The sequence below is a fragment of the Azolla caroliniana genome, unplaced genomic scaffold (assembly GCF_043228905.1).
Source record: "Azolla caroliniana isolate FFs.n. ecotype wild unplaced genomic scaffold, voAzoCaro1.0.p SCAF_17, whole genome shotgun sequence".
Classification (NCBI taxonomy): Eukaryota; Viridiplantae; Streptophyta; class Polypodiopsida; order Salviniales; family Salviniaceae; genus Azolla; species Azolla caroliniana.
Genome location: NW_028230452.1, coordinates 410,820 through 481,780, shown reverse-complemented (window position 1 = coordinate 481,780; position 70,961 = coordinate 410,820). Strand labels below are relative to the sequence as shown.

Genomic DNA, 70,961 nt, shown 5'->3' with positions numbered 1-70,961 from the left:
CGGCGGCATTCATTTTTGGTGATTCTTTGCTTGATCCTGGGAATGATGTGTACCTTTCGAGGAATGCGAATGGGGCGGACCACGCGCCTTACGGAAGGGATCTTCCGGATGGCCGCCCTGGCAAGTTCTCCAATGGCCTCATCGCATCCGATATCATAGGTATTATTAAGGACTGCTAAGTTTAGTGATCTGAAATCTGCTTCATGCATAATATATGATGATGATGCTGTGTCATTAAGGACTACTAAGTTTAGTGATCAATCTGCTTCATACATTATTAATATATGATGATGATGTGTCATTAAGGACTAGTAAGTTTAGTGATCAATGTGCTTCATACATAATATATGATGATGATGATGATGATGTGTCATTAAGGACTAGTAAGTTTAGTGATCAATGTGCTTCATACATAGTATATGATGATGATGATGATGTGTCATTAAGGACTAGTAAGTTTAGTGATCAATGTGCTTCATACATAATATACGATGATGATGATGATGATCATGTGGTGTAGTAGAGTAGACTCTAGAGTAGAGGGATTAATCCTACATTATACATATTCATAATTGAACTAGCATAATCTGAGCTTGAAAAATCCAGTCAAATCATTAGCAAGTTTTTAAGGTGATCTGCTAATTAACACCTACCTACCTCATGATCATGAGCAGCATCTCTGGCCAAGCTGCCCTTCCCCCCAGCATATCTGGCCAACCCACGTGACATCCTCAAAGGCACAAGCTTCGCCATCGCTGGGGCCGTCATTAACAACAAGACAGGGAATTACCCGGTAATTAGTCACCCATTATCTACATTGTATATACTTAACCCTTGATTGACCCCCAATCCCCTTCCAGAGAGAGAGAGAGACTGAGAGAGGTGGGGTATTTTTGTTGGGGAATTCTGATTATTTGGATGAGATGTATTTCCGCGAATCCCCTGCCGGATTTTTGCTAACTATTCCTTTGTGTGTACATTCATTCTGTCAATTTGTTTCAGTTCCCGCGGCTCAATTTCGATGACCAAGTCCGATTGTTTCGCGGCGTCCACACTCAGCTGGTTACACGACTGGGACAAGAGCAAGCTTCCAGCCTTGTCTCGACAGCCCTCTTTGCCTTTTGCTTCGGCTCCAACGATTACATTACGAATTACTTTGGTAACCCCTTGGGCCAAAGCAAAGCTCAAAGGCTCTTCACACCCAAAGCCTTCATTGATCACCTCATCTCTTCATACAAGCAACAGTTGGTGGTAAACAACCTTCTCAAATCACAAGTCAAGTTTTTTTAGTGTCTTTTGTATTTTTCGAGTAATTCTATGCTGTGGATTGAACACAGAGTGTAGTAGTGCTGACAACTTAGGAGCAAAAAATGCTCTTAAACATTTTACTACCATGACATGTGTCTATCTATCTCTAGTAACCTCTCAGTCTTTATGTCTCATTTGGACTCCAGAGTTTATATGCTTTGGGTGCTCGAAAGTTTGCTCTCATCGCGATCCCTCCGATCGGATGTATGCCATTTGAGTTGCTCCTTTCGAAAAGGCGGAACCGCAATACGTGTGTTTCTTATATCAACCAAGAGGCTCGAAACTTCAATGTGGAACTGTTGGCATTGACTGTTCAGTTGCAAACAACATTCCGTGATGCACATTTTGTGTACCTAAATGCATACGATGTCACGATGGATGCCATCACCCACCCTTCAAAATATGGTATTGCTCTCTTACACCCAATGTTTTCTCTTGATCATTATACAATGATAGAATTGAGTGGGAAAGAATGAGAGGGTGTGTGTTTGTGTGTGCATCTGTGTATTATTAAAATTAAGTTAAAAATTTGAGTATAAGCATATAAGGCCATGCCATTATTAACCCTTTGTTTCTAATTGGTTAGGGTTCGTGTATGGTTTGAAACCTTGTTGCTCAACTGGGCCATACGGGGGTGTGCCCCTGTGCAATGAGGTTCTCAGCACTATTTGTGAAGATGCAACCCAACATGTGTTTTGGGATTTTGCTCATCCAACACAATCCATGAATGTTTTGGTCGCTAATCGGCTTTGGACAGGATCTGAACCCGATGTGTACCCAATCAACTTACAAGAGCTTTCCATGGTCTAAAATTCCATTATAGAGTCATGTTAAATTCTTAACTAATTGAGTACATTCCTTTCAATTCGATTATAAATGATGTTTTACCCGCATTGGAGTGAGACATATATTAGGTTACAGGTATAGTGGCTGTTGTGAGTGATGTTTACGCACTCTATGTAGTATGTCCTATGATGTTTTAGTTACTACTGCTTATATACCCAATATTTGTAATTGGTGTGATTTCACTCGTATTCTGTGTTTATTGTGTAGTTCGCTATAATTGGCAAAAGAAAGTGTGCTTAATGCAAGCTTACAATGTCAACAAGAAAATTATATATATATATCTAATTTGTGGGACTTGAAGCACCATTATCAAGGAACAAAATAACATTGAAAACCTAAAAAAAATAGTCATCAGGTGGAGTCCTTGGGGAACAGAGAATATTGCAGCGGGCAATATGTGCGTGAGTAATGCTACATCTATAGATCTACATTGAGAAAATAAGGATATTCCAAAGAACTTGTCACATATACATTCAATAAAGGTAGCATTTTTACCTGGAGTAAATATTTCTTTTCCAAGTTGATGCATTTGTAGGAAATGCTGAGTGCAATAATCATGGACCTTTAGCGAAGGTCAAATTAACAAAGAGGAGAGTGCCAAATGTTGTTGGAATGCTAAATTGGCTGTGACACATCAAGTGCTCATTAATTGGCATATGCAAGAAAATCTTATTCTAGGACTTCCTCTTCTTCATGTCATCTTGGCTTTTTGACCCTTCTTGGGCTCACGAAAAGACAGTTTTGTCAACTGATAAAACTGCTAGACCAAATCCATGCAATGTCTAACTTCTCTTAAAAGAAACATTCACTCTGTTACCTAATAGACACTAGCTTGCTTTAAGGAAAAGCTTTTTTATATAAGAATCCACAATAGTGAACCCATTGTTATTCACTGTAACTCAATCCAAAGCAGTGACTGCAGTTCATCAACATACTAGTAAAATGGGACTCTTAAGACTGCGTGTACAATTCTACATTTATATTGAAAAGATACTTGTTGGTGGGAAATCAATGTTTGTATGCTAAACTTTTATTTACCGGAGTAGATATTGCTACCTGTCATTTATGAATACCAACACAAGCCGAGTAAAATCACATGAGATTTGACTTTATTTTGTAAAACCTCGAAAATAAACCGAGTATAGGTACACTCTGACATGCCAACTACCCCCTAGTATACCAACATAAACCTCCAATATTTAAAACGAACTTTTAATTCGTAACAAAAAGTTTTCAATTATCGTGGAAGCAACAGCAGAGCAGCAAGCACGACACTTGTAAAAAAACATCAAATTTTGGGGCTCTCTTTACCTTCAGCTTTTTTTTAAGAACATTTCAATACACCGTACATGTAGCTCTATCACAAGTGTATACATATATATTTAGCATTGCAATCATCATCTTGTCACATTTATGAATCAAGATAGCTTACAAGTTGTAATCATCATCTTGATTACAACATAGAAAACATATACAGAAGTATCACTTTTTATTTGAATAATCCCTTGGGCCAAAGATGGTAGACCCAATCCGAACACTTGTGCTCCCCATTTCAATCTGCCATCAAAATGTATTAATTAAGACACGTGAATCATAAAATACAAGCAGTTCTTATTGACAACATTTTGCATTTACAAAAGGCTATCAATTATCATCCCATCAGAATTTGCACCTCTAGATTAACAAATTTATGGTAAAGAATATTTCAATCACAACGATCATATAATAAACCTAGAGCTCATCATGCAAAATACTACAATCTGTTTCATTCAATGGCTTTTTAGGAAATCTCATATATTATGCATATATATATATATATATGTATATATATATTGTAATATCAGATTATGATTGCTTAACTGCTTTCTCGAAGTCCCCAGACATGCCCATTGAGAGTTCAAGCTCGTCCTCTGGAATATTCAGTTCTGTAGACACCTTTTTCCTGCACTCAAATAACGTCTACAAACACAAACAAAGATGCTTTTAATATGCTACAATTGATAGCACATAACATGCTCAACCACACATCTTGTGTATGAAGACAAAATCCTTGAGGCATGTGTTGGTGAGTGTGTTACAGCCCACTATTGTCTTGTGAATGGAAGTTGCCTTAACATTGAATAAAATGGATACCTTAGATATCCCATTCACTCCATCATCACTGGATTATTCTTACTTCAAGCTGTACTTCCATAGAAGTTCTATATAAGCCTAGCTCTCTCTTTTGTATAAGTTGTTGATTAGCATTTGAAGCAGAGGTTATTGTAATCATCCGCTATTTTTTACTACAAGTTCTCAAGGTTTATTCTCTCCCACACACGCACACACTGGTCATCTATTTTATCTATCTGCAATATAAAAACTATCTATTTAGTTCTCTAACTATTTGCATGTATAAATCGAATATCCCAAAGGTTTCAAAATTATATCGGAATTCCTCTCTATAGTTGTAAACTTGGTACTACCACAGCGTATTATAGTGGATTTTCGAAAACCTTACAGGTTATTTTGAAAACGAGGACACATGTCTTAAAAGAAATTAACAAATAAAATATATCACCTTAAAGTTTTCTGGACGGGAACTGTAATCGAGCATTCCAATGGTCATCAAGCCCGAGAATTTCAAGTGAGGACATTGAAACTTCACATGTTTTGCAAGATCAACACAATCCAAAGGTTGTATGCCATATTTTGCTGTATCCAGTAATGACATATTTTCTCAATATTTTGATGCATCTCAAAAATTGCATATTATACATGAACTATGTATAGAAACAAAGTCATACATTCCTCTCCACTTGTGTTCACTTGAACAAGCACATTCAGCGGAGCCCTTCCAAGCGCTGCTATTGCTTTATCAAGGTTATTTGCAACCTACAACAAAAATTAAATCATTGATTACAACATAATATTATGGGAGAGCTGCAAATCGATGATTGCTATTGGCTTAGTATGGTTAACTTTTTAAGGTCTTCTATTTGATTAATAGCAGTACTTTCATTATTTTTGGTATTAGGGCTATACAATTGTGGTAAGACAAATGTGTACTAACACATTACATGCATTCAAATGTCACTATATGCACTACTTTGTTAGATGCTATTGCAGAATGTTGGGATTGAAAGCATGAGCTTCTTGTCTAATGGGCCAATTTTGGCCTTAGAAGACGTTAATATATCTTTCTTTCTTCTTTCTAAAGGGCATTCATTTACTATTTTAAACATGGAACCTTCATTTTGCAAAAATTTCACTCTTGATTAATGTCGAACTTTCTCCATTCCCAATGACACATGATATGTGGCCAATAAACTTCAACGCATACAAACCTTTCTTATCCCAATATTTCCTGATTCATCTTTCTCAACAAGTAATCTTTGGTAATGAAAATTTCTTTTGCTTGAAAATACTTGAAAAAGGTTTCAACCATCAATGCTTTAAAATGTTTCATTTTAGAAAAATAAAAGCATTAGATTTTGGCATTCATGTGTTGGCATCACATCTAAGGTCTATCCAAAATCAGTTGAAAAGGTCCTTTATCATTCTGGCTAAATACATTTGTAAATGACAATAAAATTAATTTAAACAGCAAATTTAAAAGCTTATGCAGAACTTCTGCTAATGATTTAATTTTAATCTCACCTTGATGTTGTCAACACCTTCAACCATGAATATGTTTGGAACGCCAGCTGAATTTTGAAAAATAAAAGAAAACCACACTGTTATGACACCTATTTTTTATTCAAGATTTTGTATCATGCATTAAAACTAAATAATCCTAACTTTTCCATTTTAAGGGTCAAAATTTTGACACAAAAGCAATGAACTTACTTATAAGTGTTTTTGCTTTATTGCTTTGTAGATGACCGATAAAATGCCATTTGATATCATCTGGAAGCTGCAATTATCCGGATTCCAAATTTAGATACGACTTAGAACAAAACTGTACACATTTACAGATGTATTAACAAAGTCCAACAAGTTTCTGTATAACAAAGGAATCTTCAATAAGCGCCATACATTCCGTTTGGGGATAGCTTTTTATCAAATCAGAGTTCCCTATAGGCCTATGCAAGCACTTTCTCTACTCAAAACTGGGCATCCGTTTTGAGCATTAAATTGGTCACCATCATAAGGGGCAGCGCCTTCCATTGTTCATTCTCCTAGAGAAAGATCAATTGATAGTCATTGCCACTTCAAAGGAGTTCTTGGGTAGAGTTTTTCCAAAGTGATGTACATTGCAATTCATTGCCATTTACAACAATTATTTAAGGGCATTCTGTCATTCTAAATTGGTATCATGATACATAGACTCTGTACATCACATGTGTTCAAGGCCTTTTTCATAAATAAAACCCTTTGGGCTAATAAATAATATGTCATTATGTATGTAAATGATATGAGAAAAAAAGGTCTTTATCAACCCTCCTCTTGTTGGACTCATGGGCTATGGCTACATATTAAGTAAGGAAAAGTTGTCTGTTGAAGGATCAAAGAATCAAGCGTACCTGAGGAGCTTTTTCAAGCAATTCTTGGACATAATTCTCACCAAAGTGTCTATGGCCAGCATCGTAGACTTCTCGGATCGCGGAGATTGGTTTTGTCTTACTAACGGCAACAACCCTAGCCTGCAATACAATCTCACATAGTGAAGTAATCAACACCAAATTAAGTTTCCTTAAAATTAATGGATTAACCAAGATAGATTTAAAGTTCAATTTTGTAGGTAAAAAAAGTCAGGCTTCCTTCCATCCACAATCTGGCTAAATCTATGTGAATGAAGAAGAGAGACAAAGAAAAACATGCAGGGGGATTGGGTTCTCTTATGTATGAAGGAGATTACCTTAATGGAGGATGAGGAGGAGGAAGAGGAAGAAGCGACTCTGTTAAGGACGTTTCTTAAGGCTTGAACTGCTGCTCCTTCTGCAGCTGCTGCCATGTTTATCCCCTGTTCCATTTCATATCTCTGTCTCTGTTTTCATCTCTGTCTCTACTACCCCTGCCTCTCCTAGAAAATAAAGATTTCGATTATATTTTATTTCCATGGTTTGAAATTAAAGAATCCTGTAAAACAAAATCCTGTTTATTTATTTTTCTTTCATATTTGTGGCACTCATTGCTCTGTTTACACCTCCCACACACACTCTCTCTTCTCTGCCCCCTACAAAATTAAACTCCTCTTAGGGATGTTCAAGTACTTCTTCTTTTAATGTTTTCTCGATCCTTTTGAAGAGCTTAGGGCATAACTCCTCGGACTTGTGATGGCTCACATGTCCACACCATTGGCTACGTATATACAAGTTCCATCCATGACACGGGCAATGATCCGTCCTCAAAACATTAGCCCCTTTTTTTAGATAAGATGGATGGACACCATGAATCCGAAACAACCAAGCGTTTACACCAAAATGAGATTGTTCCTTGGTGCATAACTATCCATACGAATTAGAACTCTAGCCCTTCCATTGGCTCCCCTTGCACAAACGAAGCATGTTAGAATCAAATGCCTTGAATACTTTGATTAGGCTCAATGACACAATGTTCATCATCAATGTGAAGCACTTTTTGGATCAGCTTGATCATCCCATATATGGTGTGTGATGGATGTTGACATGGTAAATGAACATTTGGTATTTTTTTATATTATAGTTTTCAAAGAAAGATACTACTATAGTATTAAGAAACACATTAAGGCTATACTATGTACATATAGGCAATGACCCCTGTGTGAAGTTCTAATTGTCAGCTTAAAAAAAACTTTGGTGTACACTGTAGAGTAGAACCACTCCACCTCGTTAGAAATCGGCCTCTTAAATTTTCCTTTGTCCCATATGGCATGAAACTCCAATCATGGTAATTGAGCTCATTGTGTATTACATTTTAAGTTATCCAAAGAAACTCTATGATTATGCACAATCTTTGTCCAAATCCAATTAATTATTTGGGCATGTCTTTCAGCCATACTTTGGAGTACCTTTATACATTTGGCCTTCCAAATATACTAAATAGTGATATTTCTTACCAATTGCCATATTTCAGGTTTACCAATCTTTGTTTGTGGATTCATAGGTATAATTGTTTTTTGCATCATACCATGTCTCTAGAAATAACATTTTTCAACATCCTCTGGTTCATATAACATTGGTTGACCTTGTACCACCCCCCATGTATACACCACTCAAGGATATAATGGTATCAACATCATCACGATTCTTTTCCACATTTTCATCGCAAAATCACAACTCTACAAACAATGTGTAGCAGTTTCTGTTAGATTCATATAAAAAAGACACATTGTCTACATTCACTACTTTTTGCCAACCACTAGCTAGTGCACCCTTGTGAATTGATATGCATCGAAAACAAACAATTTTCCTACTCATTTTTTTGCCTCACAACCATTTCCAAAATAGCTTGAGTTATTATGGAGAAAGTCCATTCCATCTCCAGAAAACATTTGTGGCCGGTTCCTCCCATGACCCGTTTACAATCCTTTTTATTTGATCTTGAACCAACACTTTCCAATAAAGTTCTCTAGGATCCCTAAGTTAACTAGATACTGGTCTCCTTTCCATAGTCCAAAATCTCCCAAAAAGACTCACATTTTGTGGATATGGATCTAATCCCCAATTTGATCCATAATTTCTACCACCCTCACTTCTTTATGCAAACAAAAAGTAAACAAATAAGTTTTTGTATGTGTGAAATTCAACCTACCATCAAAATGTACATCAAAAGTCATAAAAGCTTCTTCCCCAATATAGGTTCTTACTCCAATCAAAACATCCAATTGAGTAAATGAATATATCCACTTATGCACAGAAAGTCCTAATTGCATCTGAATATTAGAAATGAACATATGGTATTATGTTGATCTTTTTTTAGTGATTGCATGTGTCTCCATCTACATCGTCACACTACCATATTGACTACATGTCATTAAATTGAACATTGAATTAGAATTGAGAAGTTAGAACCACCATTGTGGCCTTACACCTGGAGTTCAAGAACATCACCACCAACAAATCAACCTTTGCTCTTGAGGGTATCAACTCTACCTTCTTCGAAAATTGGTCAATTGATTAAACTACTAGCCAAAAAATGTTAAATCTTTGTATTTAAAATATTGTTTTCAAGTGGAAGATAATATACAATGTCTTGACGATTTTCTTATTGGGGGCATATGTACATAATGATATTTTTGAGCAAATTTGAGATTACCATTCATACAAGGAATTTTTTTGCCGCTATCCCAAATAATGAAGATTTTCCGTAAACTTCATTATATGTCATTCCCTTCAAAGAAATGAGAACATCTTAGTGAGCATTACTTAAATGCACTTCATATATTCTAGAAATTGTAGGGCTTTCCATCTAGCACATGCAATGCTCCAAGCATTGGCATTGCATTTCTTACTGCATAATAAGCATTGCGAAGAAAGAATTCTTTAGTAAATAATTTGTGATAGTTAACATGTTATATATAATATGAGAGTCATATCAAAATTCAAGGATTGCTTGCCCTGTTGGCTGATGTGTTGACGTCTTTCTTTTTTGTTGAGAACCATGTTTTAACAAACAAATATCAATGGGTATACAATCGAGGAAATTCATGATAGTTCCGCTCAAATCATTCAACATTAGCCATGTTCATGCATGCTCCAAAATTTTTAACTATAGTTTGTCCACCCTCAATGTATGTTAACAAAGTGCATGATTTTATCCTAGTTTGAAATAAATGTAAAATAGTTGAGAATATTCAACGCATTCCAATATTTTACTTATTCTACTCCCTCAAAATAGGTTATAATAAAAACGAAAGTTATAAAGTGCATAAGGGCTTAGGCATGTTACGGCTTTCCAAAGCTGATAGTTTCAATCATCCCTTTTTTTTAGCACTTCGATTGCATTGATACAAAAAGAAAACTACTAATGTGAAAACATTGCTTTACGATTCCATTGTTTGATGCGAAACAAGCGGAAAAGAACTCTTGTGTGGTACCATATCTCGATACTCCTTGAGTTGGAGTTCCAACATGCATATTCATGGGGAAAACAAACACATGCTCTCTCTATCTCTCTCCCCCAAGGGTAGAGGTAAGAATGAATACATCCATGATGGATTGACGATTGGAGAAATTACTATGATAAGGAAGAACTGATTTGATTGTTGTCGTTTTTACTAAACCCCGACCTGAAAATTTTTACCCATTGTTACAAATTTTATACAACTACTCCATTATCCATCGGCGGCTTCTCAACAGTTTCCTCTAGTAATCATAGATTAAAAAGATGCCGGAGTAAACCTATCAATACTGATGCTGGAGATATTATCACGGATTTTCTCGAACGTTATATGCCAGTAAAATTCCCGTCAGGTAAAGTCCATTGCTCGTTTTGCATGTATCGAGAATATATATTGGGTATTTGGATATTTTCGGCTCGTAATGTGCCAAGGCTTGGATCCATGGGACCGTCCCGTCCCCTCTCTTGCAAATACACATACATCATACATATATACATATATACATATATACATATATACATACATATATACATATACATATACATATACATATACATATATATTATAGATACATATATGCCCAACCCCTTTCTCAGAAATTTGTTTGTTTGTTTGTGTGTGTATGCTCTGTTCCACAAACAAAAGTGTGAAAGTCCTCCTCCTATTAAAATTGAGCTCCTCTGTTCCACACTCTCTGTCTCTGTCTCTGTCTCTCAGTCCTTAGCAATAAATATGTATGTATGTAAATGGGGGTTCTCTGTTCCCCCTGTGAGTGAATGAAAGAGTAAAGAGTTAGATAGATGTAGCTGCTGCTTCAGTATGATGTATTAGCTATAGCGTATGACAAAGAAGATCAATCACCAAAATCCACGGCCATGGCCGACACACAGAACAGTGGCAGCCCTAATGCTACCCACACGTTAGTCATTCTGGCCATCGTCATCATGATCATCGGCGTACCCTGGCTTCTGGGAGGCAGCGGCGGAATCTCTGATCCAGATCCAGATTCCATCCTGGGCAGCCAAGATCCGGAGAATCCCGTGGTCTCTCTAGGGTTGTTGCTCTTCTCCCCACAACTCCTCGTCATGTTACTGCCCTTGGGACTGATCCTGGCCGTGCGTCTGCTAGCAACTGAGACCGCGGCGACGTGGATGGGATTCGAACCCGACGCCTCTACAATTCACCATGTCACTGGATCCTCCGTAGGTGTGGCTGCCATCGTTGTCCTTGTCCTCCTCATGGTCACCTTCCAATCCTTCTTTCTAAACGGAGATTTGTTCTAGCCCTACCATCATTCCTCTTTGTGTTTAGCCTGCTTTTTTGGGTGGATCTTCGGTCAGTGTGGCAGGACTACTTGTATCCTTTCTCGTTTCTCTTGGGCACCGAAGACTTTGTTCCAAACCTTATCTCGGCTATGGACTTCTAACCTTACTTGCACGGTTCCAATCATTCATCCAAAGGGGGGGAGGAGATTTGTTATAAGTTATAACCTTTTACATGCATATATAGCATTTGCTTCCCATCCTTCTAAGTTCTTCCATGGCAGAGGCTTGGTCGAGCCTTATACTCATCCTTTTATCCTAACCTTATATATGTAGTATCACATTGGATTCTTACCTTACACGCATCACTGCCATCCAGTTTTTTTGGCCATGTGGGATACTTGTACTAACTTTAAATGCACTGTAGTGGTTTCTCTTCTACCTAGGCACTAACAGCATTTATGCATTGTTTGATTGGATTCTATACTAGTGTTCAATCTAGCACAAGGTGACTCATCTTATGTGCATCATCAGGTTTTATAGCTCAACGCTAACCTTATATGCATCATTGGTATCCATCGTAGTTCTAGAGGTCATTGGGTCTTATAGCTCCCAATTGCTAGAGGTCACTAAATCTTATATGTACCATTAGATTGTATCATTGTGGTAGGCCTTTAGTAGAGCTTTTGGACCAATCTTCTCTAACATTAATCTTATGCATCATTGGATTCTATCCTATCCTAGTGTGGGTGCTCAAGGACGAATATTATGCACCATCAAGTTATCTCTCTAAGAGCTCAGGTACTAACCCATATACATGATTTGATACATCCTAGTGCAATGGCTGGCTTAATGTGTGTGAATGAATTTGAACCTGGATTCTCTTAAATTAATTAAAATTTCTTCATCCTAAAGACGAGTCGCAATGAGGGTTCTAAAAGTATATGTGCTGTAGTTCAACCGTGGATTCTTCCAAATTAATACTTGACTTTGGAGCCTATGGATGGGTCAATATGAGAGGTCTGAAAGTATGTGTGCTATGTAACTCAGGCTAGATTTTTGAACTTGGGTTCTCCCTGTGCAATACCTTTCCCCCAACCCTGTCTGATCTTCTTTATAGAGGTGCTGTGTGTTTGATGGATTCAAATTTGTAATCTCTTTGAATTTAAATAACTTTTTCATACTATGCACGTGTCTTTATGATCTTGCTCAGAAGGCTGGTTGAAATTTGTATCATCTCAGTTTACTGCCATTTTATTTAGAAGTTTATTAAGATAAGGGCAACATTAAAATTTAAGGACGTATCAATTGGATTGTAATTTGTATGAATGCACAACCATTAGAAATGTACATAAGCTTCGCGATCCCAAAACTTCTTTTTCACACTAGAGAGTTGATGCCCTATCAGGGAGCAAAGTGCAATAATCATAATGCTCTTACTTTCTTACCAGTAAGTAACTCATGAGACAGTAGGGCTAGCCAGAGAGTTTGTAGTATTATCCAAGATCGTTTTGTATATGGAAATTGCAACAAAAGGCTTGTATCAAGTGTTCAGATTATTACAATTCTCTCTACATCTCTCTCCAAAGAAGAGAAAAGAAACGATTATGCATGTTATGCAACATCAAATGAGAAACATTTAGTTTGCACACCTCCCACATATGTTAGAAATAGAACCAGCATCTAATTTCCTTTCTCTCATAACTCAAAAGCATAGCTAGCGTGATTACTTCACTGTTCAATCTTGCTTTACCCAGGCAGAATACCTAATGGCTTAGTCTGAACATACAACTTTCACAATTGTTGTGGCTTTCTCCATCCAACACGTACTAGGTTCTTGTGTTATTCTTATTTGATGCAAATCCAATAGATTTTCACGATTACATCCTACACATCCTACCATGTTCAGAATCTTGGTTCTGAATCACTACCTAAGTGACCAATTCAAGTTAGCACTATGAAATGACCAACCAGAAAGTAGAACAAGCATCAAACACATACAAGAGGAAAGAACTACAAAAATAGCGACCAAGAATCGCGTATTGCTCAGAATCCTAACAAGCTTAGGATAAAATCAGATTCTTCTCGTCTCATTGTCACTGTCCCGATTGCTTAGGATAAAATCAGATTCTTCTCATCTCATTGTCACTGTCCCGATTGCCATTACATCGTCATCGTCTTATTCCAATCCCCCATGCACCAAAAAAAGAATGAAAATGTGGTCAGTTTGCAAAAAAAACTCTGAAATTTTTATATTGCATTACAAGATATTGTATTAGTCTATTGAAATCAGAAGTCCTCTTATGAGCTCCAGGAGAGCCCCGAGAGTAGAAAAAAATATGGTGAGGTCCTCCACGTTTTCCATGGATGTATACAAACCAATGATGAGATACATAATTTCTCATATGAGAATAAAGCCAGTTTGCAATAAAAACTTTGAAATTTTTATATTGCATTACAAGATATTTTATTAGTCTATTGAAATCAGAAGTCCTCTGATGAGCTCCAGGAGAGCCCCGAGAGTAGAAAAAAATATGTTGAGGTCCTCCACGTTTTCCATGGATGTATACAAACCAATGATGAGATACATAATTTCTCATATGAGAATAAAGCTATCGGATTATTAATATATATAAAGCCTTTTACCAATCAAATATTTCATAATTTCTTTACAACTACCTCTCTGATTTACAATGAAGTGGCTTATCATTATATCACCCTATGAGACTCTGATATATGTAATATACTCGGTCCTTGTTGTGTTAATATAGATCTGCCAACAATTTGTACTTGTCTTGCTTCCATTTGGGCAGTTGATAAAAAGTACTTTTGTCCATGTGAAATGTATCTTGGAATTCTTCATCTGATAAATAAGCCTGAGAAAGAGAAAATAAATATGTTAAAATGATTAAAGAAATAATACATAATTTGATTCATATAATACATTATTTTGGTCCTATATTCCTATAAATTTTCTCTTCCTTTTACTTCTCTGTCATCATCCATGTAATCACTTCATTCTTGGATCAATTTCTTCTCTCCTCTGTCCTACTAATTCATCCCTAAGGCAGGCATGTGAAGCTTTATTCGCCTTGTTCTTGATGGATATGGATTGCAAATTTGTAATCTTGTAAACACCAGCTCAACAAATAAATTCTAGGGGGAATTTCAAGGGGAGGGCAGATATATAAGGCAATTAGATCAAGAGGACCAGTATTCTTACCTCGCGTTTCTTTTTATCTAGTCCAGCAATTGGATCTCGAGATGAAACTTTGAGACGCTCGTATGGATATAACAATGCTAAATCTTCATTGTTCAACTTTCTTGAGGCAGATGTTGATTGAACCTTTGCCTCCATAGTTATGGGTGTATGGACTTCAGAATCTCTGTCCAATTTGCCCTCGGTTCTTGATTTCAGTCCTGGTATAAATAAATAAATAAAGGAATAAATAAATGTTCACGATGATCCCCATTTCCCAAGTCAATACGATAAAAAAGACTCTTATCATAATTTAGCACCTGGCCACGCAAAATCTAGCTTCTTGTCACTATATGTTTCGAAGACAGAGGCAAGAGCAGCTATAGCTGGTGACCGAGGAGATGCCACAGACCTAGGTGGAGTGGATGAAGGCGTCGGTGCAGCCGAAAATGATTGTCTTCTAGTTCGCATAGAGATGACCTTGGGAGTAGGTGTAGACACCACCTCTCCCAAATGCTGTGATTCAAACATAGATGATAAAGAAGAAATAGATGGCGATCGGCTATGAACTGACCGAGCACTTCCATATTTTCCTTTTGGGACTCGAGGTTTTTCTGAAGAGAGTTCAGATTTGAAAACCAATGGTCTGCCATGTGCACTTTTATCTGGGGCTGAAAATACCTCATTCTTACTCTCCATGAACCCAGGTGATTTCTTTGGGGATCTTATTGGCTGTTTGGCATATACATCAATTAATAAAACGCTATCTTTCAGCTGAAGAGCTTAAGATTTTGGCACCTACCGTGGTTGATTGCCCTTTCAGTAGCAGAACCTTTCGTTGAAAAACATCGAGGTGCTGCTTGAGGCAGTATGCAATTAGTCAATTTTACCAGATAACAAAATATCATTCCCACTAGGAAATATATTGCCACTTTTGAAAGGAACTCTAACTTACACTTGCTTTTGATACATCCCATGAAAAGAAAGATTTGAAAAAAGATGGTTCAAATCCTTCCTTTATTTTGTATAAGGGAGTTTCCAACGAACTGCCTTCACATCGTGCAGCTTGTTCAATATATTTCTGAAGATATTCAAGACTAAGCACGCATCAGAAAATTGGTCTACTATTCAAAGATAATAAAGCATACTTATCTCTGAGCATCAAAATAACGACCTGTCCCAGTTCAGTCACTTTTCCTCTGAGGTTCGCACTAACATTTTGACCAACCCAAACAAAAATATCACTATAGCAATCTAGTATCATCACCTCATCACTAAATAGATCATCTTGGGAAAAGCCAAACACCTCTGTAACCTGTTCAAACAATTAAATTGAAGCCCACATTAATTTTTTCTCCATGATAAATTGAATAGACAATACGCGATGAATCCAAATGCAAGGAAGCATACCTTTAACTGACCTGGAATGTACCCAGATTACATGTACAAAAGAAAGAGATAAAGAAAAGGCTTAGGAAAGAAAAAACAGAAAATCCAAAGCTATATTTCGCTTCAAGAAAAATGAGAAATGGAGGAAGTTGAGAACCTTTAACAAAACTGCATGAAAACAAATGGGGATCTTTGGAGCTCTCTTTTGGCTCTCGATGACTTGGATGGATCTTCTTGCCACCAAGTGTATCCCAGAACAATTCCGTTTCAGATCCCTCCTTTAAAACAATTGGGATTACATTGGGCTGTATAGAAAAAGAAAAAACAGTTTTGGCTCATTTATCTGTATGTACGCAATTTGAAGTGCCATTATATAGATTAATATCATAACCTGTAGGCAGCCAAATAAAAAAGACAGAGACAAATAAAAGATTCTGACAGATTAAAGGAGCTGCTCTTAATAATTTCATATAATACTGACTGAAAATCTAAAACGCCTATACCAACAAGCAAAAGAAAGCATCAGCATTTTTCCTGAAGGCCCTCCATCAATCAAATGATATCTCGAGTTATGGAAACAAAACTATTACAACTGTTTTATTCTCTACTACAACAGGGTTCAAATTCAATATAAGCTTACCATCCTCCCATAAATACAATCGAATCAAAACTTCCAGATCATTAAGGTGTTTCACTGGATACTAGCTTCCAGAGAAACTGTTAAGCAGAGAGAAACAAACTTTCAACATCATTTCATAGTATGCAGCATTAGAAGGCTACCCATTTGCTATGTATCATCTGACTAAATCCTATATATGTCATGCTAATATGGGATACATCCAATACCATGTAGATACATACGGGATCCTTGATGCTGTCACTTCCAGCACATGTTAAAGTGTATGCAGACACAATAACTTACAAAAAATCAATAATGCTGATCCAAACTACACATTTATGTAACAGGCTACAGCACCCCACCTGGAAACAGCACACCATGTCTTCAGTTGCCTCTTGCTCCTCTATTGTACTGAACTTCCCATACCATGTGATATAGACATTCTCAATTTGCAAGAACATGCAACTAGATGAATTTAATGATGTTGCATCCTGTACGCATTGATATACGCAATTTTACAACGAGAATTAGCGACTTAATAAGAAATGCATATTATTTTCAGACTGCTTTAGTATATAGAAGGTTATTCATGATGTAATCTTAAACATAACTAGAAACAGAAGAGAGGTATAACATTCTTCAAGAAATGATCATAAAAGTTGTTATAATGACCATAATAAGCGTTAATTACCAATTCAACTTCAATTGCTTGCCAATTTTGAGCCCCAGACTGTTGCACTTGAAACAGCCTCACTCCCAATTCTTTGTCATCGCCCTGCATATACACACATTGTCCATAAAGAATTCACAACGTGAACATCAGAAATATAACCTAATTAAGTAAAAGATGTCAGCTAAGCACAAGGAAGAAAACATATACAATAACCGAAGTTGATTCAGCGGCTTACCTTTATAACAAAGAGCTTGTCAAATAATGTTGAAAAAATAGAAGGCTCCTTGCCTTCAAAAACACGAACCTGGAATGACATCTCTCTCTGTGTTATTTTCTCTCTCATTCTCTTTGGCAGAATTGACACAGATATTGACTCTTAGACAATCTGAATGCTCTATACTTAAGCATAAGTGTAATCTTAACAAACTGCATGGATCACATTTGGCTATGTCCTCCGCTCGTGCAAAAAAAACTTGTAACACTCGTTTTGAGGTCCATATTTCATGTTTCTGGCCTCCCAAGAACTTTAAAATATCATCATGATCTCTCAACAACAATCTCGAAACATTTTTTGCAATATCATATGAAGCAAGATGAGGTTTGTTTAGCAAATGCTGAGAATAGATGTATCAATTGTTTCTGAATAAGGACTCTAATGAGTGTTGGTGACTTCTAGAGAATATACCATCCCTTTAGTTATCACTTCCCTTGAGACTTGGCATGACTATGAAGTCTCTTTATAAACTGTCCTGAGCAGACCGATTACCAGAGCTACCAGAACCTTGTCCATAACCTCTACTTTCTCAACAGATGAGATGGTATGGAACACTATTGACAGATACTGTGCAGGGAGAGATGAGATCATAACGGTGTCGGAGCAGTGCATTTATGCATGCTAATATCTTATTGTAACTATGAATGGCGATCAATGGAGTGGCCACTTGGTCCATGATCACCAGGATGGTTCGAGGCTAAAGCCTTGGTGCCAAATGAGACCATCAGACCTGAGATGGCAGCAATATCAAACTGTAACTTGGGGTCTTACCCATATCAGTATCCTTCATCCACAAATAGTTACGAGGTTCCTCAACATCAGTATACACAGTTGGCCCTTAAATCTTCATGATAGCTTGCTACAGCATGTTGGTATGCATAGATGACTTCAGCATTTGAGGTGCCTAGGTTTTAATATAGATTGACTCTCACCTTTTCAATGCAACTCTTACCAACACACTCTGAGTTAACTTGCCAAGAATCTCTCACTTTCAGTGCTTGTTTAGGTAAATTCTTGATGACCCAGGCAACCAAAAATAGGTGAACAAGAGGGTATGCATCCCTCTCACTCTTAGAGAGACAATGCCACCAGGCATACTTTCAAGAGCCACGGACTAAGGGATAGCTCTTCGACTCATTAGTGACCCCTTCCCTCATGTATGCATCAGTAGTATGGGCTCCAGTACCATCTTTCATGTGGACGCAATTAGAGAGACCTTTGGTGACGATGTTATCGCGTCAACTCCAAAGCAAATCGACAGTACCACATGACATTATTAGAGTAGAGTTCAATTTGCCCCCGATGTTAGTAGAAGCACTTTTCCAAGTGGTAGTTTTTATTCATCGAATACATAGCCAACCACAAGATAGGATTTCTTGTCGAGCCTTTGAGGCATCCCGATCCCTACATGCGTCTGGACACACTAGCTCTTGGTATAGCACTGTAGTGAGTTGGTTACTTGCAAATGGCATAGACATTACTAACCTACCTCCCCTTAAGTACAACTATGGGACTGATCAAACTTTAATATCTCATGAAGACCGTAATAAAGTAATACGCCAAGAAATATGGCAAATTTACACCCGATATACATGGATCACCCCATGAGAGCCACTCCCACCTAAAATGTTGTACTATAAGGAACACTTCTTGCACCTCTCGAAGTTAGGTTTTATTACATGACCAAGATATCTAGATACATTCTTATCAAATGCACTACGGGTGGCCATTGGACAACTTAGGATATCATCTCACCAACTTGAGATTGAGAATGGTTGGGCTAATAGAATCCCTAGAGAGGAAAGCCTATGTAGATTATGTCACATAGAGGTAGAGGATGAGTATCACTTTACATGCAAGTGTCCAACCTATGCCGAGATAAGGGCGGAATACCAAGACATATTAGGACCCTCTCCCACCCTCTCCAAACTATTAGATACCCCGGATATAAAGAGACTAGGTAGGTATATCTTAGATCTAAAACAACATAGGGAGAATAAGCTAAAAAGTGTTAACCATAACCCTTTTAATATTCATCAACATGTAAGTAGTGTAATTTTTCAGGAACAAGGGGAGACGATGAATGTGGATACACTTACGCCACTCGGCCTCTCTCTTGAGGAAGCAGAAATGCAAAGAACAACCAAACGCCCTCGGATGTTGGGCTTAAAAACAACTCAACGTGGAGTAGAAATGATTAAGAAGATAAGGGAACGTGAGCTACGCCGACTAGAAGCTATGGTGGGGGTACCTTCTACATTGGGACCACGGGGGGCCACATCCACATCGAAACCCTTTGACCTCCCGCATCTTTTCGAGAGACTTGGATGGAAATGAAACTAGGCCTAGTATAAAGCCATTTCATTGTAGAACATGTTTGTTATTTTATTAGAACTATTTAGCTTAAGCTCTTTTTTTTTTTCTTTTTCTTTTTTTTTTCTTTTTCTTTTACTTTCGATGAATGGGTAAATATCCCATTTTGTTGTAAACCAATTGTCTCATGGGCCTTAGAAGACGTTAATATATCTTTCTTTCTTTCTTTCTTTCTCATACACATAAAGAGTAGCGATAAAGATGGACTTCTGTCAAGAACAACTCATACACACAATGCAGAATAGTTTTATCTTACTACTCCAGTACATGGATACAAATCTATTGCATGCTCACACATTCCTTGACCAGACAAGTGCTGTGATTGAAACCAGAAGGTACAAAGGCATACCGCCAAAAGATAGAATGCGCCAGATTTCTACAATCATTGCATTTGCAGGTGCTCAGCATATCATGAGAAATTCGATGGTAACTTTCCAGTAGTTTAAGAGACGGTTTTGGAACTTTAGATCGAGTCGTGTATTATTATGATCATGCAAAAGATTCATAGAATTAGAGAGTTACTTACCATGAGAGGTGGACCGCCAATGGAGTTACTACCCAATGAAAATAAATGACTTATTCAAAGGTCCCACACCCACTGGCACCAGCATTCCCATTTGGGGGAAGCTGATTCATCGCTTGATTCAGCATGACTGTTCCTGATGACTTAATGCAAGATGTTTCACACTATAAACAGAAAACGCATCACCGAATCTGAGCATGGTCCTGTGCCACCAAGCATGCTGAACCATTTATCTTACTGTGAAGGATAGATATGACATCATTCTAAGAGATCCATGTGGGATCTATGAGATGAATTTCCATCATCTTTATATCAGTAATACTAATATCAGCCTCTCACCTGAACAGCTCATCAGAACAGAAATAATGTGATTTTCTTTAGCCACCACATCTTTCCTTCTGTGTCAATTAAGGATTATCAAGGGGATTCTCAATTAAGACACTTGAAAGGGGTTACAAGCAATTGGAATGTGTTGTCCATGTAGGCCACGACCATCTGAACCACAGCCTCGTCACCCTTATCACCAACAATTAAAGGTCATTATCACCCACCACTGAAGGTGCCTACCTCGCTTCAACACCATCTTGGAGTGGCCCATATTAGATATTTTTTGAAGATAAAGTTTAGAGTTCTGAGATATGTAGATTCTTCAGTATCATATGTTTAGTTGTATTTATTTTGTTTTTTTATTCCAAAAAATGAGAATACATTGTAAGATGTAATCTCTTGCTTGGTTACAGGCTATTTTGGCACTCTTAAAAGACATTAATGCAGCTTCCTTTCTTTCTTCCTTCACTCAATTCATAAAACCCCTGTTGATGTATTGTCCAGTCCATTTCTGTTCCATTTACCATAGGTAGAATTTTTGTTTTGTCTTGTGGTCAGACATTGTATAAGATCTCGACTGAATATAACTTCTTTGGTCTCATAGCACTTTGGCATTTGAACACATTATATAATTTCGTTTCTCTCTCACAATAACACAGTGAACATATATATGCAAAGGTACCTCCACTGCCCTTCCCAATGAGTTTGCAATATCCTTCACGTATAGCACAGTTGCATCTTGAGTATCCTGTTTTAAAAGCAATTTATATCGGTGCAAATTCATGAGTTATATTATCATTTCCACTTCTTTTTCATCATTAAAATCACTTGAATTTCATTTTACCGCAGTACTTTGGTGCCCCAACCAATAAAAAAGAATGTACTCATCCTTCCTATCTCCAGGATATGTATAAAGCACAATGTAGCAGTTCTTGTTGAAAAGCCTTCCATACTTGTTGAATGGGACAGATTCCTTGTACTTCCCATTCACACACCATACCTAAAAAATAGGTGTTTACAACATTAATAAGTATAAATAAAAATGCATGTATACCTAGCTGAAAATGTGAAAGAGCTTCATGAACCTGAAGTTTTCCCTCATTACTAATCAATGGTGCCTGCTCATTTGAACGAACTGCCTTCAGAAGTCCTTTAACATTCAATCCTTTATGTTTCAAGAGAGCTGCCAAGGAATGAAGATGAAAGCATATTAGCAATAGTTTTTACAGTGACGATACTCTTCTGTGATCATTCTACTTACCTGCAAGCTTTCCTCTTCCATTCTCTGAGATTGGTACATTAGTAATGGCTGGCCAAGACTCAAATTTTGACTTAAACTCACGAGGCTCAAAACCCTCAATCGTAAACGTAAGTTGTATTCCAGGTTGGTTTTTGCGCGTTCCAATCAGACTCTAGAATAGATTGACTTTGATTACTAAGAAAACACTGAGAAGGGATGGTTTTCTAAACTTTAAAGTACAACATAGGCACAAATGGTATTTCACCTGCACTATGAATGCAGCTGCTTTTCTTTCATCAAGTTGAGTATCACGACCCACCCACATAAACATTTCTCTGCCACAGTCTACTATGTAACATTTGTTTGTGTCCATATGTTCCCTCTTTAGAATTGATTCTTCCACTTTTTTAATCTGGCCTTCATGGATGCTTCATTAAAATCCCCATATCAGAAAAATGAAATGTCAAGCAGGGGTCATTTCTTCTTTTTGGATCATGCAGTTATAAAAAATAGCTTCATTGTAGAAAAACGTTTTTACGTATACATATGAATGTGTCCAGCCAGAACAGCATGTTGGGTGCGAAATTCTTCATCTTAAATAATGCTGGGGTTTAAATTCTTTATATTAAATAATGTTAGGTTTTAAATTCTTCATATAAAATAATGTTGGGTGCTAAATTCTTCATATAAAGAAATCTTGGGTGATAAAGTTTTCATACCAGAAAAGGACGGGTACAATAGCCTCCCTTTCACCTGCAATATCTCTATCTATTCTCCTTCCAAGAGGTGCAAATCCACCAAAAAAGCTCCAGAATTCCCCACTGTCAGCATCAGCAACAAACTTTCCGTCCTCTGCAAAACAATATGTGCAATAACTGTTGGTTTTGGATAAGCTTGTTAAACAAAAACTGCCCTGATTCCAGGATATACACTTACCAATGACAGCAACATGACAAACTCCAGCATGATTGTTTTCCTTTAGATATTCCACAACATCCAACGCCCTTGTCCGCTGATAAATATCTGTACTTGCCCCATTGAATTGAAATATCTTTGATTGTGTATCGAGGACAAACACATCCTCATGGCTGAGGGAAGATCTAATGAATGGCACCTGCAAAGCCCAACTAAGAGAATTATCCATACATAATACCGTCTATCACCTCATATAAGCACATCAGCACATTTGCAAAACATCATATTAAGATAATGCATCACCATACCTCTTTCACTCGAGCTACATGCCGACCACTGCACCTAAATAGTCGAACTTGGTACTGATTTTCATCTTCATCCTTCATGATTGAAGAATCTCCTATAGCTGGTAAGAAACAAGGTTTGAAGTATGAAAGGAATTTGTCAGTCTCACTACCTTCTTCCTCTCTATACTGCACGGCCCGCCCCCCTATTGTGGCATCTAGCTCCATTGCTTTGGCAATTGCTGCAGCTGCCTCATCCTGGCCGAAGAGAGCCATCTCATTAATATTTTGTTTGATGTATAATGAAATATTAGAGAACTAATCACGTTTAATTTTACTCACTTGGCTTGCATTTTTCCCTATCCAGAAATGGATGTCGTGACGAAATACTCCACTCTTAAGCCCAGTCGTCTGTAAAACGAAGTAATAAATTTAGCAAAACCAGGATTACATTTAGGAATATACAATGCTCAAATAATGCAAACTATACACATTTCAAGTCCTTGCTGCACCTAAGGAACATTCGAATTAAGCCTTTAGATCAGTTTCTTACTCACTTTCAGGTGCAACTGACTAACTGGACATTGGAAAGCTATTCAGCTTACAATCCTTCTCTGTTTTTCCATATTTCTTCCATCTCTATTTTACTGAGGGTTTGGAATGGATATATTCAAAGTTTAGCATGCATGTGCTTCAAAGGTAGCACTGATTTTAGCAACTTTGTGTCAGAATGGCTTAAATGAATGTTTTACATATTCATATAAACATACATTTGAGTGACTACTTATGGTAGCAGACTACGGGGCCTTAATAATGAGCTTACTTGCAAAAGTACATAGCAACATCCAGATTGAAACTCTGAGCTTGCCGAAGATTTCAGGATGGTTACGTTTTGAGACTTATCAATGCTCCAAATTTCTATACCCCTGTGGATTTTTGAAGAATCAGCAATAATCAGATAGTTGAGCATCAAATAAAGCAATGTATCATCAACAATCAAAGCTAATTCAAGCATACTCTTTGTTGCCAATCCCCTGGAAGGCTGAATCTAAGCCTTTCATTGATACAGACATTATTCAACTCCCCTGTATCCTGGAAGAAAGAAAAACTATGCAATGTATGTAAATATTTACACTCAGAAATATACAAAAGAAAAAGTTAAAACAGTAACCTCAAGCAACTTCTTTGGGCGCTGAAATCTTATTGAGTCGCAGATAGCTATGGTCTTTGTGATAGGAGATTTACATCTATGAATTTCAATGACTTGTGGAGGGTGTGATGTGAAAGGAGTAAGGATTGTCAAAGATTAGCGAATTCTTAACCACACAAATCCTTATTCAGTACTCCCTAATTATTGGATCCTTGTGGCTGGAATTGTGGGATTAAGAAATTGTGGATTGACAAAGATGGGCAATCAGTTCTTGAATCACCAAAACCTTATTCTTCAATGACTACCAATGGATTATTATGATTAGGTTTAGAAGTCTAATTACAATGCCTATCCATGGGTTGTTCACGTTGGAATTATGGGATTAAAAGTCTGTGGATTGGCAAATTTGGGCAATAAATGCTTGCAAATCTTTATTGGGTAATGTCTATTAATGAGGCGTTGTTTATTGGAATTATGGAATCAAAAGAATATATGCAGTATGGTATTCTACACATGGATTTAGGTGACTTGAGGAGTGCGTGATTAGAAAGGACTAATTGTTGTTATTTCAAAAGGATTGGGAAAGATGGGCTAATACATCAATTCTTCAGTACCCAAATCCTTGTTCATCAATATCTATCAATAAGGTTGATTGTTTGAAATCAACGAAAATATAAAGATATGTGGGCAACACATAAAATTTTCCACAATTTTAGCACCCAATTCCTTCTTTATCACTACCCGTTCCTGAGGCACGCAAACTCTTATTCATCCATATCTTCTATTATCAAATGGGTCATCGTGATTGAAAAAAGCATGGAATTGAAATAAGAGACAATATGTTGGTATATTACACGCTAGATGAATACAAAAGGAATAGAGTATTCATTTGAAGCATGTTAGATGAATACAAAAGGAATAGAGTACTCACTTGAAGCAGATGGTGATGATAATGATGGTGATGGTGATGGTGATGGTGAAGAAGAAGAAGAAGAGGAGTGTGGTGGTGGTGGAGATGATGAAGTATCGATGATGGGATTGAACCAGAGATGAATTGTGTTCAACAATGGCAGAAAGGAAATGGGCAATTGTCCAAATTGACGATATGGCCCCGTATGGACATAGAAGAGGCAAAGACCAAAAACCCTCCTCTCTCTCTCTCTCTCTCTAAGTATGTATATGCCAGCTTTTGCGATGTAAAGCAAGCTTATGACATATTCCATCTCTCTGTCTCTGTCTCTGTGTGTGGGTATGGGTGTGCGTGTGTGAGAAAGAAAATGCAAGGCTCCCTTTTCATCATCGTGTCAACATTATGTGGGAAACACATTATGTCCTCCATTCCCTCTCTCTCTCTCTCTCTCTCTCTCTCTCTAGGTCCCCTCACAAAAATCTACTACATTTCAGAACAGAGTATGTATGTACATATAGTGTACATACATACATACATATGTATGTGGGTGTGTGGGTCTCTTTCTCTCTCTTTCTGTTCCTCCCTGCCATTCCATAGCTTTCATCATAAAACCGTCTGAAAAGCATCCTCCTCCTCCTCCATTGGGGGTCCTAGATCTACCCTACCCTTTGTCTATTACATATGTACTCTTGAGTCTTAATTAAACCTTTGGCCATCGTATTGCGGATGTCCGGCATAGGAAATGCATCATCAAATTACGGGATGTCCGTCCAGCATATGAAATAACCATTTGCATTGTTCACTATTCACACCCCCCCACCCAAAGGTATCACGTGATTGTGTATTCATGCTAGGGTATGTGTCCAAGCAATGTGGCACCGTAGCATCACCCTAACTAGGTTTCCTTCTATTTCCCCCTGCTCATGCTCTTTGGGTACATAAGCTCATATTCACCCGCCTCTACATTGTTCGTTTGCTCCCACTCTCTTGTCAAATTATTGGGTAGTTTTTAATGTGGTCTTATTGCCATTACACCTTTTTGTCGAGGAATTGCTTGTATGTTTTCAACATTTTATCCATAGTGTTGAATATGGCAATCTTTGTCATCAAGTTGGTTGCACTTTTTTATCAGATTGTTGGTTATCGATGAATCTCATCCTCTCACAAAAAGCATTGGCGGTAGGGTGATAGTGTGCCCAGATGAAGACAAATGAACCAAGTGAGAATACTTTGTTATCGAATTTGATGTTTATATTGATCATCTCATCTCTACACCACTTTATCAAGTTGCGAATATTTAAAAACCTATATTGGTTCCTGATCCACAAAAACCTACTTTACCGATGCATTGAGCCTTTTAATTCATTTACTTTACGCAATCATGACAATTTCCCTAAACCCACATCCTTTATGTTTCATAGTTTTGAACTCCACTTTACCACCTAGGGAGTTAACACCATGAAAGTTAATGCAAGCATCAAATGTACATTTTGAGGACATATAAGGTGTTCATTATTCACACTAGGTAAGTTCAAATACCGATGTAATTATAAGGGCACGTTGGTTGTATAAAGGAGGTGGTGGCACAAATTAACTTTATATTCTCTACTAAAGTGGTCATTGGATACAGACTTCTTGAATTGACAGATACTTGTGATCGCGGTTCATGATCAACTCCTTATTGGAGACCATTATCCTCCACAATAACCTAATGCATGGCTGGTAATCTAACCTTGTAATGTATCGTGGCATTCATATTCAAATATTAAGCATAAAAGTTCAATATACCACCTGCTTTGCTGGAATATATTTTGTCTCATGCATTAATTATCATTTGAAATTAATGATTTGCAAAGTTGCAATTTGATATGAGATGTTGGGACATTGCCCCCATTGCCTTAAGATTGCAAACATCAATGCCATTGTCTTGTGGCTTAAAATATTACAAATTATGTTAAGTTCCTTGGTCCCTGCTCCATCTTATGATTTAAGAAAAGCCATTTGTGGTGTAACAAGTTAGAATTCAACTTTCATTTTGGGGTGAGGGGGCATGATCACATTAAGGATGTTGTATGTGAACGCTTATGCAATATGTGTATATGGATCCAATGAGCATGTGCTCTCTATGCATATACATTGTAACATGTCTAGTATTCCACTTTGATTGATTGATTTTTTTATTTATTATTTATTTTGGCAGGGGGTAGGGGATCAATCACATTGGGGATGATGATGTATGTGAACTCTTATGCAATATGTGTATATAGATCCAATGAACATGTGTTCTCTATGCATATAGTAATAGACAGTTAATGAATATGTTTACAAGCTCTTAGCAATACAAAGATCAAATTGTTTGTAGACTACTGACATAAAAGAGTTTTCATTATGGCATGTGTGTTTGATTTATGATCCTTACATGTATGTTTAAGTGAAAACAAAAAGCATGCAAATCACATCTTTATGTGCTTCGTGGTTGAGTTCATATTATAATATATAGACAATATCATGAACATTGAGCACATACAATTGTGGTAAAAGATCAATCTACAGTCGCACGCTATGAAGAATGTTAATAAAGAGGAAAAAGTAGGGAAGCACAACAACTACTGAAGTCAAATCTATCGTGCTATGGAACACCTTTTCAAATTGAAAGGAAAATTATATCTATACCTTGGGTATCAAAGAGAGTGTCGCCATGATTCTCTTTAGCAAACTTGGGCCTCTACGCTTTTTAAAGAAAATCTTTAAATTTTGAGCATTGAACCGAATGCTTGTAATGGTCATTGCTCATTCATCAAGACATGGAATTTAGTGACCGGGAGCTGTTATTAAGATTTTAGAGTGAGTTGGATGTAGTTTGAGGCCAAGTTACTCCAATTTGTAATTATGAAGTAGAAACATGAATGTCCTTATCATCATATAGTTTCACGCACATAGTGTGCCCACTTATTGTGCTTGCAAAGTAGGTTACATCACCAAGAAGAATATCCGAATCCTCGCCATCATGAAAATTGCACACATTCATTCTACTGCCATAAAACTAGTAAGTTGTAATTCCAAAAACAACGGAATGTTGGAGTGAACTCTCATGTACAATGATAACATCTTATAGCTTCACACAAATAGCGTGCATATCAGATAAAACGATCTCAAATAGTAGAATATATTGTATCTCCAAGAATAACCTCCATATTCTGATTGTCAATATAATAATAGATATGTCTACCAACAACATATCCCCAAATCTAAGCACTAAAATGATTACACTATTTGATATTTCCTACTTCATGCATAAATTGAACCACCATGTGCATATACCTTCCACATAACACATATACAACATCTTCTCGCTCCTTGAATGGCCCAATGAGAATGAAATACATGGTTCTCTCAAGGCGATCATGTCACATTCATACACTAGACAAATTAGAACACACAATGTGTAGCTAAGGTGAGATTTGAGCCCAGTCAATCAAGAGGGAACCTAAAATCACAAATTTTAAAGGTAAGGTTGTTAGCCCCGTATATTGGTTGTTACCCATCAAGTTATGTCATTGTTTGATTTTGGCCTAAATCATCATCGTTTTACTCATTCAATATCAAACAACTCACTTACTTTAAGTTTAATCACATTTTCAATATTGCTTTTCATTTTTTGGTTGTTAATGGCATTGTTGCCATTTCAAGACACTTCATGTCTTTGGGTCATATATGTGTGCGAAACAAGGATACCTTAATATACTTTAAGGTCACGGATATCAAATTTTCTTTATTTAGCTCAAGCATGCACAAACAACTTTCTTTCTTTCTTTCTTTCTTTTAAACAAAATATCCTTCCATTAGTTTAAAAAAAAGGCATATCAGCTACAACCTACCAAATAGGTTGAATTTCAAGTAATCATCAAATGCCCTTGTTGGATGGCAAGATGTTAAGTATGAGCATAGCTAGTACATATGCTATTCCAACGTATATACCCATTGCTTGCATATAACATTGCACAACATATCTATATAAAGTGTCCCCTCCTTTTTTTTTCTTTTGGTTGAAATGGCATCGTCTCTAACATTACAATGGTTTCATCAAGTTGCCCAGAACGAGCGAATAGGTCGATCACACAGTTGTAATGCTCTAGTGTTGGAGAGAGACCATATTTTTTCATAGCTTTAAAGCACCTCTCTCCGATGCTGACAAGACCTCCATGACTGCAGACAGAAATAACCTTAAGAAACATCACATAATCTGGACCTATGCTTTGATTTGTGACCTCATGAAAGAGATGAAACACTTCCTTACACGCTCCACATCGTGCATGACCTGTCATTAATGCATTCCATGACATTGCAGTTGAGCACAACATTTCATCAAACACCTTATGAGCATCTGCCATGATCCCATATTTTCCATACATGTCAATGATTGTATTTGTAAGTACTCTCACATCTTCATCTATGCATGTTGGAGAGCCATTTATGTCATATGGAATCCCCTCTTTGGTAATCTGAATATATAGTTCCTGGCCTTTACTCAAAACTGAATCGCACACCCACATTGTTGTTGCCATTTATTATGCTTTGCATATCATTTAAGACAAAAAATGCTTGTTGCATAAATGTAAACATGATGCGAGAAGGTTTAGATATTTATAACAAGAAGAGAGATCCAAGGTAAGATCTAACAACTATGGCATAAAGAGATGGATCTTAGCTATGTAAGTTGAGTAATGATGGTACCACCAAACCACAAAAAAATGTAGTAGGCTTCCCACGTTGAATCACGTTTGACTACTAATATCGAGACATTATTTATTTGGTAAACCTTTTTAACTTCTCTATCCCTATGTTGTAACTTATCATAAGGCAAATATTCATACTATGAGACCATATGCATGAAATTGTAAAATTGAGGTTTTCTCTTGTGAAATTTGGTCGCTGGATGCATGCAATGGTTGCTAGTATGTTGACTATTAACAAGAAACAAGACTTGCATTTGATAGGGGTCTTTACCTCCAAAAAATCATGTGATGTATATGTCTTCACAATGCACGGTAGGTAACATTAAGTACAATAAGAAGACATTTATGTTTTTGGGAGTCTTTATTATCTCAAATAAATGTATATTTTTTAAGTAACTCCTCTCTCTCTCTCTCTCTCTCTCTCTCTCTCTCTCTCTCTCTCTATTACACACACAGGTAACAAACATCTCGATTCCTAACCAACAAGGTGCTTGTTAGGGACCTCAAGGTTATACAACTTGAGTAACACTTAATCTATGATCATTATTTGAAATATGCGCAAGTTATTACTTCTTGGAAAATATGCTACAAATGCATGTGTGTGTGTGGTTCTGTTAAGAAGAATCCATTTGTAAGACTCTTACTAGCCAACAAAGCATGTTAAAGTGAAACAAAAACAAAGGGTGGCATAAAAGATAAGTTTCTTTTGGAGTAAGATAGGAACATGCTCCATAATTACAATCATAAAATAACATATTTTGGGAAAAAGAATGAAGTAGATAGGAATCTTACATAAAGCTTGAGTTTAGATTAAGTCCAATAATCAAAGAAGAGTAAATAGGAACAAAAGAAAGGATAAATAAGACAAGAACAAAGAAACAAGAGAAAATAGATTGATGTGAGCTTAATTCCAATGCAAAAGGGCCCCTCAAGTGTATTAAAACTTGAATGGAAATGCAAACCGAAGTTTAAATAAAAACAAAGATAGAGGTCGAGGCATAAAGCCAAACATACTTTATTTTTTTCCCCCCAAAAAACTCATTCCATTAGTTACAAAATTTTACATATGAGAATGTTATATACAAATCCCAATAGGGGCGCGATAATTTCATCTTATATGGAGGCCCACTAACTCAAGAAAGGGAGAGGACGACTACTATTGGACAAAGGCTAATCGTTGTCTTTCGACTCCATCGGATTGGCTTGTGAGGCCATCATATTGGCTCTTTAGAGTGGCGACAACTTCACTCCATATCTCTTGCAATAACATTGTTTAATGCACAGTTTGATTGGAAAAGACTCGTCTGCACCGTTGTTTCCAGATAATCTAAAGAGTTATTGAGTTGACCAATTCTAGCACAACTTGAGCTTTGACATTAATAGGAGTTGAGTGGATATTGTCAATGGTGGAAAACAAAATCCCTTGTGCCTCTATAACCAACGTCATCCCCTCATCTCAATGTTCATACTTGTCAACTATGGCCTGCCATGAAACCAACATACATTTCCCCACTTGATTGTGCCTTGCACCTTGCATAATTGCAATAGGCAGCCAACCCCCGGCCATATATCAATGGGTCTCTGGACCGTTCCACAGACCATGTCGTATTGACTTTGTTACATTTGGGCACGCTACACAATTAGGAGAGCTAAGGCCCAACCAAGGATCCCAAGCTACCACGCTCCAACAGGTAGTGACCTATGTATTAATAGCCATTGGAACATGGGAATTCACCTAGCGTGGTGTTGTTTCCATATTTTCTGCCAAAACTTGGTAATGATTGCATGGGGAACATGATATGTTTGCCAAATCTTTGTAGCAGCTGGCTCTCGGGAAGTTTCAGCGGTTAGAATGTGACGTCTCAATCTAATCGTGAATTGGAAGAAAAGGGATGACTTTGCTTCTAATCGAATACGGGTATATAATGGTTGTATTCACACCCTCCCACTTGGACAGACTATGTAAATTATGTCAAAGGGCAGTTGCCCTAGCCAGTTTGTATATAACTGGCTTTGCAACCTAGTTCATGTGGTGGTTGACAATGTTATTCTTGTATTGTAACGTTTTTGAAATAAGATTGTTACATTGTATGCCTCCCTTGTCTCTCTCTTAATTTGTTTCTTAGATCATGATCTCTATTCAAGTTGTCTTTGTTTACCTCTATCATCAAACTTGTTGTTCTTCATACAGAGATGTTGTTTATGGTTCTGCTTTGATAGCCTAATCTCCAACATTTGGTATCATAACAGAGGTTGTTAATCTGTTGCATGCCGTCATTTGTCTTCCACAACATTCTTGCCTTCACCCTCTTGAAGATTTCAAGCTGGTAAGACTCGCTAGAACAGGCTTTGAGATTTCAGTCGAATTGAAATCTCAGGTTAAGCAACCACCAAGTAACAATCGGCAACGGTTCGGTTTGAACCGAACCGAACCGTGAAACCGCAGTTTTACGGCTTAACGGTTTCAATGGTTCGGTTCAAGTTTAAGTTTTTTTAAACAGTTCGATTCGGTTTCGGTTTGGTTTCAACAGTAAAAAACCACGGTTTAAACGGTTAAACGGTTTTTAATTTTTAATTTTTTTAATTTTTTAAAAAAGAATTAAATTTTTTTTAACAAATTCTAAAAAGTTTAAAATTTGTTTTTAAACAATCTTTTCATTTTTACACCTTATTCTCACATTTTAGGAACATCTTAAAAATTCTAAAAATTCTAAAAAATGAAATATTATAACTTTTAAACAATTAAAAAATAAAAAATAAAAAATAGACCTATGTTGAAAACCGAAACTGAACCACGAAACCACGGTTTTTACGGTTTAATGGTTTAACGGTTTAACGGTTCGGTTCGATTCGGTTTAGGTTTCAAAAAAATTTAACGGTTCGGTTTGGGCCATCTCAAACCGAACAGAACCGTTGCCGATTGTTACCACTAAGGTTTCATTCTAAGAAGAGAAAAAACACCAGAAAATCTCTTGTCATTGAGCTAAATCACTCTTGAAGTAGGCCAACGGGCTATACTTTGTTTTCATGATTGTATCCACTTTGAGTGAGGTTTTTTCATCGAATTGGCCTTAATCATGCTTCATCAGGTTAGACATCAATCAAACAGGTCATCCGACGTGGTCCACTCATGTGCGGAATAGTGCTCGGCCACAACCGAGTCTTAATCACTCAATGGAAGAAAACAAAAAATAGAAATAAGACAGACACAATATGTTAATGTGGAAAACCCTAATCGGGAAAAACCACGGGAGCCCACAGACTCCAACTATCACTATGAGAGGAATGGTACAATGAAAGAATAAGAGGCAATGACCTCGAGCTCTATCTTCACCTACCAGCGGTTACAACAGAACAACTTTCTCTCTCTCTCTCTCAATATGTACAACAATAATGATAACATTCTATAAACAGTATTGCCCTAGTTATATTTATACTTATATAACTTTAGGGGTTATTTACAAATATGACCTCAATGGTCACGCCTGAACATATTTACTAATATGTTCCTATTTGCTGGTTCATACCTGATCCGGTTCGGTTCATCCGGATCCCATGCGGAGGGACCTATTTCCCAACAACTCGTTTGTTGTAACCAGTCGGAGCATATCTGACCCCAAGAACAAGCCTATCTGTGCTTCATTCGGCTAGATGAAATCCAGGAAGACCAGTCAGATCCGTCCCTCACATCGTTGTCATCACCCGAAGTAGGATCAACCTAGAAAAACAACAAAACAACACAAACAACACATAATCTATGATCAACCCCCTAAAATCGGATTGACAGATAAATGTGCTCAATTTAGCTAGGTGATATTTGGGAAGACCAGTCGGCTTTGTCCCTCCCCTTGTTGTAGCCCCTTCAAGCAAGTTTAGCACCCAATTATCATCCGAACCTAATCGGCAAATTCGGGTCCAATTCGGCTAAGCTTATCAGTTGTAGTCACTCCGAACTGAACATGTCGATAGTCGAAGTTGATCGACTCATGTCCAAATCCGGCTAGAACGAATTCGGGTGAGCCAGATGTAGGACTACTTGATCGTGAAGGGTCAGATCGATCCAATTGAAATAGAAAATGCTCTAGAAGGATATAAACCGAATGAGTGGACGAAGTTGGACCAAATTGTTCGTGGCTTGGGCGGGACCACCAGGGTCTCGGGCCAAGGAGTTTAAAGATGAGCAACAACTGAGCTTGCAACGACGGATTTTGTCTATTGAGCACACAAGCTCGTAGAACCATATCGGATCTGGCTCTACCATTGGATTCCAGAAGATGAGCCAATGAGCTCGCAGATACAAGTCGGTAAGCACAGAACAGGGGAGAGAAGAGACGACACCTTTCCGGACATAGAAAGCAGGGAATCGATTATACAGAAAAGATTACAAAAGATGGCCTTAGGCCGGAAAACAAAGCTTCGAGCTCGACAAACACACATATCGATGAGCCTATGGTCGGGAACACACAGGCTTCCCACGCGAGCAGAGGCCTCACACCACCTAACAGGCTGAGCAAAATAGGAAACCCTAAGCGCTTGACAACACAATCAGACAACACCTTTCCCCCTTTCCCCCCCCAAAAAACGACGATCCCTAAAACAATTTCCCTCCCCTCTTATAACTGAAGGAGGGCCGATTACATCGGCAATTATGACAGTCATTTCTGTTAGAGATTTCCCCTTATTCTCCTACCCTCACGCCCTATAATTTCTCCCTCTTTTTGTGGGCCCATAAGTACCTATTGACTATTCTTTCTTGTCAGTTTATTAATATGCTATTCATTTACATTTGTTTATACAAAGATCATTTCATGTGCATACTTGCACACCCTTGTTCCTATGGATTCAACGTGCTTTCTCCTCATGGCCGGAATCCTTCACAACATCCACCCCCCACCAAACCGCACATCCTAAAGAATGTGCTAGTCTAGTGAAGCAATGGAGAATTCCGGACCAAGCCTTTAATTGTCGTCCTTCGAACCGTCGCCAAACCGATCCTCATCTGGCTCCTCATACTGGTCGGTGTCCTCATTCTCCACCCCCGGATCCGGATCCGGTTCCGCCTCTTGTTGCTTCTTGAAGACCTTAATCCCCTTCCCCGCAACTGGCACAACCATCCTCGTCCCGTCAAGCTCCAATAGGTGATATGTGGCGTTGTCATTAGCGCGTGTTACCGTATACGGTCCGAACCACCTTCTTGCGAATTTCCACATCGACTGGCATTGGTTGTCGAAGCTACTGTCGTAGATCAGTACCCAGTCGCCTTCTTCAATCTTCCTCAGTCGCAATTGGTGAATTTGAATGAACCGTTCCTTGTTCTTCATCCTGCCTCCTTTACCTTCACCCTCACTCGCTCCACGTCCTCTAGTTGCCTCTCGAGTTGTCGAATCCGCGTGGCCAATAGATTTTCCTAGCTCATTTTGTCTGTCTAGTCGACTGCCATTCATGAAGTGATCATCCTTTCTACTGGCATGATCAGTGCGTACTTTCATACCTCCTAACCTCTCCATGAAGGACACCCCACAATATTGCACCCCCAAGAGAATATTTTTTGAGAATCAAGCTCAACTTGGTCTATTGTGTGAACTCACCTTGAGAGTGAAGAGACACTCTAACGGTCAAGAGTCACCATTATGTCACCACTTTGTATTCTAGCATTTAGTATGAGTCATAGAATCATATTCTATGACAGATAACTTATGAGCTTTCACATTCCCCATGCTCCATGAGTCTTGTAGTTAATGAAGAGAGAGGGTGACTACATAAAGCACCCTCCTCCCACCTTGTATAATGTTGAGTCTTTCTCCTTTGTCAATATACTTTTACCTTGCGTATTCCTTGTCTCTCTCACTCTCACTCTCTCTCTCATACACACACATAACTCATATCGCTTCCGCTTCACAAGAATCCATCTCTTGATTCTTTACATGGTATCAGAGCGATATGGTAGCTTGATCTAGCCCATTCGCCTCATTGTGATTGTGTGTTGTGCTCTACGCCGACGACCAAGAACCGGCTCATAGCTATCGTAGCTTTGCTACATAGCTTGCATTTGAAGAGAGAAGAAGAAGAAGAAGAATCAACATAATGAATACTCAAATGGGGAGCGCTCTCCCTACCGAGAAGTTGGATCGAAACAACTTCGCATCTTAGGAGTACAAGATGTACCAATACCTTGTTGGACAATGACGGGAACCCAACGTTCCTTATGCGCAACGCTCGGCCACAACCGAGCTTATTTTCATGCACAGAAAATAGGAAATAGAACACGACACAAAGAGGAAGACAAATACACAGGAGGTTTACGTGGAAAACCCCAAACTAGGGGAAAAACCACGGCAGCCCACGGGCTGCAAACTGTCACTATGTAAGAATGTACAAAGTTGTGAGTTCACGGAGGCAACGACCTCGTGCTCACGATCTTCACCACAGGCGGTGGTTACAACAGAGGCAAAGACCTCGTCTCTCTCTCTCTCTCTGTACAGTTGCGCGCTCTCTCTTCTTCTTGCACCAACAAGGAAGAAATAACAACCACACTATTAGTTTGCCCTAAGTCATATTTATACTAATATGACTTTTCGGCTATTTACAAATATAGCCACAATGGGCTCTCAGAAACATATTTACGAATATGTCTCTTCCTCTGGTTCATACCGGGCCTACACCATCCGGCTCTCCATAGCCGGGTACTCCTCATCCGGTTCATACCGGGCCTGCACCATCCGGCTCTCCGTAGCCGGGTACTCCTCATCCGGTTCATACCGGGCCTGCACCATCCCGCTCTCCGTAACCGGGTACTCCTCATCCGGTTCATACCGGGCCTGCACCATCCGGCTCTCCGTAGCCGGGTACTCCTCATCTGGTTCATATCGGGCCTGCACCATCCGGCTCTCCGTAATCGGGTACTCCTCAACCGGTTCATACCGGGCCTGCACCATCCGGCTCTCCGTAGCCGGGGTCCTCCTCATACGGTTTGTTCATCGTCACTGATCTTCTCACTTCCCATCCGGAGGGACCTGTCTCCCAACAAACAAGGCTATTGGAGCTACATCAAAGGAGCGCATGAAGACCGACCCGCCAAAGCGGCTCCCGAATACGCAACATGGGTAATGTATTGTTTGGCTACATGTGATGTATTGTTTGGCTACATGTGTTCACGACCACATGCTCAGTTACATTCGAGAAGCCAAGACGCCGAAGGAAGCGTGGGAAAATCTACGAAAGATTTTTGCCGCCAACACGACCGCGAGGAAGCTTTAACTCCGCCAAGAGTTGAACAACATTCAACAAAGGGACATGTCCATCACGACATACACCTTAAAGATCAAGGAGCTTTGTGACTCGCTTGGCTCAATAAGCGTAAGTATAGATGATGATGAGATGGTGCAAATATGCCTCGGCGGCCTCGCACCATGGTTCGGCGCGATGCGAACTGCCGTTCTAGCACGGGAGAAATCTCCCTCCTTCGAGCTCCAATCAATGCTATTGGTTGAAGAAAACCACGTGCATACAAGGAGCAATGAGTCGGAAGGCCACATGCTCTACACGCACTCTAATGGAGGAAGAGGATGCGGACAAGCGAGAGGCCGATTCGGCCAAGGACAAGGCAGACGAGGTCCGACCTACGACAACAACTCCCAATTTCGGCCGCAAAACGGAGGCCAACGAGGAACCTTCGCAAGAAGGGGGAGCTTCCACTCCGGCCCGAGCCGTCAAAACGCAACCAAATGCGGATTTTGCGGAAAGCTCGGCCACCACGAAGAAGAGTGCCGAAAGAAGATGCGTGAATCAGCTTCCACAAGCCAACAACTCACGAATTACGCACACAACTCCGACTACGAAGATCGTGGCGGAATGTACGCACACAACTCCGACTATGAAGATCGTGGTGGAATGTATGCACACAACTCCGACCGTGGCGAAATGTACGGGCACACCTCCGACTACGAAGATCGTAGCGGAATGTATGCGCACAACTCCGACCGTGGCGGAATGTTCATGATGAAACATAGAGCAAACTCTACTTCGGCCGCTACCTGAACTAGTGCCTCCGGTCCGGAAGACGTATGGTTCGTCGATTTCGGTGCCTCGAACCATATGACATCTCATCAAGAATGGTTCCGAGAACTTCAAGAGCCGGACCGATCCGACTATGTCGAAACCAGAGACGACACTACGCACCCGATTCGTCACATTGGCAATGTTCCGTACGGAAAAGAAGGTAAGCAAAATTACATTAAAAATGTCTTGCATGTACCGACCATTACAAAGAATTTGGTCTCCGTCGGCCAAATTGTAGAGCAAGGGATGCAAGTTCAGTTTAATCAAGGTGGTTGCTTCATCGAAAAAGAGGGCCGACTCATCGCACGTGGAAGAAGAGAGGGCTGGATGTTCATTCTCGATTCACGTTGTCGTAGTGTATTCCACACACTATGTGAAAACCATAAAATAATATATCCGATTTTAGATACATATAAATAAATAAATAATATATCAAAATATTTATTACGTGCATAAGGCAAGAATCGAACCCTATACCTCCACATAGCCTAACCTCAATTTTACCATTATGCTACCTTATCTTTAGTGTTTTACAAATAGATTTAATAACTATAAGTCCTTTATTTGTGCCTACCTTTATTAAAAGGTAAATCATGCATTTTTAGAGTGCGTGAATATTTTATAGAAAAACGCAAGCAACTAAAAAGTGACTCATGCACATCTAGCGTGCATGAGCACTATATTTAGCAAATAAAAGCAAGGATTAGAAAAGCATCACATGCACATTTAGTGTGCATGAACATATTAGAAAAAAGCATGTAGCTATGCTTAGTCTCTCCCATCACTATATAAGGATGGGGAGCACATTGTAGTTTTTGTTGATTATTTTTCTATAATGATCAATCAATCTAAAATATTCGTGGGATTCACGAATTTGCTAAAATAATTCTCTCTTACTACCTAAATATTGACTAAATATACTAAACTCGTGGGATTCACAAGATTCTTATCTTATAACTCTTTAAACCTATTCTTTACTAGCCTTATTTGTATTTTTCTTCCTCCTAGTCCAAAACCTCGGCGGTTCCCACCCGACTCACGCAACGATCCGGAGCCGAAAGGCACGACAACGCGAGATGAAATCTGCCATGTTCGAGAAAAACACGAAAGCCGACTCCGACATAGACCTATGGCACAAGCAAATCGGCCACATCAATCTCAACAAACTCAAAGCAATGAAATCGAAATGAGTCGTCATTGGACTCCTGACATACAAAGAGAAGGAGATTGAAGGTGTATGCGAAGCGTGCCAATTCGGCAAGCAACACCGACACCCATTCCCGAAAGAGCGGAACGTGAGCAAAGGTCTACTTGACGTAGTCCATTCCGACGTATGGGGACCGACGCAGACGGCTACATTCGGCAGATGCCGATATTACGTGCTCTTCATCGACGACTTCTCTAGGCACACTTGGATCTACCCGATGATAGACATGAAGGAGCTCCACTACTTCCTTGGCATCGAGGTAATTCGGACTCCGGCCGGAATCATGATCTCTCAAAGGCACTACATCCTCAACTTGTTATACAAGTTCGGGATGGTTGAGTGCAAATCCGTGGCAACCCCGCTCGATCGTAATCTCAAACTAGATGCGAACTCCGGCACCAAAGCGTGTGAGCCGACTCAGTATCGGCAACTCATCGGGAGTCTCATCTACCTCACGATCACACGACCCGATCTCAGTTATCCGGTCGGTCTCCTTAGCCAATTCATGCAAACATCGCGTGATACTCACTTGGACTGCGCTAAGCGAGTTCTATGCTACGTGAGTGGCACAATGGATTGCGGCATCCTCTACAAGACCGCGATGCCAATACGACTCGAGGGGTACACAGACGCCGATTGGGCCGGCTACAAAGCTGATAGAGTATCAACCTCCGGATTTGTTTTCTCCCTCGGCAGCGGAGCAATATCTTGGAGTAGCAAGAAGCAGCCCACTATCGCTCTTTCGAGTACGGAGGCGGAATACAGGGGCGCCGCCGTAGCTGTGTGTGAAGCCGTATGGCTCAAGAGGATTTTGAAGGATCTGGGCGTACCCATCAAGGATCCGATTTCCCTTTACTGCGACAACATGAGTAGTATCTATCTGGCTTGGAACCCGGTGTTCCACGCGCGGACAAAGCACATCGAAGTGCACTATCACTTCATCCGAGAGCGCGTTTTGGCTGGCGATGTCGACCTACAACACATTAGCACCAATCTTCAAACGACCGACATCTTCACTAAAGCCTTAGGAGCCGACAAGCTGTGGCAATTCATGAACGATCTCGGATTGACGATCCCTGACCAGCCAAGCTTGAGGGGGAGCACTAAAGACACTATGCAATAACGCATGGATTCCGCAACCACGCAACGAAGCAGCGAAGAGCCAATCTACCGCACAAAGACGCGAAGAAAGACGCAAGCCGAAGCACAGACTTCGCAACTACACACGCAAGCCAAAGCACAAACTTCGCACAACGCAAGCTGGAGCACGGATTCCGCCATAAAGCGAGCCGACGTGAGTCGACGCAGACTCCGAAACACGAGTTGAAGCGGATTTCAGATACCGACTTGAGCTTGAGGGGGTGTGTTGAGAATCAAGCTCAACTTGGTCTAGTGTGTGAACTCACCTTGAGAGTGAAGAGACACTCCAACGGTCAAGAGTCACCATTATGTCACCACTTTGTATTCTAGCATTTAGTATGAGTCATAGAATCATATTCTATGACACATAACTTATGAGCTTTCACATTCCCCATGCTCCATGAGTCTTGTAGTTAATGAAGAGAGAGGGTGACTACATAAAGCACCCTCCTCCCACCTTGTATAATGTTGAGTCTTTCTCCTTTGTCAATATACTTTTACCTTGCGTATTCCTTGTCTCTCTCACTCTCTCTCTCTCTCTCTCTCTCTCTCATACACACACATAGCTCATATCGCTTCCGCTTCACAAGAATCCATCTCTTGATTCATTACAATATTGAACAAAAGTAGTGTTGTCTCAACGATAAAAACAACTTACAATAAGAAGTGAGATGAAATGTCTCCTTTTATTTTTTTTCTATGTAGAGTTTTCAAGTAATATACTAAGGTGCATCTTTCTTTAAAAATAAATAATAATAATAAATATATATATATATCACCAAATGAGAAGCTCTTCCATTTACAATAAGGTATTATATAAACACTCATCCACTACAATAGTCTCTTATTCCTTACAATATGACATAGACTTTGGCTTTAATGCTAGTGCTAGAGATCTCACAATACTCAAAACCAAATTACCATGCCTTTGGCATATTCTACATCTCTCCTTGTTTCCTTTCCTTTGTGGTGTTTATATATTTTTCTTTGAGGGAGCACCTCATGTTTGTAAGTTGTTCGATGAAGCATTTTGTGCCTTATCTTAGTTGGCATGCAATCAAAACAAATTGAATTGAGGTCCTCAAGAAATTGTGTACGTAGTTGGGTTGCTTTTAATTCGAATGATCCGAGAACTACATGCATCCATTGAAATGTGTGCATGTTTCATCCCTTATCAATCTAATATCTTCATATTCTTCATAGGGTTTGGTTCTTTGGGGCGCTCAATTGTTGTGAACGAGGGAAAGGGATGAAACACATCATTCAAGCATTTTGAACCAAGAGTCAAGTTGGGGACGCTTCAACAATGTATTTTATTCTAAACCAAGTGTGATTTTTTAAGAAACTCAATATTTCAATATTCGCAAATGATGCATAACATATTATACTAAAAATGGGGAGAAATCCTTGAAATTTGATCCATATCCCATATGTGTCAATCTTTACAATGTCATTAGCATCATGCCTAAACGTTTAACCAAAGGGACAATTTTTCCTAACCTCCCAAGTTCCGATGTGGACATTGAAGACTGGCCCCTTACATCCTATGTGTAAAATTGTTCTTTACCTTTACCCCAATACTCTTCAACTAGAATGGGTGAGTATATTTGTTAGTTTGTAGGCCCATCAACATCATAATCTCCAAACCTACCATATCATGTACAAGTTTGTTATTAACACAATTTGACCCCAAGATTACATCCAAACCAAGACAAGTTTACTTGTTAATTGTATATTGTGTGTGAATGTTGTGAGCATACATATATTTATACACGTAGATGGTTCATTAGCCATGTGGAGGTCTATTTGGCTTGTTACAAACGAAACACTATGATTTTGACATGCACCTAGTGGTAATGGTTATAAATAGGCTTATGGCATATTTTGTGATTCATTTTTATTCTCTCCTTGTATGTAGTGCGTGCTAAGCTCTCCTGTTGCCACTATTGATCTCGCCACATAGGGATATATTTAGTTGACCAAAGAACTATATTTGTGTTCTCCTTTTCCTAATTATCGTTTAATTATTGTAACCCCGTTGATTGCATGACTAATCAATTAGGATCGTACAACACCTTTGTATGGGGTTTATTTTACAACTCTTGACATGTTAACCATGCAACTTCAAATGCCTTCAGTTAGAAGTTATTTATCATTTTACTCTCTTTTAATACTTATTGAAAAAGACGACATGTGCTACAATATCCATCACATTTAAAAGATTTTGAAAGGGGCCATGATTCTACACAATGTTACTCTTGAAATGTCCATGTACGAATGTTCTCTAATTATCAAATCTCCCCCGTTCTTGAGAAAAACCTACAAAGTGTAACAAACTTGGAAGCCAAAACAAAGGGATTTCCAATAATGTTTATATTAAAATGGACTTACCACTCGTGAAGCTTGTTTTGCTTGAGATGATAATGATCAAAACACACTAACGTTGGTTGCTTTTGGCAATCAGAACTTCCTTTTGCGATCCAAGCTAAGATTTAACACATTTATTGAAATTTGTAGACTAGCATTGTCTTGATCAAATGTGACGGAACCTATTTTAGGAAGGAGAAAGACATGATCATCAATCTACTAGTGTTCATAAACTCGGTTTTAAGATAAAAAAACACGAGGTTAAAAGAGAAATTCTGGCATAGTGGATTGAGTGTCTGATTGTCCACAAGGGCTAAGAAATGAATGGTGAAAGTTTTGGTATACCATTGGGATTCAACATGTAAATAAAGAATAAGAATAAGTTTCTCTCCACTTTGTTTTAATTTGGTTTAGTTTGGTTTACTTGTCAAGGAGGGGAGGACCTGAGGCGAACCCAAGTGGCTACACTAGGGATGCCTTGGTTAACGAGAAAAAGCATGTAAAACGCGGGTGGTGCCACCAATGGAGAAGGCGGTGCGGTCCCCATACTCCTATAAGTAACCCCTCCTAGCTCATCAGCTTGTGCCGAACCCACACTTAACTTCAAGACCCTTTGCCCTTGCGAAAATGAATGTGTTGAGAACGGTGCACTAACTAGATTAAATTCCACGATCCCAGTCACCGGAAGCTCGACACTAAAACTCACCTCGAAAACTTCACCATATGCAACCTCATTGGGTGCGGACAAGATCGTTGGGCGGAGATTTGCTAACCCCGGGCTTAAATACTCGGGCGAGAATGCGTCGAGACTCAACTCCGTTGGGAAGTCACCAGTAAAGTTGTAGAAGTGGTGTGGATTCGATCCAGCCACGAGAACCCGACCGTCCGGAAGAAGGTTAGCCGTTGAATGGTACATTCGTGGGGTCACTGCGGGTGTAAGTGGCATAAACCTGAGTCCAGATGGCATATCGGGTCGATAACGCACGGGATTAAGGCACGGGATTGTGGCGAGGTTGAAGCCTTGACACCCCGCCTGGGCCCCATTGATGAGAAGAACATCACCGGTTGGAAGAAGGATCATGTCTCCCATCACTCTTGGGGAAGGCATCATTTCGATCGCCCATTCTGGCTCGGGATCAGTGGCCGTGATTCGTCCGCACGTGTCTCCGGCCGGAAGCCCCGCGTTCTCTTGCAGGAAAGCCCCGAAGATCGCGCCCCCGCAGACTAAGATTTCCGCACGTGTGAAACCATCGTCCTCCTCCGCGGCCGACAGCGCCAGCATTACCGATGATCCGCCCGAAGGATAGTTCCTTGGGTTCCCGTCCAAGGGAGGATATTCTCTCACCACGGCCCCCGCCATGTAGTCGTACAGGACGGCCCGCGTGTTGGCAAAAATGAAGAGGTTCCCATCCGGTAGCAAGTGGACAAAAGGATACAGTGTATCGGTTTGTGCATCTTGAGCTTGTCGGAGGAATGGGAGCTCCACCGGCGACACAGATGCTGCCGGCACAAATTCGGCTGTGAATTGCCCCCTTCCCCCCACCACTATCACTCTGCCATCTGGAAGCAGCTGATTGGTCGCGTACCATCGGCCCACGGCCAATTCCACGTCCTGGAGCTCGCGCCAATCACATGCAATTCCTTCTTGGGTTGAACACGGGCTAAACGTTCTGATCTTCCGGGTGCCCTCGAAATCGCCCCCCGTCTGTAGCAGTGTCCCGTCCGGCAGGAACTGGCCGGAGGAGCACCACGTGTCTGTAAGCACGGTGAGCGGGCGGACGGTCGCGGATACCGGATCGAATAGCACAGAGTGGGCGGTGCAGTCATGTTTTAGCACATTTTCGCGCGGCTCGTCGCGGCATTTCCCGTCCGGCAGCAAGATCTGTGAGGCGCCGATGTTGGTCCGGTCAAGGAGAACTACGGTGCCGAATCGAGTCACAGCCGAGTGCATAGATGCGATCCCGGCATTCTTCACTAGTGTTTCCCATGTCCCCGGGAGTACTTGAGCTACCACAGCCCATGGGAGGACCACATGATGATTACCATGAACAAATATGGCTATGAACAACAGTGGCAAGGCAGAGCTTAATGTGCCCATCAAGTGTGTGTTGTGTGCGACAGAGAGACAGAGAGAAATGGAGATCAATATCCTACTTGCTACACAATAAAGCTTTTCATCCATATCCATTGATAAAAAGAAGACGTGCTACCATAATGTCTTTAGCTTTTTACATCCAAAAGAAACAAGGTGCTCAAAGGAAACCGTGGAAAGAAATATTGGGCCACATCAAGCACAATAAAGCAGCAAAAGGCCAAAAAGGTGAAGCTGTAGGTATCTTTTGAAGAGAATAAAGTGGAGTATGAAGTCATTACAAATGAAGAAGAAGAACAATCCAAAACTTCCATATTTAAACTATTACTATTGTACCATTAAAGAAACATAAATCATAAGACAGAAGTCTTCATTCTAAGAGCAATCCCTAGAAACAGCTTTTTGTTGAGTAGTGGGATGGCCCTTGGAAGCTGCAAAGTCTTTCGGTAAAGACAACAAACATATTTTACTTTACAAAATATGTGTGCCGTCTGTCTCTCCAATAACATATAGAACCATTTGAAGAGATTTGATACAAAGAAAATTTTAAATAATATTGTGTCACACCCTGGTTATGAATACATATATTCAGTGATTAAGAAAGAGTTCTGAGCCTGAAAGAAGGCATTCCATCCATTTCTATATACTGAGCATGTATCTAGCTAGTCTTGGGTCTATGTTTAGGTAGACCATAACTATATCAACAAGAATTGATGGGCCAATCTATGGTCATGATTTAGGAAATTCATAATCCTCTGGGGTTATTTGGCCAAAATTTCACCCATCAATTCAGGTGGATGGACAAGTCAAGATAACTGTTATGGTCTAGAACCTAGCTAGGGTTGGGTTAACTATCCTCATGTGCACTTTTCTTTCGCATTGGGACCTAGTCAGTTAGGCTTCTACTTCAAGATGTTCGTGACAGTGGCTAAGATAAGAGCATGTGGAACATGGTCAGGCTATGGGACAAGGTGTCTTCTTGAGTCACTTCTAGGTATGTTACATCAAGCACATGTCTTTCTCATGGTCGGGGACCGGGGTTCTATCTCCCTGAACCCTAAGTCATTCAGCTTATAAGATACTAAAGGTCATGCTAAGTACCTAGACAACCTCCTTCCCTCCTCTCTTAACGACTTAAACTTAATTAAGAAGATGACATATAATTAGTTACACTTAAAACTTCAAATACATAATTGAACTTAATGAGACACATAGAAATTCAAGAAGTTAATCAATGCCTTAAATTAATTCATACGCCATGGTTACACAATCAAGCTTGATCGTTTAAGATGAGATACTTAAGCACCAGCATGATCTCATGAATGGAAAGATTAGGAGAGACAATGCTCTTGTCTAAATCTTGAAAATGAAGGAGAAGAAGAAGCTTTTATACATCTTTTTACAAAGTTGAGCTCTTAACCTTACCCCCCCGTCCATGCTTAGGTGGACACATTGGATGCTTAATGGAGGTAATGAAAGATCCTCTGTAACCCTTTTATGGAGAAAGAACGAATAGATGGGTTTGAGAACTGAGCGCTCCATGGTGAGAGTGAGTACTGGAGGTATGGAGGGGCGAACTGTGGATGTAGAGAGTCTGAGAGAGCCATTGATAGTCGAATATAGACAGATCCTTACAGAGTAGGTATCAACAATTTGTCGATAGTATAGTAGTAGTATGTAATGACAGACAAATCATCGATAGGGAGAGTATGTATTGATTCAGAATCATTCATTGACAATGAACGAATGATGAATGGGCTTCGAATGTCAGAAATGAATGAATGCAGTAAGTAAGTAAGTAAGTAAGTAAGGAGATCTTTTGAAGATAGGTTCTGGCCATGAGCAGAGCAGGAAGAGAGCGACCAGGTCGATTTCTCGATAGGGAGGGGTATATTGGGAAATATATAAAATTTACAAAAGTGAACCCTTTATGTTTTATAGAGGAAATTGACACACAATACATCTGGGATTAAATTATTGAATTATGTAGATCTATGAGCCTTCATGAATGGCTGTTTAAAAACTCTACTACATATAGGTTTTAGTCAACCATACTTTATTTAAGTCTTGAACTAGATAACTAGCTAGCTAAGGGCTTTTTGGATGCTTTTGAAGAGGGGGGATGGTCAAACATGGCTCTAATTCATGGGTGACCAATTCTTAGGAGATTGTTTTAGTGTGCGATTGATAGATGGTCTATCTTCATTGGTCTTAGTTGAATGAATTTTCGAGGGTTTGCTTGCTTGAGGGTTAAGATTAACAACGTTTATAGCTGGTAAGTTGTTGTGTGTCCACATTAACTTGACTCACCATGAAGGGATAAATTTGACGAGAGACCACCACCTCAGTTGGATTGAGTTCCTAGCTCAACTTGCGGTAGCTCATCTATAGGTAATGTTTGATAGTGTAGAAAAAATAGGACATCTCTTATGATAATTGAAACCCTCGAGCTTATGCTTGTAATTTCTTTTTCTTAATCTAGCATATAGATGCTAACCTCGTTGAACATACATTATGGGAGTCCTAGGCAGACTTGTAAGTTTCGTCCAATATATATTGCAATCCTTCATTCTTTTTTTATTTGTCATGGGAAATATCGTCTAGAAAATTTCCACCTATCGTTATGTGAAGCACCTTTGGGGCACAAACTTATCAATGATTATTGTCTAGTTTATAATAGTAAAAAAACCCAATGCCACAAGTAAAGACATCACAATAGTTATTTTTTCACACGAGGATTGTTCGAGTGCACATAGAATGAAACAAGAAGATATTGTGCAACCAAAATCATGGCGACCATGCTTGGTATATGTATTCTTTTGAGTGTATTTCCAAGCATAGGTATTCGTGTGTGCTGGCACCATCATTCATTCTTGAAGGACATAATATTGGTGGCCTAGGAAGATCACTATGTATAGAAGTATGTAGTACATTCATGCTATGTCTAAACACCAATGAATCAGTACCCCCTTCCTAAAAAGTTAAGGTAATGCTACCTCGTGCCAGCTTTGCATGTTAGACTGTTACCTTTTTGCAAAAAGAACATATAACGAATTTTGTCGCTCACTAAATGGTGAGGCTTAGCCAATTTACGGAACACCCAAAGCTTTGATGTTTGGAGTGCCATAAATGTTTGTGGTTGAACACATATACTTGATTTGTTAAAAAAGACCATAAGAATATATTACCAAACTTGTAAAAATTCGAAGTAGCCTAAGGAAACTGACACATGTCAATAAATTAAGGACATCAAACATTTAAATGTTAGGTTGCATAGGTTGTGAATCGCAATCTACACACATGTGGCAAAGTAGTTTTCATTGACACTTGAGTAAGTAAAGTGTATTTGTGAATGTTTTGCACAATGTAATTATTATCATTGTAAATATCCCGTTGTTGTTATTCCATAAAACCTTCTATTGAGCTCATATACTATCATATCCATAGGATTATCAATAATTTGAGTCTCACATTTTTATCTTACGAATATAGATACATCACACAAACAACTTTGCATTGGCGATTATAGTGTTTCAACATACATTTCCTAAACTAGAGAAATGAACGGATAGAACAAAGAGTAAACTATTTTTCAAATAGAAAGAGGCTAGGGTTGATGCCTTTCTAGAGAAGGTTAACGAAACGAAACAAGAAACTTTGGAATCTTTCTTCGAGGTGACACTATATTGGAAAAGGGCAATGAAGTGGCAGTTTGCATGTGCGGAGTTAGATGTAGGCGATAAATAAAACCCAAGTATCTTTGCCAAAAGAAACTATGTTTTGTTATTCTTCACAATAATGGTTTCCAATATATTTTTACTTAGCTTACTTAGTTCAACATCTCATCATTGGTTAGATCCCAAAAACCATTGTCAATCACTTTCCTTTGTCTTCTATCTCAAGGTTACTCCAAAGACAGGGATGGGCACGCCCTAGAGTCCAAACATGAAAGTTGGAAATTCTTTTCGCGAGTCTACCATGATAGATCAAGCTCCCCAAGTGTCCCAACCTTGCATATTTCAAGGTTACAAAAGTATTGTGCTGGGTGGACTGGACGGAAACTCATACAAATTTGGTCAAGGGGGAAGTAAAAAAGATGATTCGAGCAAACACCAAAAACTAAGTGCGATGCCCTTTTGTGTGACAGTGCAGAGCCTTGCCTAGACACGCAATCACATAAACTCAAAGCCATATATCTCAAGAGTCCGACCATCTTGTAAGCTGCCACAAGATGGTTCTTTCCGGCCATTGTTCGTTGTCATGATGGTAGAAAGTCGGAGATCATGAAGAGAGAGAGAAACTCGGCAACGAGTTCCGAAATTGTATTGTAGGTTAAAGGTTAAAGGTTAAAGGTTAAAGGTTAAAGGTTAAAGGTTAAAGGTTAGGTTAGGTTGGGTTAGAGTGGGCAGAGGTAGAAGACATCCGGGGAAAAAACATTCCAAAAACTAGCAGAACAACAAATAGAAAGAAATTGGAGGGGGGAGCTTTTGGTGAAAAGGGAAATGAGAGAGAGAGACAGAGACAGAGAGAGTGTGTGGATTGATTGACTGGATAGATAGATAAATTTGGCACTCTCTCTACCTCCTCTTTATCAATTATGGATCTAAACACTCTGTAACAAAGCCACCAATTAATTCATTCATTGGAAGGCAGGAAGGAGACAGAAGAAGGTTCAGTCTGGAAGCCTCGCCTTCCTATGAATTTCATCCTTCTCTCTCTACCTATCCCCCATGGTAATGGTTTTTATTATCTCGGTGTAGATAGATAGAAATTAAATCTCGACACACAAAAATGGTATCAGAAGATCAGCACCATGTTACTACCATACCATCGTCGTTATCTCCATCAGTCAAGGTTCCTTGTGCAGAGGAGTATGCTCACTCGAGGATGAAGTTGCTCTGTAGCCATGGCGGAAAGATCCTCCCCAGGCCTGATGGGCAGCTTCGATATGTCGGTGGTGACACTAGATTGGTTACGTTCAGCAAGAACATCGGATTCCAGGGTACATGCATATCCCTTTCTTTCATTTCTTCTTGGTTGTTTGTATTTTCCCGTTTGTTTCAAATCTTTATGCTGTGTCTTTTTATCTTCTCTTTTGTTTATTATTGTGGTATGATTGTGTGATCTTCTTTGCTTTCTGGGTACATAACGGGTATTTTTTATACGCAGCTTTATGTATGTGGATCGGACAGAGATCTACTTCTCTTCCGCATGTGATTATCTGTACATTTTCGTTAATTCTGTAGTAGGTGTTTTCTATCTTCTTCTTCCGCACAACATAGTCTCCTGTATGAAAAGAGAAACTCTCTGTCTCTACTGTTCTGTATTGGTGGGTATATTTTATATTTCTTCCCTTTTTGCAGATTGGCTATTTTTTTATTCTCTCTTCTGTATGTGGGTCTGAGAGAGGATTTATCTTCTGTATATTGGCGTACTGTGCATTTTCTCTCTTTTCGCCGTGTTGGGTTATTTGTATATCCTTTTTTCTGCATGTGGGGACTCAGAGAGAGAGAGAGAGAGAAAGAGAGAGAGAGAGAGAGAGAGAGCTACATTCACCTATTTTAAGAGGTCAAAATGACATAAAACCAAACAAGAGATTACAAATTAAAACATTTTCTCAAGAGATTATAAATTAAAGCATTGTTTCCTACTTTGAGAGCAAATTAAAATAAATATAACTAAACGAGTACTAGAGAATCTAATATCTAAGGACTCTGACCTTAGATAGATTGAAACTTCTGACTTCAATGCATCTCCAACATTGGCCATTCCAAGATTGAGAGAGCTCTAAAACTGAAGGAAGCACCTTCTGTTCTGGGTGATAATGAACTCTATTTGTCTTTATTTTTTGATGGCAAGGATGAGAAGTCCATAGCCTTTGATGATCATGGCCTACATGCATGGCACATTATTATTACCTGATTTGTTGTAACACCTTTCAAGCGTCATTGTTAGGACCCCACTTGTGTAATCCTTGATTGACTAGTAGCATGAGGAGTGATGGAGCTAAAGAAAGTCGGGATTGCTTTCTGCTGATGAGCTGTTGTGGTTGTATTGTTGTGTGTGCAAGAGAGAGTCGCGTGAGCCTTCATAACATTCTCTCTCGTGTATGGTTTTCTGACAGATCTCACAAATAAGTTGGAGAAGCTTTTCGGATCCAATCTCTGCTTGAAGTACCAACTCCCAAGCGAAGATCTTGATGTGCTCATCTCTGTAACATGTGATGAAGACGTGGAAAACCTTATTGAGGAGTATGAGAAGAATGAAGCTCGTGAAGGTGCATCAAGGCTTAGAGCTTTCCTTTTCCCTTCATCTGGATTAGTATCGCTATCATCGAGCCACGTCCATTGTCAAACTATGGAAGATATTAAGAGTTCCCCTCGGGATCACAAAATTTCTCCTCGGGCACAAGGCGTTGCATTTTCTCATTCACCACTAACGTTTTCTATGCCTGAAGTGAATAGTGATAATGGTTTTGATGGTCATGTTTCTCGGCATCAGTATAAGCTTAATGAGGTGGAAGATCAGCACTCCCCACGATCTCCCCGACAAGGTATTGGTTCTCCTCTAAAAGCAGTTGGACCTAATCCATTTCATGGAATTCCAGCGAACTATTCACGGCCACTTGTCTCGTCAGGCTCTCCTATTGATTATGGAGGTCGGGGTCCTGCCCTTACTACCTCAGCTCTGGGCTCCCTTTCATCCAACCAACATCAAAACCAACTGCCACAGCATTTCGAAATATGGGAAGAAGGTACTACCCTAGTTAGTCATCGCAATGACAAGTGTCGTGGTGAGTTGGATAGTGAATCTCATCATCAGATTTTTCTGCATGATTCTGGTATAGTAGTGCCCATGGTCAGAATCCCATCGAAAGACTTTGTTGTTCCAGATAACTGTGCTTCAAATATTCAAGCAGTGATGGCTCGCCGACCAAAACCTCAAACAATGCCTCATGTTGATATGCATCCTGACTTTCCCGAGGCTTTTTTGGATGCAAGGCAAGACATGCTTATTCAAGGGAATAATATGAGGCATTACATATCTCCGGAGATGCAAAGGGCCCATCATACACACAATAACTCTGAAGTGCAATGGGGAATCGCTCAACAAAGTGTAAGTGATAAGTGCATCGATGGCCAAAGAAATGATGGTGATTCTGAGAGAGGGCATAGAAAGCTTGAAATGCATTCAACTCCAGAGAATATTATGCATACTCATCATTTTGTGAGGCACGAAGATATAACGGCCCAGCAACAATCAAGGCATGGTGAATATGAAATTTCGAGTCCCTTGCAATCCAGACATGATCATTTGCATCACATGGGGAAGAGTCACTTCCAACCAGTCTATTGGCAAATAAGAGATGGTAGTCAGGAACATCAACAGTATCAAGGCTCTAATCCAGAGACTATTCGCGTAGGTCATGGGATGCAGAAGCACGGGCAATCCTTTGAAGCTCATATGCCATTATCAGCATCGTCTGGACTGTATACTCATTATCAGCATCCACCGAATATGTTTGCTCGGCCCGATGCACTATCTAGTAGTCGCCTTTCTTCACCTTCGTATAGACAAGGAACATCAGATGGTCCTACAAGTCCCCGACAACATCTTGATTCTACTAGTCCTCGTAGACTACCTGATTCTACTAGTCCAAGGGTGGGGCAATTGCCTAATGTTGCTCCACATTTGTTGTCCTCTCCACATGGAATATGGGCACTTCAACAAGAAAGCAAAGCTCAACAAGTCTCTGGTCAAATGTTTTCAGATCCTGTTGAAGGACACCAGCATTACGGCCAAAGTGGAAAACAATTGCATGTAGTAGAGAGAGGTATTGCAATGAATCCTTCTGGTGCTATGGTAAATCAAGGTCAATACCTCAACAAGATTGTTCCAACTAATCTGGATGGGCCGAATGCCAAGTGATTCTGTTTAGTGCTTCATTGAAGTGTTAGGGTGTTCATTCTAAATAGGTATCATGTCAATTCCTTATACCATGCTTAACAACACATATTTGGCAGCCGGCGTTGTATGATTTATTTGAATAACAGACCTTCTGTAGCAATTGAATGCTAAGGTGGAGCAAAGGTGAATGAGCTTTGCGAAGTTCCTTTTGCAGAAGAAGGTTCCTCAATATATCTCTTGGCGAAGGGCCAAGACGTGTGTGTGTGTGTGTGTTTGATTTTATATTTATTTAAGTATTTTCACATGATGAGAATCCATTGATCTTGCATGGTCCATGGAAATTGGTAGATGCTGCCAGACACCGGCTCAGTGTTGGCAGTTGTTCATAATTTCCCTTATGTATTTTCGTGAGTGAATTGCAATATTGACATGGTTGTTAAGCACGATGTTTGAAGGCCATTAACACTATCTTTCGATATGAGTTCCAATAATCCCATGGAACTGTATCCAAGCTGGATCTACATCAGGTTTCACTCAATGAGAATCAAATGCATCTGAGTTAAAATGTCATCATATGACATATTTATTTTAATAAATACTTAAAGATTGTTGGCCAGGTGTATAACTATTCTTGTTAAAGTAATCATGTTGTGTAAATTTGTTGAATACATGCCATTCTCATCCATATTATCTAGTTCAGCACTACTATATATATATCATAAAGTCCGCTCTCTGTTGTAACATGTATTCTACTTCAAACCCAATTTCAATATTGATATTGATGTTGATCAAAACCTAATTATGTGTCCAAACATGATCCCTAGATATTTAAGGGCCTAGGCGTTGTAAAGTTTGGCCATAGGGGCCAAGCAAAGATTGCAAGGTCTCCCTCCCATGATAGAAGGGTTCTTGCAAACAATGGGGGGGAAATGAAGATATAGTATGCATGGTCCCGCAACAGTATAGTAGTGATACTTTGAACCTTTTAAAAGTGAAATGATCATATGAAGTCTTCGAAGTCTGTTACAAAGTATTTTGTTAAATCTTCAAAGTCTTGGAATACCAGCTGATGAGTCACCGCAGAGTGCACAAAGGGAAGCTTATGACAGTAGAGACCTGGATACCAGGATACATGGGACATGGACCCTGCCATCCCCAAATAATGGGGATCACTGCCTGCCATGTTTGACCCATACGAGGACATCTAGAGACACCATCACACTAGGAAACCTTGGATACAATTGAGTCCTTGTAGCATCTTAACCCATACATACTAATTATGCACTTCATACCTGTAAACCATCTCCAAAATCATTCTGTCACATGCATTAAGGCCGTGATCATGGATTTGAAGAAAACCTAGAGCGTTTTTGTTTTTGTTTTTGTTTTCTAATTGTGGTTTTGAACAGCGAGTGAAAAATGATGATACCATGGCTCCTCACCATCCCTATCCCATACATGCACTCTTTATTTGTGCCTGCAAAACCACGGCCAATTATCATTGCAAACTTTAAAGCCATATCTTGCACATGGAGATGATTATCATCATCATCGATCTTTAGGAAACCTGTGGATGGAGAGCTTTTTATTTGTCGTTTGTTTCAGAATCCATGGATGATGGATGAACTTGAATTCACCCATATTTGTAATGGAGACTCGTCTCATATAGTTGTCAGACTTCGCCCTCCTCCCGACTTCCATATATATATATATTTCTCGAAAGGCTACCCGATTTGCTGGAAGTAGTGGGACCTTCTCTTGAATGTTCAGGAAATCTTGTCTTCCGTCCCTCTTTGCTGCTGACTTCTTACTTTAAGGACTCGGAATTATCAAACTTTTGTATGTTGTATGCAGAATGATGCTTCTCTCATCGTCGCTAGATGGAGGAGAATCTCTGCTGGGCGATGGCGAGCTCCATTCTCGTCAGAAACGACAACAACCCGGCAGGAAAAAGGAAAAGAAAACGAAAAAGATAGTGCTCCATTCAGAAAGTTGGATATGGAGTTACGTGCTGTGGACAATCACGCACACTCTTCATCGTTTTTTCTATCTATTCTCAAATCTTGTAATGAGATCAAATCGTTGCATCACACATTAACTCTGTTGTCTGTCCTTACCATAAGAGGCATTTCTCTTACGAGCTTGCTTTCAGACTATTTAGTAGTGAGTTTAGCAAAATGTGGAGCTATGGAAGATTCTCTCTTCTTGTTTTGGAAATTATCTCGAAGAACTGTTTTTTCATGGACTGCACTTATCTCTGCATATGCTGATTCAGGACAAGGAGAAAAAGCACTACAAATGTATGAATGTATGCAACGAGACGATATTCAGCCTAACAATTACACTTATGTTAGTCTCTTGAAATCATGTGCGCTTGTCAGAGATATAGAAATGGGCAAGAAATTTCATTGTGATCTTAAATCCAGAGGATTTGAATGCGACCATTTTGTTGGGAATACTCTCGTTAGCATGTATGGAAAGTTTGGGATGGTTTCACCTGCAAAAGATTTATTTTCTTCAATGAGACATCGTGATGTTGTGTCGTGGACAGCCATTATTTCAGCATTTCTCGAAGTGGGTGACGGAGAGAAAGCCTTACTATCCTATAGACAAATGCATAAAGAAAATATAATCCCTAATCTCACCACATTCACAGTTAGTTTTCAAGTATGTGGTAAAATTGCAGACACTATTGATATCGATAAAAATTTGAGAGAATGTATGGATCTAGAAAACATCAATGAGGATGGGTGCGTAACGAGTTCGATGTGTTTAGAAGCCACGAATATGGATGGAAACTTAATGAATTCCTTGTGTTTACAAAGCACTGATATAGGTGGAAAATTAACAAAATCTATAAGTCGAGAAAACCTTGATGTGGATGGAAGCTTAAGAAAATCTATGCATCTAGGAAACCCGGATGCGGATGGAAGCTTAAGAAAATGCATGGATCTAGAAAACTTTGAGGTGAACAGAAGCATAACAAAATCTGTGTGTCTGGAAATTGGAAGAGGATTTCATGTGGATGCTTATAGGATATTTGGGACCTTAAATGCTCTTGTTTATAACACGCTAGTCATTATGTATGCTAAATGTGGTGCCATCACTGAAGCAGAGAATGTATTTGGCATATTATCACAGCCTCACATTGTGTCATGGAATGCACTGCTATCTGCATATGTGCAACAGAATGATGCTATCCGAGCTTTACAGTTTTACAATAGACTTCATTTAGAAGTTTTAGCTCCAGAGATGCACACTACAGTGTTCGCTCTTCAAGCTTGTTCTATCCTTGCAGATGCAGATGAGGGTGTTATGGCAAATGGTCACTTAGTGAAAGAGATAGGTTTAGAAATTGGACAACAATTACATGTAGATATATGCAAGAAAGGATGCGCATCAGATATGTTTGTTAGTACAGCTCTTTTGGTCATGTATAGTAAATTTGGGATTCTTTTAGAGGCTGAAAATGTATTTATGTCACTAACTGAACGCGACATTGCATGTTGGAATGCCATGCTTTCAGTATACATCTGCCATGGTCAGGGAGCCATGGCTTTAAAATTGTATAGACAGATGCAAGGAGAGGGGGTAAATCCAAATTGCTCTACGTTCATCATCTCTCTTCAAGCGTGTAGTAATCTTGTGGAGAAAGGAGAAGACGGTATGTTCGAGGAAGTATCAGCCCAAATAAGCCCTTTAGATATTGTCTATGCATTGCATGTAGATGCTTGGAGGAAGGGCCATGCATCGAACGTCCATATTTGTAACACACTTGTGAGTGTCTATGGAAAGTGTAATGCGATTGAAGAAGCTGAGAAAGTTTTCTGTGGATTATCGCAACACACTATTGTTGCTTGGACTGCTTTAATCTCTGCCTATGTAGATATATGTGAAGGGACCAATGCTTTGATGTTGTACCAACAAATGCAAGAGAGAAATGTAAGTCCAAACGAGCTAACATTCATAGCAGCACTCCAAGCATGTATCTCTCTCATAGACATGTCAGAAGAGGAATATCTAGTGAAGGAAATGACTGTAAAAGATATCTCGAAAGAAATTGTGAATGCATTATATGCAGATGCCGACAAGAAAGGATACACCTCTTGTACTCCTGTGGCAACAACCTTTGTGAGGGCGTATAGCAAGTGTGGATGCATAGAGGAGGCTGAGAGCATGCTGGTTTCAATTCCAGCTCCTGACGTTGATTTATACGATATAGCCCTCTCACTATATATTTCAAATGGCCAAAGAGACAAAGCTCTGCAATTGTATAGTCATATGGTGGAGAAGCTTGCAAGGGTGAGCTATATTACTGTTCTCTACATGTTGCAAGCGGTTAGTGAAATGGGTCAGCTTGACACATGTTTGCAACTTCATTGCTATGCTGTATGTGGGGGATATGATTCAGCTCTTTCCATGTTAACCTCTCTAATCCATGCTTATGGATCTTTTGCAAGCATGAGTGATGCACATGCAATCTTTGATCTAATACCGTCTCCTCAATTAAGCATGTGGACCTCATGCATAGCTGGTTATGCCAGAGTTGGAAACTCTCTATTGACTCTATTTATGCTTGAGAATCTATGTCTCACGGGTTTGAAGCCCAATAAAGTAACATTAACTTCAGTTTTGTCAGCTTGTAGTCGCGCTGGACTCGTGATGGGCGGAATTGAGTATTTTCATTGCTTGAGTAGTGAATCTGGGATATGTCCAACTTTGACACACTACGCAATTCTTTTAGATTTGTTTGGGCGTGCTGGAGATTTCAAGAGGGTTACTGATATAGTGAAGCATATGCCAAAAGAACCCAATCTAATGATTTGGTTGTGTTTACTGGGTGCATGTCGTTTGCATGATAACTTGGACCTAGGAAAACGTGCATTTCATCATGCAATCAATCTAGAGCCCATGAAAGCTGTTGCATATGTCTTGATGTCAAATATTTATGCTAGAGACAGCAATCTGTAAACATCAGGGGAGAATAGAATTCAAGCTTAATTAGGGGCCTCCATCAGAGTTTCTGCTGGCTTTGCCTTTTTTAGGCATTGTTCACCATCGTTCATCATATAGTGTCTACCATGTTCCAAAATGGAAACGCACCATTCACCTTCCCGATGAGATTATAAAGGCTTCATTTACTGTTGAATTTCATATGGTTACTTTATTTACCATGCTAATTAAACCATAATTTCTACATGGCTTCTGAGGTATGATTGTTTACCTTCAAGTCTAAAGATAGAGCACATACTTCTCCTTCAGCGGTTAATGGTTGTAGACCAAAAACATACCAACCACACTATATGACCATGTTTATCTTGTAATGCAACTTATGAGTATCTTCTGTAAATTATTAAGCTTTTTTTTAATAATTCAATTTTATGTTTTGAAGTAATTTGAAAACCTGACATAATATCCAATTATCTTCTTATATTTTGGAGAGATTCAAGTAATTGAAGTACCGGTTTGTTGCTTGCATTTCATATGTTTCAGTTGGATCTATGGCATATGCATGATATCATGTTGTGTAATATCTCTGCCATTGAAGCTCTTTTAACACATACCCTCCATATATAGACGAGCATTTACAAATCCTTATTCAAATGATACTAGAGCAATAATTTTCTACCTTGCATGTTGACATGTCCATGCTGAAATATAAAAGGTTAAACCAATGTCGAAGTTACAATTCCAACATGTCACATCGCCCAATCTTCAAGTAAAATAACTTCCAAAGTCACCTGAGTGAATTGATAGTGTCCACATATCTTTGAAGTCAGGGTTCTTATTACAACGCTAAAATAATCAAATTACATGAGAATAGTATCAGAAGATAACATAACATAAAGGCAAGAAAACATCATGGAGAACAATAAAGACTATAAAAAAGAATGAAACATCAAAGAATATTATGTTTTGGTCGTAGCAGTCAAACCCTTATACCAAACCGACTGTACAGTCAAACCAAATGATAGCTATAACTCGTTTGTTGTAAGCAAAACACAACAAATATAAACGCAACAGAGATAGTTTGTGCAATGGTAGCATATAAAAAGCATAGTCAAGATAATAAATAAACGTGAAAAAGCTGATATGGATATAAAGGTAAACATGTTATCGTTGAACTTGTTTGTCCAACTTCAAATAATCTTTTTTACAACAATGAAATGTTTCGGATGTTTATACATTAGATGAGATTCAATTTTTTACGTGGTCTTATAAGAGCTTGCTCACATCACTGCAAGGATGCTTCTGAGATGTGGCACTTTTCTGTGACATGGGGGAGAACCTAAAAGAAAGTTTTTGATCATTTGAGCTACTATATATTTACATGACAACATTATGACATTCCAAATGTATTCTCTCCACTGTAGGTTACATAAAGAAATCCATCTTCGTCTTTATGTTCCTCGTAAATAGCTGACATTATTGCCGCTGCATTTAGAAGTGCAGAAAAAGATTATTAGCCATAAAAATATTGCCAGTAATGTATTATGCACTATAGTCAAACAATCACGTATCCTACACTATAATGATACAGTGCGATAAATGAATCATGCAGTGAGATGCAAAGGTAATTGAAGTGATTATAAATATTGCCAGTAATGTATTATGCACTATAGTCAAACGATGACGTACCCTGTGCTATAATTATACATTGCGATCAATGAATCATACAGTGAGGTGCAAAGGTAATTGAAGTGATTATATGTACCTGTTGGTGGTAGAACATTGTCAACAAATATAAAGATAGCTTTCTCAGCATTTAATTTGATCCTCTTTCGGATTACATAAACAAATTGTCCCACAGTCAGATCAGCAGGAACAAGGTACCTAGAAAACACATTCACAAAATAGAAGGTAGCAAAAATGTTTTGTGAATGGTTTGTTCATGGTAACTGTCAACACACATTCATAGAACAGAAGGAAATATATATATATATACTTCTTTTTGTCAATGTCTGGAATGTCACTTCTTTCAGCTTTCTCAACGATGACCTTCAACGTCAATAAAAAACAAGTCATCACATTAGATAAGCTAGAAGTGATGGAAATATAGCTTTAATTTCATGACCATGTGCCTCACACAATCCTCCAACATCAATCAAAGACAAGTCATCACATTAGATAAGTTAGAAGTGATGGAAATATAACTTTAGTTTCATGACCATGTGCCTCACACAATCCTCCAACATCAATCAAAGACAAGTCATCACATTAGATGAGTTAGAAGTGATGGAAATATAACTTTAATTTCATGACCATGTGCCTCACACAAACATTTTGAAGCAAAAGATTCATTTCTCTCCCCAAATGCTGCTGAATTTTCATTATTTCCAAAATGCCCTTAATCAACCCTAAAAGAGTAATCATGTGCGAAATGAGTGATTCTATGGTCAGTTCAAGGATTGAGAAAGGACACTCGGGAAAACCAGGAGGATTTGGGGAAATAAGGAAAAACATGGGGTATTCTAGAATCCCCTCTATTCAGGCATACATTATTAGCAGCACATTTTAGAATGATTCTATATGGGTTACAGTGCCATATATTTATTTTCTTGTTAGGAAACGAAGACATCACAAAAGCATGAGTTTAACTTTCTATAACTGTACAGAATTCTGAACATGGACCACAAGTTCTTTTTATATTCTTGCCAAAGCCAAAATTTCAAGAGAAATAAAATAGCCTTTAATGATCACATAAGAGCCATAAATCTACTCAGTAATTGGGAAATTGGGAAATTGGAAAATATTATTTACAATATCGGTTTATAAATGTACGGATCCAACTTTCCATGATTGTACAAGATTCTGACTCTTGGATCAGAATGTCACTTTTATCTTTTTGCCGATAACCCAAGATTTCAGAAAAGTTGAAACAACTTTCCACAACTTGTAAATCTAATTAGATAAAGATACAAGACAAAATTATACAACTTTCTTTGATTATAAGACAGCTGCAAACCTAACAGTGTTTCAGATATTTTACATTGTTTATTACTTAATCATGTCAGGAATGATGAAATTCCGCACACTTTCAGGAATCTAGTAGAAAATGTATACTTCAGACATATCTCATAAACATTGAATTCAATCTAGCCATTGAAAGGTTAAGACAATACTTACAGGGATCCTATCAGAATACTTCTCACGAATTCTCGCAGCTTCGGCCTTCCTTTTCTCTGTTTAAAATAAAAGAAATTGAACATGAACTAAAACTCTTTCTGAGATACACACGCGCGCGCGCACACACACATAAAAATATTGCATTCTCATCACCTAAGTCATGTTCAAGTTTGAAGGAACTCTTCGCCATCTCACTGCGAAAACAAATAGACATAATAAGTCATAACAATCTCAATTGTTTGCAATTAAATCTAGAAAATGTAAGATGGGATCAGGACAAAATAGGCAAATGCTAGCAATGACGTGCTGGGTTCACTGCAACCTTAAAAACCAAAATCCGATTCTGAAGATGGGAAGTCCTTCCGTAAAAGGATGAAAAATATCATGGCAGATCAAGAAACTTATCCTTAATAAATGAAGAGGAATTTAAAGCCAGATCGGAGTATATAAGAAATCAAAAGCCTGCATAATGTGATAAATTGGGACAACATGAATCACAGACGTTGATTTTTTTCAATTCGAACATCAATAAGACTGGTGGATTTCTTCCTTTTTTGAAGAAATAGCAGGGAAAACTTCAAATACATTTTTGTTCTGTTTCAAATGACGGGTGTAGATAAAAAAACGTATGTCCAAAACAATTGGCGGAAATCTGCTGAAAGAGAAGGGGGGGGAGAAAGAAGGATGCAAATATTATCTCTGGAAAACAAAGACTAACTTCATAATCCGTTCTGCCCGAAGACTAACAATTAATGAATCGCGAGAAAATCTTGACAGGAGACATAGGGGGAAATACATTCAAAAACAGAGAAGAGAATAAGGAATAATCTAAGAACGGGAGTCCTGAGACAAACTTCAACGGAAAAAGAACAAAATAGCAAAGAAAGAGAAGAGGGGATACGGATAATGTTAGGAGGCGACTTGACGCGAAACGCAGATATAAAGGCAGGGACGAAAATTATTAATGACGAAGGAATGATGTCGTTGAGAGGAAAGGAGGAGAATAGAAATTAGAAGAAGAAGAAGAAGAAGAAGAAGAAGAAAGCGCGGATCTTACCGTCTGTTTGGTGTGGTTGTTGTTGATGGTTGCAAAGAAGAAGGAGAAGGAGAAGGATGAACAGTGTTCGTGGCGCGAGCGAAGCGGAAAGGCGCAGGAATCAGGAAGAAGAAGATGAAGATGAAGAAGAAGAAGATGAAGATGAAAAGATGGGGGGGCGTGTATCCCACGCAAACACACACACACAGCCCCTCTCTCTCTCTCGTGTGAACAGGCGCCTCCCTCAACACAACACACACATGGGATGGGATGGGATGGGATGGGATGGGATGGGATGAGGATGGGATGGGAGCATCGTCTCGGCCTTGGCCACTCCCCATCTTGGCGGGCGGTCGGCCACCCGGGCATTCCGTCTCTTCCCTTTTTGTTATGAGCATCGCCATAAGTTATCTCGTGCTAGTTTGTACCATACTATTCTTCTACACACGAGGATAAAAGTGTGAAGGTGAATCGAGAGTGTAAAAAAAGGGGGGAGGATTACTTTTAATACGAGGAATTGAGACAACCCATAAAGCTCCAAGTGTGAACTTGCCTTGGGACCTTAGGTCTGGCTTTAAATATGAGGTCTAACTATGCTCATCTCATTACAACTACACTCGTGGGTGATCGGGTGGATTGGGATTTACTATCTATCATTTATGTCCTTGTCTTATGCTTACATTAGAAATAATCTCTAATACTCTTGCTCAGTCTTCAGCTCATCTTCATTTGTTTCTCACCTCGAGACATTGTCTTCTATTCATACCCCAAAACAAGACTCTCTAATTGGTCTTACCTTGACACTCGATTTAAGTTCCTACCTTGACACAATACACATATCGTTCTTACCCCGAGACAAACTTGTTGTCATCGACTTGAAGTTTGAACCACTCCCTCCCATGCTGTTATGAGCATCTACATTTTGAGTTTTGACTGGGCAAAATCTAATGAGTCACTCTCTAAAATATCAGTGTTGAATTAATCATAGAATAATATCTTCAAACGACCTAAGCTTATGATGTCTATTTATTAGCTTTTCGTGACTATCTTACTAAGGTCTTGGTCTTGATAAGCACAATTTGCATTGACATTCATAGGTGGGTACTATTTAGATCGATCTTCTACCAGAAATTTTGAAACAATTTGAGCGTATCTGAAAGTTGAATTCACTTTTGATCAATAGCTTTGCAATTGTAAGAGCACTTATGCCATATCAACTTTTCCAGAATTTAAGTACTCTTAGATAATGACAACACTTGAGAGATTTTAAAATTTAAAGTGAAAACAATAAATCATTAATTTTAGGAGCTCAAATTTCAATAAGATTTATGCCAACCCATCAAGAGTTGGAATTTCAAAATAAACCACAACATAATAGGCATTGAAAAGGAATTGCTTCATAAGGACATATATTTGTAGTTTTAAATTTGTTGAGTAGACTTTGAATGAATCAAATGCTCATCCTGATTCCTATGCACGTGCAATGCTCACAATGTCAATTTGTTTATACATTATTGGTTCGTCATTGCATGGCTCATCTTCTCGCAACTATGTAATCACAAGACATTCCAAACAATCTGATGTTGTAGAATTAAGTGATCATCACCCAATTTAGTTAAAAGATTGCATGGCAACAAACTAGAACACTTATTGACTTAGTTCCACCTCCCATCGTGGTCTCACTTGTCTCAAACAAGTTCTTTGCGTGAGAGAAGTTTTCCATACAAACCACCTAAGTATATTTTTAGGCCTATAAAGTAGTTGATTTGAGGAGGATTGTTATCATCTTGAGTCATTTACAATATCAAGGATCAATTCACTCCTAGCCTAATGAAATTCTATGTTGGAAAAAGACATCACACCAAACAAAGATCAATTGTATCCTAGTACATCACTCCTAGCCTAATGAAATTCTATGTTGGAAAAAGACATCACACCAAACAAAGATCAATTGTATCCTAGTACATCAAATATATCTCTTGAATTAGTTTATCTAAATATGACCAGAAAGCTATCACACACACTCACTCACTCAAAAAAGCATAACGACTTTATAACATAAGAGGGGAGCAAACAATATATAATCAAATGGGAGCACACATTACGTCGAGCAACATACACACACAAAACACAGATGTGGGATTTCTCAAAAACACAAAACACAAATAAGGGGAAAACACAGAAAACATGTACCTTTGGGTGTTTACCACACATAATCCCAAGGCTTCAAAAACTTACTGGTATCTGAGTATTCAAAACATTTACTACAACATTGGTAATTGTTTGGAAGCTTGGGGGTATTGCTAGTAAGTATCCAAAGAGTTTTAGGGACATTTTCATGAGAGTAATGCAGTCAACGATCGGTTTGTGTAGATGAACTTCGCAATCCTCTCCGATACAAGTTCATGTAATATGCAAACATCTTCCTGTGATCAATCTGTTGTTTGGGAGCTATCTCTCCTTGGCTTCGAGCCTGATCTACACATCCATTTTTCCCTTTATCGGTATTTGGGTTTTCGGCCCTAGCCAGCGTGCGTTGACCCTCCTGATTCACAACCGGGATCCGAACCTCAAACCTCTCAATGTTTTCTATGCTTCTTTGTTTGTTATTCACCTTCCTTTGAGCTTGACTAGACTCTCCTGGGAACCGTTGGTAGTCATTGCTCGGATTCGAAAAGTTAGCTATTTGTTCTCGTTGTAAATCTGAAACCCTTCTAGCATTGATTTCATTCTCCCTCATTCCTCCACCTTTATATGCATCATTTCTTGTGTCTCTACTTCTTTGCTGATTATGATACTCTCTTTCCTCATAATCTCGATCTTTGACTGGATCCTTGATCTGATTGTTACCTTGACGAGGAGGGTCTCTCATGTTCTGTCTTATTCCATTATGTTCCACGTAATCTTGTTCGGATTCAGCTGTGGACGGCTTGATTGGATACCTACCCCTTCCATGATTTGGATTTGGATTCAGATTTAATTGACCTCTACTATCCTCACTTTGAAACTCTCTCTGTTGATATACACGATCGTTATTACCAACACTGTACCTCACACTTTTCCTGTTATCTCCAACATAAGGCTCCATATTTACTCTTCCCACTTTGTACCTTGCATCCTCGTCATCCCTAAATGCAGGCTGTTTTCCATTTGCCCTCACGTCTTTGTTGGCAAATGAAGAGGATTTCTCTGCATTTGCTCGTACATCTTTGCTCACAGATTTATCTGCATTCGCTCTTCTATCTTTGTTAGCAAAAGAAGGAGATTTTTCAACGTCCGCTCTCACTTCTTTGTTAGCAAATGAAGTGGCTTTCTCTATAATACCAATCCAATCAGTCAGCTCCTCCTGGGACCAGTTACCAACAGTAAATTTGCAAAAACTCAATTCTCTCTTAATAGCATCTGTGATAGTCTAAATGTGTTTCGCATAGAAAATCGATTTCTGCTTCTTACTGCTGAGGGTGCAATTAAAAGTAAAGACTTTGAATCGGGTACAATCACTTCAAACTCAAGCTGCCCATAAATCAACTGCAAAACTCAACGAAATAAATACAGCTTCAGTGTAATGACTTCTATTACACACAGATAGATAAGCCATGGATAAACTGCCCCAACATCTTTGATCATAGAATAATCTATCTCAGAAAATGATCGAAATCTCTCCTTACAATGAAAGTGGAAATTTTTGTTTGAAAATTTCCCAGTATTTGGATTGACCAAAAACTGACTGCAATGAAAATACGGTATTTATCCATGCCAGGTGATTCAAATCATTCTCAATGTTCCCGATTACATACCAATTCCAACAATGAGTGACTTTTCTTCGCTGCACTACCTCTTTGAAAGAGAATCGTTCCCAACCATGACCATCTCTATCTTCGATGTTCCAATATCCATTTCATACCAGTCACAGAGGATATACTGTCTATGTAACCACCAGAGCTACCCCCATCGCAACACACATGATTGCACTTATATTTTGATGATATGTTACAAGTAATGGGGTTGATCATCCTAATTATTAACTAACGCATTTTCTATAGTTTGCCAACTGTTTGCACAACGTTTGCATCCTAATTCTTTGATGCATATAGAAGGTTAACCTAAATCAGAACAATTTTTGGGTGCATGGCTGCCTCCTAGAATTTAACTTGTCCCTCAATTAAAATTTCCAATAGTTTGCAACCCCACGAAAGTAAGGGGGATATAATGTAAAGATATAATAGCATACGGTGCATTCTACTAGATCCATTGTGGTCAATCCTAGCATTCATTTTGGGATGATTCTAAACATCTATATCTCTATGTTCCCAACATTCATAAAAAAGTGTTTATTTCCAACGAAAAACAAGATAGGCATAACAAGTGATTAATTAATATTGCACGTGCTTAACCACAACAATCACCCTCAAGCAAAGGACAAGGGAGAAAACCACATGGGGTATTTAGTTCCCTTTCTGTAGTTTACTTCCTAGGATTCCAGACTGCGACATGTTCTCATGTGTCCTACTAGTGCTCCAATTTTTCTAGTCAAATACACATGAAAATGGCAAAGGCAGTGAACTGTAGAAAAGGCATCCTTGCTTCACTGAAATAGTTCTGCCCTTTGTCTACTTGAAACACAATTCATCTTGTTGTTGATTCATACACCATATTGAAAGTAAAATCCTTTGCTACATATCCTTATGAATATCATTAGGGTGCTTCTCAAAGGCTTTACATACATTTAAACTATGGCAAGAGAGGATCTCTTTCCATTGAAATGTGCTCTATTATCCATACATGAAGCTTACCATAGAATGAGCCCTAGAAGTCGCAATGGTTTAAAGAGTATTTGCAAGAGAATTCTATTATATGCATGCGAGCTTACAAGATGCCAAGCAAGCATTCCTTGTAATTGCTGGAATCTATCACATGAAATTCAGGTGGATCATGTGACATGTTACATCATTGATGAGGATATTCCTATACTAATTAAGCCTATATAGGATGATATTTCCCCACATGCAGCTAAATAATGTGGCCAATGCATTACACGACTACACAAATGGTTCTGCTATACCACAGATGTGACTTAATCTATCTATTGTATCTAGACATCTACAACTATTTCTATGTTGAACAGTGTAGAGCTGAAACAATTTTGATCTATACAGGTGGATAGGAGGGGCTACCCTGGAATGGTGTTTGTGCATCATGAAAGATCTTCCCCACTATTTTGCCCCCGAAATTATTATATCCATTTGTGTCTCTCAGTGAGTTCATTTTTCGAGTACTGCATGACAAAAACGAAGCATAATCTTTGTATTGATTTGGTCATGGCGAGAAAAGAATCCCTTGCCTATCTATCCTCTTCTTTTCCATCAACCACAGATAAGTACATTTGTACTCATTCCCGACTAATATATTGAATGTAGGCCATGGTAAAAGGAAAATTCAAAAAGCAATACATCTTTTTAAATTCTATAGCACAGTGTTACAATGTCTGAAAAACATCAGAGGAATAAAAATTCACTGAGAACTTACATGAGTACTAGCCCCAAAAAGTGATGTTACGGAACGCACATGTTTACCAACTATATCCATGCCCTGCTTGGAAACAATACATTTTCTCATGGTAGTGCTAGTCAAAAGAAAGAAAGAAATTAAGGTTTCGTGAGAAAACGGAGACCTTGAATAGTAGTAGCTTTCCTGCAACAGCAACAAGAAAACGCTCATCTTTCTTGTACGCAGTTTTTGCCCGCCTATAGACGAGTCCATGCTTCAAGATATCTTTGTCCTAATGTATGCATTCTGAAACTGAGTGTTAATATTCAAAGAGAAAGGAAATGTACACAATCATTTCAACATATGCAATAAAAACAGTGAAAACTTTACCATGCCAACTAGACCCCTTGTCATTCCTAACTCAGCAGCATCTTGTGCGCTCATATCATGAATAATGCACTGCAAAACAAACAGTAGCACAGAAAAACTCAATTGTAACCAACTTATTGTAAATGTTTTTTATTCATATTCAGACAGTTGAAAACCATTCAAATCCTAGAAAGAGATAGCATGCGTGACCATGAAAGCCTTAATCTGCCTAAAAACAATACAGTCACCAAAACTAGGCTTCTCACAGAACATTTTTTGACAGTTTCACCTTAGGTTAATAAGCAGCACATTCAGAATTATACCCGAAAAAAAGGAAAATCTGGTTGTATAGCCTTCACCAACATATGCCTAACAGCTAGCACATGAAGAATATCAAATCACCTGTAGAAGATGTTGAAGTGCCTGTTTTTCCACGCCATTCTGGGTCATAATCTCCCATTGGCCAGAACTGCATGAAAAACGTTTCAAAAAGTTATATATGAAGGTATAAAGACAGCTCCCTCAAGTTTCAATGAGATCTGGAAACCCTAAAGAAAATATTTTCTTGCTATATAGAACAACTTCAACATGAGAAGCACAATTTTTACTTGAATCGTACAGATACAAGCGTGTCATCTGAGCATCCTTCCAGAGCTTTGTATTTTCTATAGTCCTCAAAAGATTCTGACTGAAATAACAAATCACGGTCAATCTTCAAAATGTCAGGCAGCAGATATATGTGTAACTTAACAATTACACATGTAAGGTTACATGCATTTCTAATTTCTCATTTAGAAAGTAAATGTATGGCATATATCCTAAACAACAACTAAGATGATGCCGCATAAGACACGGAATCTCTCCTTCATAGAGAACGAAAAAAGCACAGACCAACAATGTAGTGGCAAAGAGCCATGACCACAAAGCGCTTAAATCGTACTTCACCCTAACCATCTCGAATGAATAGTTCCTTAGTAAGTAGATGTGTAGAGGCCATCATCTTTGACACTGTCTTCAAGTATCATGGACAGAGGGTTGCCATGTAAAAGTAATTTAATGGCAGCTTCCCCCAGTGAAACACTAAGTTTGGCTCAGGAAAATAAATTTGGATCATTTTGAAACATCAAATATTATTGTTATTCATGTTAGAAATACTTTCCAGATTACAAAATATATGTACACACAAATACATATCATGTTTAAGTTTGGCCATCATTTTTTATGTTACCTAGACTTGCTTTATTTCTTCCTTATTTTTTAACATCACATGATTGAAAAATTCCCAGAATTTGAATATACCCTCATACCATTATGATCCTATCCTTGTCTTGTAAAAACAAGGTTCCCATTGTGAAATCGAGCTCCAATATGGCTGCTTTCCATTCTCCCTTCTGTTGTAATAAAACTCCCGAATCACAAGAAATATCATTCCAAACAATTCCATAATAACAATATCACTTTAAACTATGCAATCTCAATTTGTTGGATTAACTGTAACCTTTTTTCCAAAGATACTAGAAGTTCCAGCATTAGACATCCCTCTGCTATCTGCATTATTGCTGTAGAGAATTTGGAAGGAGAATAGTTGACCATAGCTTAAGCGAGGAGCACCAAATCTCGCTAGCATAGTATAATGGTATCTCTCTTACTTTGGTGAAGGCGGTGTAATCCTCAACTTTTGTAAGCCCTATCTGCTCAAAATTCTCCCTTAAGTTAATAGTTAATTTTTAGCATCAAATTATTAAATTCTACAAAAAAGGTAGTTCCCACCCTCTCTACCCCCTGCCCTTATATGATGAAACATAGAAATCATGATTAGTCTCTGTATTCCATTACTAACTCCTCACACGTATATAATTATCTCATATTATTTCTTATGATGTTGGCATTCTTCTCATACGCGTATCTGGTGTACGAACGTGTGCACTTTGTCTATAAACATGTGTATAAACAGATATAAACAGATAGATTAAGGTCAACATACTCCATTATACTTTTTTATCTTTGAGTCTGGAGGATTTCTCCATAATTTCTTATTAGATATAATGAAGTTTTGGCATGCAAATGATTGTCTTTATATGGTTAAATGCAGGGAAGCTCTCATGTTATATTTGATTTCGAGCACAACCCAGCTCTACCTTTGTCATGTGCTTTTTTTAGCAGGCATGTTGGCATGTTGTACTGTAACAAGAACTTTAGAAATCCTATTCCTTTCCATACTTTTATCAATATGATATTAATATTATTCTTATAGAGTAGCAACGACATAGGCATCATATTCTTTCCCATACTTTTGACGTTAGCTTTCCATGCTTTTATCCTATTGCTGACATTGCTACAAAAGTTAGACCGTAATCCCCTTTAACTCCCATGAAAGAAAACAAACAATCACATCACTTCTTAATGCATGCACTTTGCATCACTGTAAACTCCAATAAGCATTCTTGCATCTTGACAGTAATAGCTTTCTTTCGCAAAATTTTATAACCACTTAATCACACCATTCCTTCACTAATGCACCTCCAGGAGCATCCACTCATTCCTTTGAGGTTTTATATTACAAATTCCTGTTCTGTTATGACATTACTACGAGGTAATATTTGAATGTAGCATCATTTCTTTAACTTGTGCAGTTCATATTCCCATACATAATCCCCACATGCATTCATTTCTTTGCATCAAATTCACCAATCCCTGGCTGTGTTGACACATCAATGCAAGGTTAGATTTCCCTTTTGTATCAAAATTTGCCATTTGTTTCTTGTTATTGTGGCATTTCTACAATATATTATAGAAAAAGCAAAAAACATTTCTTCTCTAAGGAGCAAAACGCATAAACGCTTCATGTCTTATCCCTTATGCTTATGATCACGCAACATGCAGATTCATTTCCCTCTGATGATTGGCATCAGTTTTCTCCATGAAGATTCATGAGGCAATCAATAAACGTGTTCACATGCATTCATTTCTTCTCTGTTTTATGCCAAATTTTCAGTCTATGGATTAATCCATCTAAAGATAAACCGGTCTGGGAACTTCGATTCCCTTAATTTCACCAGGGTAGGGATCGATGCCGTGAGACAGAGACACAGACACAGACGAGGAAAACGTACCGGTGT

The 70,961-nt window shown here is 38.7% G+C and overlaps 8 protein-coding genes across 11 annotated transcripts in view; 3 read left to right on the top strand and 5 right to left on the bottom strand.

Annotated features, from left to right (window-relative positions):
* Positions 1–2,185, top strand: part of LOC147852609 (GDSL esterase/lipase At4g16230-like) — a 2,502-nt gene extending 317 nt beyond the window's left edge. Inside the window, exons 1-5 of the mRNA XM_087333647.1 lie at positions 1–159; positions 675–793; positions 1,003–1,251; positions 1,455–1,713; positions 1,895–2,185. The exon at positions 1–159 is cut by the window's left edge and continues 317 nt beyond it. Coding sequence (XP_087189773.1) covers positions 1–159; positions 675–793; positions 1,003–1,251; positions 1,455–1,713; positions 1,895–2,118 — 1,010 coding nt within the window. The 3' untranslated portion in view covers positions 2,119–2,185. The remainder of the gene's footprint in view (positions 160–674; positions 794–1,002; positions 1,252–1,454; positions 1,714–1,894) is intronic.
* A 1,250-nt stretch (positions 2,186–3,435) lies between these two features.
* Positions 3,436–7,176, bottom strand: LOC147852608 (uncharacterized). Its single transcript, XM_087333516.1, has 8 exons — positions 6,995–7,176; positions 6,660–6,779; positions 5,983–6,049; positions 5,794–5,840; positions 4,941–5,028; positions 4,715–4,848; positions 4,015–4,113; positions 3,436–3,711 (listed from the first exon to the last, which is right to left on the bottom strand). Exons 1-8 carry the CDS (start codon positions 7,106–7,108, stop codon positions 3,637–3,639), a joined length of 744 nt encoding a protein of 247 aa, XP_087189642.1. The 5' UTR covers positions 7,109–7,176; the 3' UTR covers positions 3,436–3,636.
* A 6,703-nt stretch (positions 7,177–13,879) lies between these two features.
* LOC147852607 (villin-3-like) lies at positions 13,880–25,667 on the bottom strand. 3 transcript variants are annotated; one of them, XM_087332916.1, is made up of 23 exons: positions 25,337–25,667; positions 24,273–24,363; positions 24,079–24,181; positions 23,598–23,666; positions 23,280–23,513; positions 22,993–23,170; positions 22,776–22,908; positions 22,322–22,484; positions 22,078–22,228; positions 21,902–21,999; positions 21,661–21,816; positions 21,499–21,564; positions 17,555–17,623; positions 17,338–17,421; positions 17,009–17,137; positions 16,185–16,332; positions 16,049–16,059; positions 15,813–15,953; positions 15,594–15,719; positions 15,441–15,494; positions 14,959–15,370; positions 14,663–14,859; positions 13,880–14,315 (listed from the first exon to the last, which is right to left on the bottom strand). In XM_087332916.1, the coding sequence occupies exons 2-23, from the start codon at positions 24,326–24,328 to the stop codon at positions 14,202–14,204; spliced, it is 2,892 nt and encodes a 963-aa protein (XP_087189042.1). In that variant the 5' UTR covers positions 24,329–24,363; positions 25,337–25,667; the 3' UTR covers positions 13,880–14,201. The 3 variants fall into 3 exon arrangements, with proteins under 3 accessions (XP_087189042.1, XP_087189041.1, XP_087189043.1); XM_087332915.1 differs by having other exon boundaries at positions 24,273–24,347; XM_087332917.1 differs by lacking the exons at positions 24,079–24,181; positions 24,273–24,363; positions 25,337–25,667 and having other exon boundaries at positions 23,280–23,503; positions 23,598–23,658.
* Positions 25,668–43,215: 17,548 nt separating this feature from the next.
* LOC147852606 (glyoxal oxidase-related protein) lies at positions 43,216–45,184 on the bottom strand. The gene has a single exon (XM_087333597.1). It carries the CDS (start codon positions 45,009–45,011, stop codon positions 43,251–43,253), a length of 1,761 nt encoding a protein of 586 aa, XP_087189723.1. The 5' UTR covers positions 45,012–45,184; the 3' UTR covers positions 43,216–43,250.
* Positions 45,185–49,681: 4,497 nt separating this feature from the next.
* Positions 49,682–53,267, top strand: LOC147852605 (uncharacterized). Its single transcript, XM_087333596.1, has 2 exons — positions 49,682–49,917; positions 51,040–53,267. The coding sequence occupies exons 1-2, from the start codon at positions 49,707–49,709 to the stop codon at positions 52,842–52,844; spliced, it is 2,016 nt and encodes a 671-aa protein (XP_087189722.1). The 5' UTR covers positions 49,682–49,706; the 3' UTR covers positions 52,845–53,267.
* A 1,281-nt stretch (positions 53,268–54,548) lies between these two features.
* On the top strand, positions 54,549–57,995 carry LOC147852604 (putative pentatricopeptide repeat-containing protein At3g01580). The gene has a single exon (XM_087332825.1). The coding sequence runs from the start codon at positions 54,672–54,674 to the stop codon at positions 57,792–57,794; it is 3,123 nt and encodes a 1,040-aa protein (XP_087188951.1). The 5' UTR covers positions 54,549–54,671; the 3' UTR covers positions 57,795–57,995.
* Positions 57,996–58,897: 902 nt separating this feature from the next.
* On the bottom strand, positions 58,898–62,078 carry LOC147852603 (autophagy-related protein 8C-like). Its single transcript, XM_087332826.1, has 6 exons — positions 62,008–62,078; positions 61,104–61,144; positions 60,951–61,006; positions 59,770–59,822; positions 59,539–59,657; positions 58,898–59,258 (listed from the first exon to the last, which is right to left on the bottom strand). Exons 2-6 carry the CDS (start codon positions 61,138–61,140, stop codon positions 59,164–59,166), a joined length of 360 nt encoding a protein of 119 aa, XP_087188952.1. The 5' UTR covers positions 61,141–61,144; positions 62,008–62,078; the 3' UTR covers positions 58,898–59,163.
* Positions 62,079–64,204: 2,126 nt separating this feature from the next.
* On the bottom strand, positions 64,205–69,777 carry LOC147852602 (uncharacterized). Of its 2 annotated transcripts, XM_087333594.1 has the most exons (9): positions 69,341–69,777; positions 69,150–69,233; positions 68,451–68,530; positions 68,245–68,311; positions 67,864–67,932; positions 67,658–67,765; positions 67,513–67,575; positions 65,440–65,514; positions 64,205–65,332 (listed from the first exon to the last, which is right to left on the bottom strand). In XM_087333594.1, the coding sequence occupies exons 1-9, from the start codon at positions 69,467–69,469 to the stop codon at positions 64,340–64,342; spliced, it is 1,668 nt and encodes a 555-aa protein (XP_087189720.1). In that variant the 5' UTR covers positions 69,470–69,777; the 3' UTR covers positions 64,205–64,339. The 2 variants fall into 2 exon arrangements, with proteins under 2 accessions (XP_087189720.1, XP_087189721.1); XM_087333595.1 differs by lacking the exon at positions 68,451–68,530 and having other exon boundaries at positions 69,341–69,382.
* Between the last annotated feature and the right edge of the window lie 1,184 nt (positions 69,778–70,961).

Coding starts and splice junctions, on each gene's coding strand:
- LOC147852608 (XM_087333516.1), bottom strand. CDS start 7,108: ATGGAACAGGGGATAAACATGGCAGCAGCTGCAGAAGGAGCAGCAGTT. Junction 6,780..6,994: donor CCTCCTCATCCTCCATTAAG/GTAATCTCCTTC, acceptor ATTGTATTGCAG/GCTAGGGTTGTTGCCGTTAG. Junction 5,841..5,982: donor TAAAGCAAAAACACTTATAA/GTAAGTTCATTG, acceptor TTCAAAATTCAG/CTGGCGTTCCAAACATATTC.
- LOC147852604 (XM_087332825.1), top strand. CDS start 54,672: ATGCAGAATGATGCTTCTCTCATCGTCGCTAGATGGAGGAGAATCTCT.
- LOC147852606 (XM_087333597.1), bottom strand. CDS start 45,011: ATGGATATGGATGAAAAGCTTTATTGTGTAGCAAGTAGGATATTGATC.
- LOC147852605 (XM_087333596.1), top strand. CDS start 49,707: ATGGTATCAGAAGATCAGCACCATGTTACTACCATACCATCGTCGTTA. Junction 49,918..51,039: donor CAAGAACATCGGATTCCAGG/GTACATGCATAT, acceptor GTTTTCTGACAG/ATCTCACAAATAAGTTGGAG.
- LOC147852607 (XM_087332916.1), bottom strand. CDS start 24,328: ATGTCTGTATCAATGAAAGGCTTAGATTCAGCCTTCCAGGGGATTGGC. Junction 21,817..21,901: donor GTAATGAGGGAAAACTTCAG/GTTCATGAAGCT, acceptor CCTATTTTTTAG/GTATGGTGTGTGAATGGGAA. Junction 14,860..14,958: donor GCTAGATTTTGCGTGGCCAG/GTGCTAAATTAT, acceptor TATTTATACCAG/GACTGAAATCAAGAACCGAG.
- LOC147852602 (XM_087333594.1), bottom strand. CDS start 69,469: ATGCTAGCGAGATTTGGTGCTCCTCGCTTAAGCTATGGTCAACTATTC. Junction 67,766..67,863: donor CAAGGGGTCTAGTTGGCATG/GTAAAGTTTTCA, acceptor TGCATACATTAG/GACAAAGATATCTTGAAGCA. Junction 67,576..67,657: donor GAAAGCTACTACTATTCAAG/GTCTCCGTTTTC, acceptor GTTTCCAAGCAG/GGCATGGATATAGTTGGTAA.
- LOC147852603 (XM_087332826.1), bottom strand. CDS start 61,140: ATGGCGAAGAGTTCCTTCAAACTTGAACATGACTTAG. Junction 59,823..60,950: donor AGTATTCTGATAGGATCCCT/GTAAGTATTGTC, acceptor TTGACGTTGAAG/GTCATCGTTGAGAAAGCTGA. Junction 59,658..59,769: donor CCAGACATTGACAAAAAGAA/GTATATATATAT, acceptor TGTGTTTTCTAG/GTACCTTGTTCCTGCTGATC.